We start from the raw sequence: 71,680 nt of genomic DNA, 5'->3' as shown, positions 1-71,680 counted from the left end.
CCATTCTTGACCGGCCCAGCCAGAGCCCTGACCTAAACCCAACTGAGCATCTCTGGAGAGACCTGAAAATGGCGTCCACCAACGTTCACCATCCAACCTGATGGAACTGGAGAGGATCTGCAAGGAAGAATGGCCGAGGATCCCCAAATCCAGGGGTGAAAAGCTTGTTCCATCATTCCCAAGAAGACTCATGGCTGTACTAGCTCAAAAGGGGCTTCTACTAATACTGAGCAAAGGGCTGAAGACTTATGACCATGGGATATTTCAGGGTTTTTTTTTAATACATTTTTAAAAATTACATTTCTGTTTTTTTTTCAGTGAAGATGGGGTGCAGAGTGTACATTAATGAGAAAAAAAAATGAACTTTATAGAATTTACCAAATGGCTGCAATGAAACAAAGAGTGAAAAATGTAAAGGGGTCTGAATACTTTCCGCACCCACTGTATATAGAAGAGGGGAGCGACCAACACTGAACAGCTGAGATCATATCAGCAGGAAAGCTTCAGAGACCCCAAGCTGAACAGATTAACCCCTGCACTGCTAACAGAAGCCTGCACCATTTAATATGAAGGAGAAGAGCTTCTAATCGTGTAGGAGTATGTGGAATTAGACGCTGCGGTCTTCAGGAGCCTCTCTGTAGGCCTGTGGCATGTACTGCCCGTAGCTTGCCCACTAAAGTAATTTGTCGGCTTCTGCGTCAGCTGTATAAGAGGACATCATGTCTAGTGGGAGCAGGGGCAGGTGAAAAGAATGATTTTTATATTTTTGGAGACGACCCACAGAACAGGGACATTATACTAGGAAGGGGCCAAGGATGGAGACATCATACCAACATGGGGCACATTATACCAGGATGGGGGACAATATACCAGGAAAGGGCCCAGGATGGGGGCATTATATCAGGGAGGAACCCAGGATGGGACACAATAAACCAGGGAGGAGCATTATACCAGGAAGAGGGATATTATACCAGGGAGGAGCCCAAGATAGAGAACATCATATCAGGATGGGGGGCATTATACCAGGGCAAAGCCTAGGATGGAGTAAATTATGCCAAGTGTGTATATATGAGTGTCATTATATCAGTGATATAACACTGGGGGCGGGGCTGTAGTATAAGGGGTATAGCTTTATGTTATAATATCAGTTATATAACAACAGGGGTGGGGCTGTAGTTTAAGAGGTGTGGCCTCATGTCATATCAGTGATATAACACCAGGGGCGGGGCTGTAGTACAAGGGGTATAGCTTCATGTTATGATATCAGTTATATAACACCGGGGCGGAGCTGTAGTATAAGGGGTGTGGACTCATGTCATATCAGTTATATAACACCGGGGGCGGGGCTGTAGTATAAGGGTATAGCTTCATGTTATGATATCAGTTATATAACACCGGGGGCGGGGCTGTAGTATAAGGGGTGTGGCCTCATGTCATTATATCAGTGATATAACACCGGGGGTGGGGCTGTAGTATAAGGGTATAGCTTCATGTTATTATATCAGTGATATAACACCAGGGGTGGGGCTTCAGTGTAGGGGTGTGGTCTCATGTCATTATATCAGTGATATAACAATGGGGTGGGGCTGTAGTATAAGGGGTGTGGCCTCATGTCATTATATCAGTGATATAACACCAGGGGTGGGGCTTCAGTGTAGGGGTGTGGTCTCGTCATTATATCAGTGATGTAACAATGGGGGCAGGGCTGTAGTATAAGGTGTGTGGCCTCATGTCATTACATCAGTGATATAACACCGGAGGCGGGGCTGTGTAATAATTATAGGGAATAACTCAGGAGACTCTTTGCGTGGAACAAGACAACTACAGGACACAGTTTTATAAGTGGTAAAGTCTATATTATCACACGGTGATTCAAACAGGTGCAGAGAGAAACTCAAGTCCACAACACTTGGTGTAAATATTATACGCAGCTTAGCAGTCTATAGGAAACTTCAGAGCAAAATGCAATCACGCAGAAAGTCTATGAAGCACAATTATTCTTGAGGATACTTGACACAAATAAGTCCATGGTAGTCCAAACACAGATAGATATGCTTATAAGGCAGTTCAAATCATATCTTAGCTAAACCAGGGAGGTCTGGGTAAAAGTCTCAGGTTTTAGCAGAGGAGCAACAGATTACATGTCCAGCAAATGCAGATGGAAGTAAACACGAGCAGCAGATGAAGGAGGATTACTGGAAACTGGTGTATGCAGCAGGAACTCACAGCAGTGTAGCAGGATCACCACACAGGTTCACAGGAGCAGGTATATAGCCAGGGAGTCATCAGAGTCAGGAGCTGTATGCAAGGCAGAATACTCTAGCACAGACTGAAGGCTGGGGTGGAGTTTTATAGCAGGAAGACACAGTGCACATGAGACCAAAGACGCCATCTTGGAAAAGGGCAGTAATGCACAAAAGGTAATAAAAAATGTTCCGAGTCCTGACATTACTTCCTCCTTAGAAGCGGCCTCAGGACGATCCTGGACCTGGTTTCTCAGGGAATCTCTGATGAAAACGAGAAATCTTCTGTTGGGCATTGATGTTTTCCACAGGTTCCCAAGAGTCTTCCTCAGGGGGATATCCCTGCCATCTTATCAGATATTGGAGCCGATTCATGCGAATCCTGGAATCAACAATTTCCTCCACCACAAATTGTTCTTACCCATCAATCACCACAGGCTGCGGAGGTGGCACAACACGTCCCTGGAAGGTATTAGGAGATGCAGGCTTTAGTACAGATACATGAAAAACTGGATGTACCTTCATAGTCCTAGGCAGTTTCAGCCGGCAGGCCACAGAGCTCACAATACCGTTGATCTTGAAAGGGCCAGTGAATTTCTGTCCAAGTTTTTGTGAAGGAACGTTTAACTTCAGATTCTTAGTTGCTAACCACACGGAATCTCCTACCTTGAACATGGGTGCAGGTTTACGGAATCTATCAGCCGATCTCTTATAATGTTCTTGAGCCGTGGTCAGGGATTCCTTCAGAACCTCCACATTTTGCCTCATCACAGTCAGCCTTTCCTCCACGGCCGGAACCGGAGAATTAATTGAGACCTAGGTAAAATACACGGATGATAACCCAGATTGGCAAAGAAAGGTGTAAATTTAGTGGAGGCGCTCTGAGAATTGTTATATGAAAATTCGGCTAACGGCAGCAACTCCAACCAATCATCCTGGAGATGGCTGACATAGCCTCTTAGATATTGTTCCAGCGTCTGGTTGGTACGCTCAGTCTGACCATTTGTCTGGGATGGTAAGCGGAAGAGAGACAGACATTGAGTGCAGAGCAAAACCCCTTCCAGAATCTTGAAGTGAACTGCACTCCACGGTCAGAGATGATCTCATCCGGAACCCCATGCAACCGAAAGACATTCTGTATAACCAAGTTCACTGTATCCTTAGCTGAGGGGAGGCAGGTGCACAGAACAAAATGAGCAGCTTTAATCAGGCGATCAACTACCACCATGATTGTATTCATGCCCCCCGATGTAGGCAGCTCCACAATTAAGTCCATTGATATAGACCCCCAAGGGTGGGACGGAACAGGTAATGGTTGTAGAAGACCCATAGGTGCCACATGAGGAGTCTTGTAACGCACATACCTCGCAAGAGAGAACATAGTCCTTGGTATCCTACAGGCAAGTTGGGCACCAGAAGAATCGGCTCAGGAACTCTTGTGTCTTCTGTACCCCCCTGTGACCAGCCAACTTGAAGTCATGTATCAACTTGAGGATCTGCAGACGGACGACCTCAGGGACGTAGATACGTCGATCTCTGAACCACATGCCACCCTTAAAGACAAGATTAATATCCACAGGTGGGTTGGCCAGAAATACATCACCTTCATAGGTCTCCCTGCACTCCTTCCACAAGTCCTGATCGTGGATAACTCCAATGAAATTGGCATCAGATAGAATGGTCTTGGACGGGGCTCCAGGTACGGAATCCGCAGCATGGATTCGGGATAAAGCATCAGCCTTCTCATTACGAGAACCTGGACGGTACGAGATAACAAAGTTAAATTGATTTAAAAATAAGTTCCAACGACCCTGATGAGGAGAAAGACATCTAGCGGATCTAAGGAACTCTAAATTGCGATGGTCAGTTAGCACTATGATCTGTTGTGCAGCTCCTTGCAGATGATGCCTCCATTCTTTGAAAGCCGCAATAATAGCCAGCAATTCCTTGTCTCCCACGTAATAATTCTTCTCTGCTGAGGTTAGTCTACGGGAAAAAAAAGCACAAGGATGTAGCAGACCCTTCTCTCCAGGTCTTTGGGAGAGAATAGCCCCCAAAGCATTATCAGAAGCGTCCACCTCCACAATGAAATAAAGTGTTGGATCTGGGTGTATCAACAGCGGTGCTGATGTGAAGCAGATCTTCAGCCGATCAAAAGCGTCATGAGCCTGTGATGACCACTTAAAGGGCTTTTCCTTCTTTGTCAAGGAAGTAATGGGATGGACAATATCAGAAAAATTTTGAATGAAGCGTCTGTAGAAATTTGCAAAACCAATAAAGCGTTGGACCTCCTTAACGTTCTTGGAGTCAAGGATAGCCTGAATCTTACCATATTCCATGTTCAGCCCCTGGGGAGAGATGATATAACCTAAGAACTGTATCTCAGAACGATGGAACTCGCATTTCTTCGGCTTAATATACAGATGGTTCTCTTTCAGACGTCTTAAAACAGTTTTGACATGTTCTTCATGTTTCTGTAAAGAGTCAGAAAAGATTAGTATATCGTCCAAAAAGAACACCACAAACTGGTCCAACAAATCTCTGAAAATGTCATTAGCAAGGTGTTGAAACGTTGCAGGGGCGTTACAAAGCCCAAAGGGCATCACAAGATATTTAAAGTGTCCATACCGGCATCGGAATGCTGTCTTCCACTCATCCCCTGGACGAATACGCACCAAATTATAAGCCCCACGAAGATCCAGTTTAGAGAACACCTTAGCCTGGCGGACTCTTTCCAGTAATTCAGGAATCAGAGGCAAAGGGTAACGGTTTCGTACGGTTACCTTATTGAGTTCCCGATAGTCAACACAGGGTCTCAGGGTCCCATACTTCTTTTTTACAAAAAATATAGGTGCCCCTGCTGGTGAGGAAGAAGGGCGTATGAAGCCTTTGGCCAGATTTTCATCAATATACTCCTTTAAGGCTTGAAGCTCAGGTGCCACCAAAGGGTATACGTTACCAAAAGGAATAGCTGCCCCAGGAAGCAGCTCAATGGGACAGTCATAATGCCTGTGTGGAGGAAGCTGATCTGCATTCTTCTTGTCACAGATGTCAGAGAACTCTGTATATGCTGGAGGTAAAGAAAATACCTGTACATGTGGTTCCGTAGCCGTGGACTCAGGGACAGCTTCTGTTAATGCTGAGTTGCTCCTTGTTGGAAAGATAATCTCCTTGGTCTCCCAGTTGATAATTGGGTTCTGAGAACGCAACCAAGGAATGCCTAAAATCACAGGAAAATTAGAAGAAATTAGCAAGAAAGAAAGTTGCTCCTGATGATTAGGCTCCAACAAAATTTCAAGGGGTATGGTCTCCTGATCCACAGGCCCAGAGATTAAAGGTGACCCATCCACTGTTTCCATGGTAATTGGAGAGGCTCTTTGCTGAATTTCAATACCATGTTCCTTGACAAATGCGATATCCATGAAATTGCCACCTGCACCAGAGTCAATCATAGCTGCACTGGAAATCCACTGTCCTGAACACAGGATCTTAATAGGGAGAGAACAGTGAGAGTTCTTTTCCTTAAGCTCCTTGGGGGGTGAAGTCATAGAAAGTGAATGGAATACAGCGTTTAAAGCGTTTAAAGGCAGGCTACATTCAGAGATGATAGATTCATCATCACAGTTGTCATACTCCCCTACTGCTGCTAGCACCTTGTTAGGCCGTCTAGGACACTTAGGACAATTGATCAAGAAGTGTGTCACGATATGGTATGAAATATCATATAAGTTTAGTTCTCTTGCTAGCCTGCTGTGGGCTAAGCCCCCCTTCTTGGAGTGATTCTGCGGCAGCTTGTGGCTGCAAATACCTGACTTTCAGCTCACAAGCCCTCATCCCCCGCACCAAGGTATTTACGACCGGCATTTCCTGTAGTGGAAAGTGCCCAGCTTTAACTGGATTAGAAACTTCTAGAATCTTGAAAGTCTTTTGTTCTGTTTTTGGAAGATATTAGGCAATCGTTTAAGTTAAGACCACGAAAACATATATTTGTAATCTCCATCGAAGGATCTACCCATCACTCTAAACATGAGCTTTTAACTCCATCAGGTGAAGAAGTAGGGATTTCTCTGTAAATATGTATCCCAGATAGGACATATTTGATCTCATTAGAATGCTCACGTTAATCCAAGATGAATGCTGGGTTTGATATGACTATGACATGTTCTGGAGCGAAGTTACGGGCATCAGATATATTTAATGCACAGTGAGTAACACTGACGAGGTAGGAGAGGTTGGAAAAGCCAGCCCTTTCTGTGAGGTCACAGACTGTAGGTTTTAAGTTGCTGGCAGACTTTCAGGAGGGAGATTTGAGTTTTTACCTGAAGAGCCCAGAGTGCACGCCCTGATGCACTGGGATAGATGGAAAGTTCCCCTAGCCTGTTGCCTGCAATGCTTTGAACAACTGTAAGTGTTATTTCTCATGTTATTCCCTGTTATTTTTATAATTACCTTGTACATATTTGCAATTGTCTCTTTTGTAACATCTTTGTAAAATATTTTGATAAAGCACTGCCTACATTTTGTGGGGTATATTATTTCATGCCAGTTCTTTCTCCATGCTCTAAAAACGTACCCTAAGTCTCTGAAGGGAATTACGCTACTGTTTTGGGTTAGCTTCGGACCCGTGTAATCGAGCTGGTGGCGGCACTACCGTGTGCAGGCCTTTGGGTGTTGTAGCGATTGCGGCTTGATAATTATTGTTCCTGCCTGAGCGGGAGTAGTTTATCGCGACGCTGCAGCGGACCCAATAGCCAGTACATAGCAGGCAGCCTTTCTGGCGACTAATTACCCTAGGTGCAGTACCTAACCTGACCTGATAGAAAGGGGGGCACCAGAGAGCTGCAAGGTTTAAGTGGAACTGTAAGCGGGATACACAAAAATCCCTGCAGTTCGTGGTATATTGAAGAGCAGTGGGATACCTAAAATAAGTCCCTGCTGTAAACTAAGAGGTCCCTAGCCTTGTGTGTGTTTTTTTCATCACATTGTGGCAGTGGAGGGATAACTAAGATAAGCCCCCCCTGCACATGTGATAGCCGTCTGTTGGTCTAAAGTCACCCCAATCCGTGACATATTGGTGACAGTGGTCAGGAATCCCTGTGGATTTCGTGACCAATTGGTGGCAGCGGCTAAGGGATTGTGACAACTGGTGACAGTCACGGTGTGAGTCGTGACAAAGTGGTCAGACTGGCCGCAGTAGAAACATAGACTTTCACGAAGGCGATGCTCCCGGCGCTCATTGATCTCGCGCCTCTGAATGGAATCAATTTGCATGGGCACCGCCTCCTCTCGAGATGTTTTACCTGCAGGCTCTTTGGAAGGAAGGGAAATGTTAGAAATACGGTTATATGCAGCAAACTTCTCCTGCCTACGCTCAGCAAGGCGAATGTCTATGCGCACACAATGCTGTATAAATGTCTCTAGCTCTTATGGTGACTTGTGGCGAGCTAGTTCATCTTTTACAATACTAGACAGACCCCTTTTAAAAATAGGCAATTGTGCATAACTGTCCCAATTGGTATCTACCGCTAATATCCTGAATTCAGTAGCATACTCAATAACAGAACGTTTAGCCTGGCGTAAAGACAATAAAGCAGATTCAGTGGTAGCACGGCGATTAGGGTCATCAAACATTAATGCCATAGCGGCCAAGAAATCATCCAAGTTATTTAACCGTGGGTCACGAGACTCAATCTTCGGATTCGCCCAGGCGAGCGCTCGTGTGGTCAGCAGCATTATTACACACAATACTTTGGATCTATCATTAGGAAAATGGTCAGCATGCACATCAAAATATAGCATACATTGATTCACAAAGCCACGAAATTTGTCGCGATCACCATTAAATCTGAATGGGGGCAACTTAGGTAGGCTAGCTGGTGGCGGTTGCCCAGAGGGTAAAGTCGCTTGGGCAGCTATTTGCGTGCTTATGTCCTGAAAAGCCCGTCCATACTGGGACTCCATGCCAGCAAGTTTGTTTTCCTGGGCAGCCATGCGGCTGCTTAAGTCCTGCAAAGTTTGTCCAAACACTTGTTGATTGTGTTCAAAGCTTCCAAACTTCTTTTGCAGACCTTCCACATCTTTCTGCAGTGATCTAATTATGGAAAACACCTGCTCTAATCTGCTCTCTGCAGTCATTGTTCCAGCAGTCTCCTCTTTTGTGGCTAGAGTATCCTGTAATAACTATAGGGGATAACTCAGGAGACTCTTTGCGTGGAACAAGACAACTACAGGACACAGTTTTATACAGTTAGGTCCATATATATTTGGACAGAGACGACATTTTTCTAATTTTGGTTGTAGACATTACGACAATGAATTTTAAACAAAACATTTCAGATGCAGTTGAAGTTCAGACTTTCACCTTTCATTTGAGGGTGTCCACATTAAAATTGGATGAAGGGTTTAGGAGTTTCAGCTCCTTAACATGTGCCACCCTGTTTTTAAAGGGACCAAAAGTAATTGGACAGATTCAATAATTTTAAATAAAATGTTCATTTTTAGTACTTGGTTGAAAACCCTTTGTTGGCAACGACTGCCTTAAGTCTTGAACTCATGGACATCACCAGACGCTGTGTTTCCTCCTTTTTGATGCTCTGCCAGGCCTTCACTGCGGTGGTTTTCAGTTGCTGTTTGTTTGTGGGCCTTTCTGTCTGAAGTTTAGTCTTTAACAAGTGAAATGCATGCTCAATTGGGTTGAGATCAGGTGACTGACTTGGCCATTCAAGAATATTCCACTTCTTTGCTTTAATAAACTCCTGGGTTGCTTTGGCTTTATGTTTTGGGTCATTGTCCATCTGTAGTATGAAATGACGACCAATCAGTTTGGCTGCATTTGGCTGGATCTGAGCACACAGTATGGCGGCTCTGAAGACCTCAGAATTCATTCCTGTGTCACATCATCCATAAACACTAGTGACCCAGTGCCACCGGCAGCCATGCATGCCCAAGCCATCACACTGCCTCCGCCGTGTTTTACAGATGATGTGGTATGCTTTGGATCATGAGCTGTACCACGCCTTCGCCATACTTTTCTCTTTCCATCATTCTGGTAGAGGTTGATCTTGGTTTCATCTGTGCAAAGAATGTTCTTCCAGAACTGTGCTGGCTTTTTTAGATGTTTTTTAGCAAAGTCCAGTCTAGCCTTTTTATTCTTGATGCTTATGAGTGGCTTGCACCGTGCAGTGATCCCTCTGTAGTTACTTTCATGCAGTCTTCTCTTTATGGTAGATTTGGATATTGATACGCCGACCTCCTGGAGAGTGTTGTTCACTTGGTTGGCTGTTGTGAAGGGGTTTCTCTTCACCATGGAGAGTATTCTGCGATCATCCACCACTGTTGTCTTCCGTGGGCGCCCAGGTCTTTTTGCATTGATGAGTTCACCAGTGCTTTCTTTCTTTCTCAGGATGTACCAAACTGTAGATTTTGCCACTCCTAATATTGTAGCAATTTCTCGGATGGGTTTTTTCTGTTTTCGCAGCTTAAGGATGGCTTGTTTCACCTTCATGGAGAGCTCCTTTGACCGAATGTTTACTTCACAGCAAAACCTTCCAAGTGCAAGCACCACACCTCAAATCAGCTCCAGGTCTTTTATCTGCTTAATTGAGAATGACATAACGAAGGGATTGCCCACACCTGTCCATGAAATAGCCTTGGAGTCAATTGTCCAATTACTTTTGGTCCCTTTAAAAACAGGGTGGCACATGTTAAGGAGCTGAAACTCTTAAACCCTTCATCCAATTTTAATGTGGATTCCATCAAATGAAAGCTGAGAGTCTGAACTTCAACTGCTTCTGAATTGTTTTGTTTAAAATTCATTGTGGTAATGTCTATAACCAAAATTAGAAAAATGTTGTCTCTGTCCAAATATATATGGACCTAACTGTAAGTGGTAAAGTCTATATTATCACACGGTGATTCAAACAGGTGCAGAGAGAAACTCAAGTCCACAACACTTGGTGTAAATATTAAACGCAGCTTAGCAGTCTATTGGAAACTTCAGAGAAAAATGCAATCACGCAGAAAGTCTATGAAGCACAATTATTCTTGAGGATACTTGACACGAATAAGTCCTTGTTTTAGTCCAAACACAGATAGATATGCTTATAAGGCAGTTCAAATAATATCTTAGCTCAACCAGGGAGGCCTGGGTAAAAGTCTCAGGTTTTTGCAGAGCAGCAACAGCTTACATGTCCAGCAAATGCAGATGGAAGTAAACATGAGCAGCAGATGAAGGAGGATTACTGGAAACTGGTGAATGCAGCAGGAACTCAGAGCAGAGTAGCAGGATCACCACACAGGTTCACAGGAGCAGGTATATAGCTAGGGAGTCAACAGGGTCAGGAGCTGGATGCAAGGCAGAATACTCTAGCACAGACTGAAGGCTGGGGTGGAGTTTTATAGCTGGAAGACAGTGCACGAGACCAAAGACGCCATCTTGGAAAAGGGCAGTAATGCACAAAAGGTAATAAAAAATGTTCAGAGTCTTGACAGGCTGTAGTATAAGGTGTTTTACAGTTCATGGGGAAGATACCTTTATCATCCCCACCACTCACACCAATTTGTCATGAACCGGGGTGTGTGGTTGCCCCTGGTTCTTTTGAAGGGGATTTATCTATATCTCACTTCCGGTTTGGAACCTGCAGCTCTCTGGCGCCCCCTTACCCTCAGGTCTGACAGGGTATCGCACCTAGGATAATTAGTCGCCAGAAATGCTGTCTTACTTTGTACTGACTATTGGGCACTCTGCAGCGAGGGTGATATAACTACTCCCACTCAGGCAGGAACGATAATTATCAATGCCGCCAGTCGCTACAAAGCCTCCCAAATGCACAGGACAAAGAAGCTGCCACCAGCTCCGAATTCTTAATTATTAACAGGTCCGGAGCCAACCCAAATTAGTATCGTTATTCAGCTCAGAGGACGTGGCAGTTCGTTATAGAGCAACGAGAACCGAAGCTAGTACTTTTATATATTTTACTCCAAAAAGGTAGGCAGTGTTTACAGAAGTATAAAAAGGTATTATAAAAGAAGACAAGTATTGCATGTACAGTACAATTACAAATAAAATGGGAATAAACTTGAAGAGAACACTTACATTTTGTTATGTCATTTCATCTCATGGATGACCGTGTGATGTGGGGGAGGGGCGACACATCTAGATGCATGAGTGGGCTGAGTTATGAGTGGGCTGAGTTATGAAATGCACTCCTCTTTTCTCAGAGTTATGACAAACCATTTTTATAAATAGCTTGCTGTATGAACCTCGTATATGAAAGACACAATGATCAGGATGTGCACCCCGTCGGGGGAATTCTTCAAGTCCAAACACTGCGTAGCTCCATGATCCGCTTATGGAGAAACCCGCTCCTTGCACTCGTTGGGTTTAGCTTCTAGCGGTTTCAGTGAGCTATAGCTATTACCTCGGATTTCCAGCAGTTTCGGTGCGGATTTCACCTGCGGTTTGACATCTGCAGATTCCTATAAAGGAACATTTGTAAACCGCTGCGGAATCCACACAAAGAATTGACAGGCTGCGGAAAATACAATGCAGTGTTTCCGCTCGGTATTTCCCGCACCATGGGCACAGCGGATTTTATTTTTCATGGGTTTACATGGTACTGTACACATGGAAAACTGCTGTGAATCCGCAGCAACCAATCCGCAACGTGTGCACATAGCCTTATATCTCTAGCCCTGATCGGTGCCAATATATATATAAAACTTTAAAAGAACAATAGAATCCCATGCTGTCTGTACTAGTTTTAAATCTAAATCTAATTGGCCTGCACTCTATAATAGGTCGGGGTGCTGGTAAGACAGACCGTATGGTCTAATAACAGAATATGATAAATCTACCGCACTCCCTAAGTGGAATTTCTCATACAGAAATATAGATTTTGAAATGCTAATTTATTCAAATACAAGTAGAAATTAGAATCAGTCATATACATCGGATATTTTTGGCTGGTATTCGGTGGGAGAGGGGAATGAGGAGTTTAAGGAGACCTGCTTTTGCAGCTCAAAGCTATAAAAATTCTTGAGGGAGAGGGAAATGAGCGGTTTAAGATGACACGCAGGAAACTGCAGCTGAGAGCTCTGTATGTGTAACAAAGTAGTCAGAACTTTTTCCTATGTCCTGACAAGGGGCGTGGCCTCATGTCATCATATCAGCGATATAACACCGGGGCAGGGCTATAGTATAAGGGGAGTGGCCTCATGTGATATTAGTGATATAACACCAGGGAGGTGGAGCTGTAGTGTAAGGGGTGTGGCCTCATGTCATATCAGTAATATAACCTTGGGGTGGGGGCGTGGCCTCATGCCATATCAGTGATATAACACCGGGGTGGGGGCGTGGCCTCATGTCATATCAGTGATATAACACCGTGGGCGGGGCTGTAGTGTAAGGGGTGTGGCCTTATGTCATATCAGTAATATAACACTGGAGAGGCGGGGCTGTAGTGTAAGGGGTGTGGCCTCAAGTCATATCAGTGATATAACACCGGGTGCGGGGCTGTGGTGTAAGGGGCGTGGCCTCATGTCATATCAGTGATATAACACCGGGTGTGGGGCTGTAGGGGAAGGGGCGTGGCCTCATGTCATATCAGTGATATAACACCGGAGAGGTGGGGCTGTAGTGTAAGGGGTGTGGCATCATGTCATATCAGTGATATAACACCGGAGAGGTGGGGCTGTAGTGTAAGGGGCGTGGCCTCATGTCATATCAGTGATATAACACCGGAGAGGTGGGGCTGTAGTGTAAGGGGCGTGGCATCATGTCATATCAGTGATATAACACCGGAGAGGTGGGGCTGTAGTGTAAGGGGCGTGGCCTCATGTCATTATATCAGTGATATAACACCAGGGGGCAGGCCTGTAGTATAAAGGGTGTGTGTGGCCTCATGTCATTACATCAGTGATATAACACCAGGGGCAGGCCTGTAGTATAAAGGGTGTGTGTGGCCTCATGTCATTACATCAGTGATATAACACCAGGGGCGGGGCTGTAGTGTGAGGAGTGTGGCCTCATGTCGTATCAGTGATGTCACCACTTGTAGCTCAAAGCTATAAAAATTCTTGAGGGAGGGGGAAATGAGGGGTTTAAGATGACACACGCAGGCACAGGAAGCTGCAGCTGAGAGCTCTGTATGTGTAATCAAAGTAGTCAGAACTTCTTCCTATTTCCTGATAAGAGGTGTGGCCTCATATCATATCAGCGATATAACACCGGGGCAGGGCTATAGTATAAGGGGTGTGGCCTCAAGTCATTATATCTGATATTACACCCGGGGGTGGGGCTGTAGTATAAGGGGTGTGGCCACATGTCATATCAGTTATATAACACCGGGGGTGGTGCTGTAGTGTAAGGGGCGTGGCCTCATGTCATCAGTGATATAACACCGTGGGCGGGGCTGTAGTGTAATGGGCGTGGCCTCATGTCATATCAGTGATATAACACCAGGGGCAGACCTGCAGTATAAGGGGTGTGGCCTCATGTCATATCAGTGACGTCACTACTTGTGGGTGGGGTTGCAGTATAATAGGTGTGGCCTCATGTCATGTCTGTGATATAACACTAGTGGGTGGGACTGTAGTATAAGGGGTGTGGCCTCATGTCATATCCGTGACATAACATCGGGGGCAGGGCTGTAGTGTAGGGGTGTGGCCTCATGTCATATCAGTGATGTCACCACTAGTGGGCGGGGCTGACACCCTCATACACTAACATGTTGTGAGCACTGCACAGTGGTTGCTATATTGGTATCTTCCAGCAGCCGGTCATCCCTTCCCCCAGGCACTGATGCTACCTTGGTACATTCCAGGATGACGCAGGACGCACAAGCTCCGCTGGTAGTCATGCCCTATGGGCGGTGCTATCCCAACTTGTCAACAAGCTTCTGTGGCACCCCAGGAGTCCAGATGCCACAGTGGTACAGCTTTCCTCACGGCGAGGGGGATGCCATGCCTTGAAGCGACAAGAATCCCTTTAACAGGTAACACATTATTATTATTATTATTATTATTATTTATTGTTATAGCGCCATTTATTCCATGGCGCTTTACAAGTGAGGAGGGGTATACATAATAAAAACAAGTACAATAATCTTGAACAATACAAGTCATAACTGGTACAGGAGGAGTGAGGACCCTGCCCGCGAGGGCTCACAATCTACAAGGGATGGGTGAGAATACAGTAGGTGAGGATAGAGCTGATCGTGCAGCGGTTGGTTGATCGGTGGTTACTGCAGGTTGTAGGCTTGTCGGAAGAGGTGGGTCTTCAGATTCTTTTTGAAGGTTTCGATGGTGGGCGAGAGTCTGATGTGTTGTGGTAGAGGGTTCCAGAGTAGGGGTGATACGCGAGAGAAATCTTGTATACGATTGTGGGAAGAGGAGATAAGAGGGGAGTAGAGAAGGAGATCTTGTGAGGATCGGAGGTTGCGTGTAGGAAAGTACCGGGAGATGAGGTCACAGATGTAAGGAGGAGACAGGTTGTGGATGGCTTTGTACGTCATGGTTAGGGTTTTGTACTGGAGTCTCTGGGCAATGGGGAGCCAGTGAAGGGATTGACAGAGGGGAGAGGCCGGAGAATAGCGGGGGGACAGGTGGATTAGTCGGGCAGCAGAGTTTAGAATAGATTGGAGGGGTGCGAGAGTGTTTGAGGGGAGGCCACAGAGCAGGAGGTTGCAGTAGTCAAGACGAGAGATGATGAGGGCATGGACTAGGGTTTTTGCAGATTCTTGGTTGAGGAATGAACGGATTCGTGAAATATTTTTGAGTTGAAGTCGGCAGGAAGTGGAAAGGGCTTGGATGTGTGGTTTGAAGGAGAGATCAGCGTCAAGGATAACCCCGAGGCAGCGAGCTTGTGGGACTGGGGAGAGTGGGCAGCCATTTACTGTAATGGATAGGTTCGTTGGGGGGGTCACGTGAGATGGGGGAAAGATGATGAATTCTGTTTTGTCCATGTTAAGTTTCAGAAATTTAGCGGAGAAGAAGGATGAAATAGTGGACAGACATTGAGGGATTCTGGTTAGTAGGGAGGTGATATCTGGTCCAGAGATGTAGATCTGTGTGTCATCAGCATAGAGGTGATACTGAAAGCCATGAGATTCTATGAGCTGTCCCAGGCCAAAGGTGTAAATGGAGAAGAGCAGGGGCCCAAGGACTGAACCTTGTGGGACTCCGACAGATAGGGGGCGAGGTGAGGAGGTGGTGTGTGAGTGGGAGACGCTGAATGTCCGGTCTGTTAGGTATGATGAGATCCAGGATAGGGCCAAGTCTGTGATGCCAAGGGATGAGAGGGTCTGTAATAATAGGGAATGGTCCACTGTGTCAAAGGCAGCCGACAGGTCGAGGAGGAGGAGAACAGAGTAGTGTCGCTTGCTCTTGGCGGTTAAAAGGTCAGTGGTGACCTTAGTTAGGGCAGTTTCAGTGGAATGGTGTGGCCGGAAGCCAGATTGTAAGCGGTCAAAGAGGGAGCAAGAAGAGAGATGGGAGGACAGTTCAAGGTAGACGTGTTGTTCCAGTAGTTTTGAGGCATAGGGGAGAAGTGATATAGGGCGATAGCTAGATACAGAGGATGGGTCAAGAGAGGGCTTTTTGAGGATAGGTGTGATGGAGGCATGTTTAAAGCTTGAGGGGAAAACACCATTTGTTAGTGATAGGTTGAAGAGATGGGTTAGGGTTGGGATGAAGATTGTGGTGAGGTTTGGGATGAGGTGGGTTGGGAGCGGGTCAAGTGCACAGGTGGTGAGATGCGATCTTGAGAGTAGAGTGGCGAGTTGATCTTCTGTAATGGTGGAGTAGTTGGTTTTGGAGGTGGAGGGTAGGGAAGTTGGGAGGAAGGGCTCTGGGGCTTGTTGACCAAAACTGTCTCTGATGTTATCAATCTTCTGCTTGAAGAATGAGGCAAAGTCTTCAGCAGAGATAAGTGAGGAGGGAGGAGGTGCTGGGGGACGGAGGAGAGAATTGAAGGTGTTGAATAACTGTTTAGGGTTGTGAGATAGGGAGGATATGAGAGATGAGAAGTAGGTTTGTTTAGCTGTGGCGAGTGCGGTCTTGAAAGTAGTGAGGGACTGTTTGAATGCGATTAAGTGGTCGTTGGAGTGGGATCTTTTCCATCTGCGCTCAGCAGCCCTGGAAGCTCGCCTCAGTTCTTTGGTCAGGCTGGTGTGCCAGGGCTGTCTGTTGATTTTGCGAGCTTTGGTATGTGTAAGTGGGGCAGCAGATTCCAAAGCTACAGCTATTGTGGTGTTGTATAGAGCGGCAGCGTCATCCGCATTGTGTATGGAAATTATGTCTGTGAGAGGGAGGAGGGATTCAGAGAATGAATGTAGGTCAAGATGTTTAAGATTTCTGCGAGGGTGTGAAAGTTTGTGGGGTGGGGACTCTAGACATGGAGTGGAGAGAGATGAGAATGTGAGAAGGTTGTGGTCAGAGAGAGGAAGAGGCGAGTTAGAGAGGTTAGATAGGGAGCAGAGGCGGGTGAAGATGAGGTCCAGTGTGTGACCATCTTTGTGAGTGGCTGCAGAAGACCATTGAGTGAGGCCGAAGGAGGAAGAGAGAGATAGAAGTTTAGTGGCAGCTGAGAGGGAAGTGTCAATGGGTATGTTGAAATCGCCCATGATGATAGTGGGGATGTCCGCAGAAAGGAAATGAAGTAGCCAGGTGGTGAAGTGGTCAAAGAAGGTGGTGGCTGGCCCTGGGGGGCGGTAAATGACAGCCAGTTGGAGGTTGGAGGGGGAGTAGATGCGCACAGAGTGCACCTCAAAGGAAGGGAGGGTAACAGAGGGTGGCAGTGGGATTGTGGTGAAGGAGCAGTTATCTGACAGGAGAAAACCAACTCCTCCACCATGCTTGCTGCTGGGGCGGGGTGTGTGAGAAAGGTGGAAGCCACCGTAAGAGAGTGCAGCAGGGGAGGCCGTGTCAGAAGGGGTGAGCCAGGTTTCGGTGATGGCGAGGAAGGAAAGTTTGGTAGTAACAAAAAGATCATGGATATAGGAAAGCTTGTTACAGACAGAGCGAGCGTTCCACAGAGCTCCTGTTAGTGGGACTGGGGAAGCGGGGGCTGGGCGAATGGGTATAAGGTTAGAGAGGTTACGGAAGTTTGTGATGGAGCGTGGATGGGAGGTAGAAATGACTGTGGGAATATGGTGAGGAGGACCAGGATTTGGAGAGATATCACCAGCAGTGAGAAGGAGCAGAGATAGTGTTAGCAGGTGGGAGCAGGAGAGAGCGTGAGGGGGCTGCCTGTGCTTTGAGACAGAGGATTGTATGTTAAGGAACAGTTCTGAGGAGGAGGTGAGATGGATGGGGAGGATTGAAGAGGAGATGAACAGTTCCTTACTTGGTGTGGGGATTGGGGGAGGTTGCAGAAAGTGAAAGATTATAGGGGTAAAAGTGACAACAAACAGAAACATTGTTTGCAGTGTCAGGCCAGTTACCTTCAGTTCCCTTCAGGTTCAATTCAGGTTTTAATTCTAATGTAATCCACACTTTTAGAAATCACACTGCAGACTAAAGTCCTGCGGACTTGTGCTATGCAATATATGGAAAACTAAGTGCGGTCAGGTGTGGAGCAGAGAGGAGTGGTCTCTGCTCATCTTGGTCAGAGAATTAAGGGTCGACCAGATGCATACAATCAAGACTAAGTAAACAAGGTCATAAATATCACAGAGTAAGTTGGGGGTTAGCTGAAAGGCATACCATCACAATGCTAGGAGCAGGGGAAAGTCTATGCGCAAAGCTGGGTGATGTATTATGTGCGCTTCATGTAGGAGAGCTGGATGAACATACCATCACAATGCTAGGAGCAGGGGAAAGTCTATGCGCAAAGCTGGGTGATGTATTATGTGCGCTTCATGTAGGAGAGCTGGATGAACATACCTGTTGGAAGAATAGAGATGCTTGTTAGAGTGCGATGGTGGCAGGTAGCAGGGCACAGTCTGTATACATCTTTCAGGTTTTAATTCTAATGTAATCCACACTTTTAGAACACACTTCTAGAAATCACACGGCAGACTAAAGTCCTGCGGACTTGTGCTATGCAATATATGGAAAACTAAGTGCGGTCAGGTGTGGAGCAGAGAGGAGTGGTCTCTGCTCATCTTGGTCAGAGAATTAAGGGTCGACCAGATGCATACAATCAAGACTAAGTAAACAAGGTCATAAATATCACACAGTAAGTTGGGGGTTAGCTGAAAGGCATACCATCACAATGCTGGGAGCAGGGGAAAGTCTATGCGCAAAGCTGGGTGATGTATTATGTGCGCTTCATGTAGGAGAGCTGGATGAACATACCATCACAATGCTAGGAGCAGGGGAAAGTCTATGCGCAAAGCTGGGTGATGTATTATGTGCGCTTCATGTAGGAGAGCTGGATGAACATACCATCACAATGCTAGGAGCAGGGGAAAGTCTATGCGCAAAGCTGGGTGATGTATTATGTGCGCTTCATGTAGGAGAGCTGGATGAACATACCATCACAATGCTAGGAGCAGGGGAAAGTCTATGCGCAAAGCTGGGTGATGTATTATGTGCGCTTCATGTAGGAGAGCTGGATGAACATACCTGTTGGAAGAATAGAGATGCTTGTTAGAGTGCGATGGTGGCAGGTAGCAGGGCACAGTCTGTATACATCTTTCAGGTTTTAATTCTAATGTAATCCACACTTCTAGAAATCACACGGCAGACTAAAGTCCTGCGGACTTGTGCTATGCAATATATGGAAAACTAAGTGCGGTCAGGTGTGGAGCAGAGAGGAGTGGTCTCTGCTCATCTTGGTCAGAGAATTAAGGGTCGACCAGATGCATACAATCAAGACTAAGTAAACAAGGTCATAAATATCACACAGTAAGTTGGGGGTTAGCTGAAAGGCATACCATCACAATGCTGGGAGCAGGGGAAAGTCTATGCGCAAAGCTGGGTGATGTATTATGTGCGCTTCATGTAGGAGAGCTGGATGAACATACCATCACAATGCTAGGAGCAGGGGAAAGTCTATGCGCAAAGCTGGGTGATGTATTATGTGCGCTTCATGTAGGAGAGCTGGATGAACATACCTGTTGGAAGAATAGAGATGCTTGTTAGAGTGCGATGGTGGCAGGTAGCAGGGCACAGTCTGTATACATCTTTCAGGTTTTAATTCTAATGTAATCCACACTTTTAGAACACACTTCTAGAAATCACACTGCAGACTAAAGTCCTGCAGACTTGTGCTATGCAATATATGGAAAACTAAGTGCGGTCAGGTGTGGAGCAGAGAGGAGTGGTCTCTGCTCATCTTGGTCAGAGAATTAAGGGTCGACCAGATGCATACAATCAAGACTAAGTAAACAAGGTCATAAATATCACACAGTAAGTTGGGGGTTAGCTGAAAGGCATACCATCACAATGCTAGGAGCAGGGGAAAGTCTATGCGCAAAGCTGGGTGATGTATTATGTGCGCTTCATGTAGGAGAGCTGGATGAACATACCATCACAATGCTAGGAGCAGGGGAAAGTCTATGCGCAAAGCTGGGTGATGTATTATGTGCGCTTCATGTAGGAGAGCTGGATGAACATATCATCACAATGCTAGGAGCAGGGGAAAGTCTATGCGCAAAGCTGGGTGATGTATTATGTGCGCTTCATGTAGGAGAGCTGGATGAACATACCATCACAATGCTAGGAGCAGGGGAAAGTCTATGCGCAAAGCTGGGTGATGTATTATGTGCGCTTCATGTAGGAGAGCTGGATGAACATACCATCACAATGCTAGGAGCAGGGGAAAGTCTATGCGCAAAGCTGGGTGATGTATTATGTGCGCTTCATGTAGGAGAGCTGGATGAACATACCATCACAATGCTAGGAGCAGGGGAAAGTCTATGCGCAAAGCTGGGTGATGTATTATGTGCGCTTCATGTAGGAGAGCTGGATGAACATACCATCACAATGCTAGGAGCAGGGGAAAGTCTATGCGCAAAGCTGGGTGATGTATTATGTGCGCTTCATGTAGGAGAGCTGGATGAACATACCATCACAATGCTAGGAGCAGGGGAAAGTCTATGCGCAAAGCTGGGTGATGTATTATGTGCGCTTCATGTAGGAGAGCTGGATGAACATACCATCACAATGCTAGGAGCAGGGGAAAGTCTATGCGCAAAGCTGGGTGATGTATTATGTGCGCTTCATGTAGGAGAGCTGGATGAACATACCTGTTGGAAGAATAGAGATGCTTGTTAGAGTGCGATGGTGGCAGGTAGCAGGGCACAGTCTGTATACATCTTTCAGGTTTTAATTCTAATGTAATCCACACTTTTAGAACACACTTCTAGAAATCACACGGCAGACTAAAGTCCTGCGGACTTGTGCTATGCAATATATGGAAAACTAAGTGCGGTCAGGTGTGGAGCAGAGAGGAGTGGTCTCTGCTCATCTTGGTCAGAGAATTAAGGGTCGACCAGATGCATACAATCAAGACTAAGTAAACAAGGTCATAAATATCACACAGTAAGTTGGGGGTTAGCTGAAAGGCATACCATCACAATGCTAGGAGCAGGGGAAAGTCTATGCGCAAAGCTGGGTGATGTATTATGTGCGCTTCATGTAGGAGAGCTGGATGAACATACCATCACAATGCTAGGAGCAGGGGAAAGTCTATGCGCAAAGCTGGGTGATGTATTATGTGCGCTTCATGTAGGAGAGCTGGATGAACATACCTGTTGGAAGAATAGAGATGCTTGTTAGAGTGCGATGGTGGCAGGTAGCAGGGCACAGTCTGTATACATCTTTCAGGTTTTAATTCTAATGTAATCCACACTTTTAGAACACACTTCTAGAAATCACACGGCAGACTAGCACATACATGCAACATGTTCTGACTCCAGGCCAGAAGGGGGAGCTCTAGACCCAGTTTCAGGGGAGCTTCCCTATATCTGTTCTGGCTTGGAAGAGGAGTTAGGGGAAGTGAGGAGCTGGAGGGAAGCTGCGACTGAGCTCCCTCCACGCTGAAGTGCAGGAACCGGACACCGGGAGTCCGAGGCTGTGTGGCACTGAATGCCCCAGAGCAGAAACCAGAGGGCAGGAGATTTCAAGTCTCCTGGCCACCATTACACCCGAAGGCACAGCAGCACATGGGGCCCGGAGTCACCATAAGAAGGGACATTTGTAAGAAGGCTCGTGCAGCCTGCCATGCGGGTACGGTCCGACATATAGGACAGAGAAAGGACCTTGTGTGAAGCCTCAGGCAGCAGGGGACTACAACCCAGCGCAGTAAGGAAGGATTCCAACCCCACCTGGCTAGGGGGATTCCGAATCGCTTCCAGGCAGGACAGCACCATCACCTGTGATCCGTAGCCTGGACTGTGGCTGAATACCACCAGTAAAAGGTAAAGAGACTGCAACCCTGTGTCCTCTCATTCTTTCTGGCATCACACTATCATCTGTACCAGGTGCGGACCCTTAAAGCTTGGGGCCCCTGTGCAAGAAATGTGTCTGGGCCCCCTCCTGTTATGGCGACAAAGCACATATAAATATATAGCCACACACACATACATGTATATACAATACATAGTCTCCTTTATTATGTATATTGCCTTCCCTTATTACACAGTGCCCTCTCTTGTTATGTACAGCACCGTCTCTTATATATCGGATTATATAGAGCCATGTTTTTTGTTACATACTGTCCTGTCTTGTGAGATGTATAATGCACTGACGGCTGATGGAGCATGGGACAGCTTTTTTTCTAGAGGAGGAGATGATGGACTGGTCATTGGCTCCTCCATCAGTAGTCATTTTATATCTAACAAGAGAGTGGGCTATGTAATAAAAGGGGGTGCTGTGGATAACAAGAATACACTATGTAAGAGACAGCACTGTACATGACAGCACAGGAAGCTATATAATCAGTGTCGGACTGGGGTGCCAAGGGTCCACCAGTAACATTGGCTTTAGGGGCCCTCTCTTCACCTGCATACACATAGTACATGACCCCCATTCACAAATTTACCTCTATCTCTACATAATAAGAAACTGGGCAGTTTGGTTAATAAATGATGAGATGCTGCATTTTTCTGTACAGTGTAAATCATGTGAATTATGCCAAGTACTGCCCATATATTGAGGTTGGGGGCCTGATTCTGCACGGGGGCCCACTGGGGGATTCCGCTGTTCCCCTATGGGCCAGTCCGAGCCTGTATATAATAAGGGACGGCACCATATATAACTAGAGAGGATGGTATGTAATAAGTAACGGTGTAATCTACTATATAATTGTCTAAGGGTCACTTCCGTCTGTCCTTCTGTCTGTCACGGATATTCATTGGTCGCGGCCTCTGTCATGGAATCCAAGTCGCTGATTGGTCGTGGGCGTTTTGCCACGACCAATCAGCGACGCGCACCGTCCGGAAGAAAATGGCCGCTCCTTACTCCCCGCACTCACTGCCCGGCGCCCGCATACTCCCCTCCGGTCGCCGCTCACACAGGGTTAATGCCGGCAGTAACGGACCGCGTTATGCCGCGGGTAACGCACAACGTAATCGCTGCTATTAACCCTGTGTGTCCCCAATTTTTTACTATTGACGCTGCCTATGTGGCATCAATAGTAAAAAAATGTAATGTTAAAAATAATAAAAAAAATTTAAACAAACTGCTATACTCACCCTCCGTAGTCCGCCGAGCCGCTCGCACCTGCCGCCAGCTTCCGTTCCCGGTGATGTACTGCGAAATTACCCAGAAGAATTAGCGGTCTCGCAAGACCGCTAAGTCTTCTGGGTAATTTCGCAATGCTGCATCCTGGGAAAGGAAGATAGCAGCCGGCGCCAGCGGCTCGGCGGAGCTTCGGTGGATCCCAAGCGTCGGTAACCGCTTCCTGGATCCAGGCGCCAACGGAAGGGGAGTATATAACTATTTTTTATTTTAATTCTTTTTTTTTATTTAACAGGGATATCATGCCCACATTGCTATATACGTGGGCTGGGCAATATACTATGTGGGCTGCGCAATATACTACGGGCTGCGCAATATACTAAGTGAGCTGCGCAATATACTACGTGGGCTGCGCAATATACAACGTGGGCTGCGCAATGTACTATGTGGGCTGCGCAATGTACTGCGTGGGCTGCGCAATTGCCACCTTCCCCACCACTCCCATGATTCTCTTTTCCATAACCACCATCTTTGCCCTTTCCACCACCTCCATCATTTCCTCCTCCCCAATCATCCCCATTATTTCCCTCTCCTCCTCCTACACACAGACACACATAGCACTATTCACCTCGGGCAGGACAAATTGCTGCTGCTCCACTATTTTCTCTTGTAGGCAGCGGAACGGCAGGGGCCCTCTGGAGCCTGATAAACAAGCCAGATTGCCCTCATTATTAGCCGCCTTGCAGGGACCCCAGTGCAGCCGCACATGCAGCATGTCCGCCCATGATCTGTCCCCACTACACCGGGAGCCCTGGGGTGGAAGCTTCACCTGTGGGAAGCCATACCATCCCTGCTGCAGTACCATTATCCCCAGAGGACCCCTTTCTGCCATTAGATGTACTATTCCGTCCATGTGACCCGGGCCCTACTTCCCATGGATGGGATAGTACGTCATACGCGATCAGCCGCGCTCAAGGGGGGAGCGCGGCTGATTGCCGCCGGGTGTCAGCTGATTATTACGGCTGACATCTGGCACTATGTGCCAGGAGCGGTCATGGACCGCTCCCGGCACATTAACCCCCGGCACACTGCGATCAAAGATGATCGCAGCGTTCCAGCGGCATAGGGAAGCATCACGAAGGGAGGTGGCTCCCTGCGTGCTTCCCTGAGACCCTCGGAACAACGCTATGTGATCACGTTGCTCCAAGGGTCTCCTACCTCCTCCTCCCTGCAGACCCCTGATCCAAGATGGCCACGGGGCTCCTTCCGGGTCCTGCAGAGAGGTGGCTTACCAAGCGCCTGCTCAGAGCAAGCGCCGGGAAGCCTCCCTGCAGTGCTCTGCAAAGTGTCAGATCAGCGATCTCATAATATATAGTGATGTGATAAAGTAAAAAAAAAATAATATTTACGTGTAAAAAAAAAAAAAAATCCTAAATGAAAAAAAATATATATACTGTTCCAATAAATACATTTCTTTATCTAAATAAAAAAAACAATAAAAGTACACATATTTAGTATCGCCGAGTCCATAACAACCTGACCTATAAAACTGTCCCGCTAGTTAACCCCTTCAGTGAACACCGTAAAAAAAAAAAAAAAAAACACGAGGCAAAAAACAAAGCTTTATCATCATACGGCCGAACAAAAAGTAGAATAACACGCGATCAAAAATACGGATATAAGTAAACATGGTACCACTGAAAACGACATCTTGTCCCGCAAAAAACGAGCAGCCATACAGCGTCATCAGCGAAAAAGTAAAAAAGTTATAGCCCTCAGAATAAAGCGATGCCAAAATAATAATTTTTTTTTTTTAAAGGGAACCTGTCACCCCCAAAATCGATGGTGAGGTAAGCCCACCGGCATCAGGGGCTTTTCTCCAGCATTCTGTAATGCTGTAGATAAGCCCCCGATGTATCCTGAAAGAGGAGAAAAAGAGGTTATAATATACTCACCCAGGGGTGGTCCCACTGCAGTCTGGTCCGGTGGGCGTCTCAGGTCCCGTCCGGCGCCTCCCATCTTCATTCCATGACGTCCTCTTCTGGTCTTCACGCTGCAGCTCCGGTGTACGTTATCTCCCTGTTGAGGGCAGAGCAAAGTACTGCAGTGCGCAGGCGCAGGAAAGGTCAGAGGCCCGGCGCCTGCGCACTGCAGTACTTTGCCCTCAACAGGGAGATAACGTACACCGGAGCTGCAGCGTGAAGACCAGAAGAGGACGTCATGGAATGAAGATGGGAGGCGCCGGACCAGACCTGAGACGCCCACCGGACCAGAACAGAACCAGGACCGCCCCTGGGTGAGTATAATCTAACCTCTTTTTCTCATTTTTCAGGATACATCGGAGGCTTCTCTACAGCATTACAGGATGCATTACAGGATGCTGGAGATAAGCCCCTGATGACGGTGAGCTTACCTCACCATCAATATTGCGGGTGACAGGTTCCCTTTAAATAGTTTTTATTGTATAAAAGCGCCAAAACATAAAAATGATATAAATGAGGTATCGCTGTAATCGCACTGACCCAAAGAATAAAAGTATTTTATCAATTTTACCACACGTGGAACGGTATAAATACCCGCAAAAAAGAAATTCATGAATAGCTGGTTTTTGTTCATTCTGCTTCACAAAAATCGTAATAAAAAGCGATCAAAAAATGTCACATGCCCGAAAATGATAATAATAAAAACGTCAACTAGTCCCGCAAAAAACAAGACCTCACATGACTCTGTGGACCAAAATATGGAAAAATTATAGGTCTCAGAATGTGGAGACGCAAAAACTATTTTTTTGCAATAAAAAGCGTCTTTTAGTGTGTGACGGCTGCCAATCATAAAAATCCAACATAAAAAGCGCTATAAAAGTAAATCAAACCCCCCTTCATCACCGCATTAGTCAGGGAAAAATAATAAAATAAAAAAAGGTATTTATTTCCATTTTCTCATTAGGGTTTGGATTACATATATGGTTGGGATTAGGGTTTCAGTTAGAATTGGGGGTTTCCACTGTCCAGGCACATCAGGGGCTCTCCAAACGCGACATGGCGTCCGATCTCAATTCCAGCCAATTCTGCAGTGGAAAGTAAAACGTCGCTCCTTCCCTTCCGAGCTCTGCCATGCACCCAAACAGGGGTTTACCCCCACATATGGGGTATCAGCGTACTCAGGACACATTGTACAACTTTTGGGGTCCATTTTCTCCTGTTACCCTTGGGAAAATAAAACAAAATGGAGCTGAAGTAAATTTTTTGTGAAAAAAAGTTAAATGTTCATTGTTTTTAAACATTCCAAAAATTCCTCTGAAACGCCTGAAGGGTTAATAAACTTCTTGAGAGTATGTGCACACGTAGAATGATCCTCTGCGGCTTTATCACAGTTTTACACCTGCGGTTTTCTATTATGGAGCAGGTGTAAACCGCTGTGGATTCCGCACAAAGAAGTGACGTGCTGCGGAATGTAAAGTGCTGCGTTTCCGCGTGTTTTTCTGCAGCACGTGCACAGCAGATTGCGTTTCCCATAGGTTTACATTGTACTGTAAACGCATGGAAAGCTGCTGCGGAAACACTGCGGATCCACAGCAAAATCTGCAGCGTGTGAGCACAGCCTGGATGTGGTTCTGAGCACTTTGAGGGGTGCAGTTTTTAGAATGGTGTCACACTTGGTTATTTTCTATCATATAGACCCCTCAAAATCACTTCAAATGTCAGGTGGTCCCTAAAAAAAATGTAAAAATGAGAAATTGCTGGTCAACTTTTAACCCTTATAACTCCCTAACAAAAAAAAATTTGGTTCCACAATTGTGCTGATGTAAAGTAGACATGTGGGAAATGTTATTTATTAAGGATTTTGTGTGACATCTGTCTGTGATTTAAGGGCATGAAAAGTCAAAGTTGGAAAAATGCGAAATTTTCGCCAAATTTCCGTTTTTGTTCACAAATAAACGCAGGTAATATCAAAGAAATGTTACCACTACCATGAAGTACAATATGTCACGAGAAAACAATGTCAGAATCACCGGGATCCATGGAAGCTCCAGAGATATAACCTCATAAAGGGACAGTGGTCAGAAGTGTAATAATTGTCGCCGTCATTAACGCGCAGACGTGGGGGTAACGGGGCTACGCCGCGGGGGGTAACGGGGCTACGCCGCGGGGGGTAACGGGGCTACGCCGCGGGGGGTAACGGGGCTACGCCGCGGGGGGTAACGGGGCTACGCCGCGGGGGGTAACGGGGTTACGCCGCGGGGGGTAACGGGGTTACGCCGCGGGGGGTAACGGGGTTACGCCGCGGGGGGTAACGGGGTTACGCCGCGGGGGGTAACGGGGTTACGCCGCGGGGGGTAACGGGGTTACGCCGCGGGGGGTAACGGGGCTACGCCGCGGGGGGTAACGGGGCTACGCCGCGGGGGGTAACGGGGCTACGCCGCGGGGGGTAACGGGGCTACGCCGCGGGGGGTAACGGGGCTACGCCGCGGGGGGTAACGGGGCTACGCCGCGGGGGGTAACGGGGTTACGACGCGGGGGGTAACGGGGTTACGACGCGGGGGGTAACGGGGTTACGACGCGGGGGGTAACGGGGCTACGCCGCGGGGGGTAACGGGGCTACGCCGCGGGGGGTAACGGGGCTACGCCGCGGGGGGTAACGGGGCTACGCCGCGGGGGGTAACGGGGCTACGCCGCGGGGGGTAACGGGGCTACGCCGCGGGGGGTAACGGGGCTACGCCGCGGGGGGTAACGGGGCTACGCCGCGGGGGGTAACGGGGTTACGACGCGGGGGGTAACGGGGTTACGACGCGGGGGGTAACGGGGTTACGACGCGGGGGGTAACGGGGTTACGACGCGGGGGGTAACGGGGTTACGACGCGGGGGGTAACGGGGTTACGACGCGGGGGGTAACGGGGTTACGACGCGGGGGGTAACGGGGTTACGACGCGGGGGGTAACGGGGTTACGACGCGGGGGGTAACGGGGTTACGACGCGGGGGGTAACGGGGTTACGACGCGGGGGGTAACGGGGTTACGACGCGGGGGGTAACGGGGTTACGACGCGGGGGGTAACGGGGTTACGACGCGGGGGTAACGAGGTTACGACGCGGGGGTAACGAGGTTACGACGCGGGGGTAACGGGGTTACGACGCGGGGGTAACGGGGTTACGACGCGGGGGTAACGGGGTTACGACGCGGGGGTAACGAGGTTACGACGCGGGGGTAACGAGGTTACGACGCGGGGGTAACGAGGTTACGACGCGGGGGTAACGGGGATACGACGCGGGGGTAACGGGGTTACGACGCGGGGGTAACGGGGTTACGACGCGGGGGTAACGGGGTTACGACGCGGGGGGTAACGGGGTTACGACGCGGGGGTAACGGGGTTACGACGCGGGGGGTAACGGGGTTACGACGCGGGGGGTAACGGGGTTACGACGCGGGGGGTAACGGGGTTACGACGCGGGGGGTAACGGGGATACGACGCGGGGGGTAACGGGGTTACGACGCGGGGGGTAACGGGGTTACGACGCGGGGGGTAACGGGGATACGACGCGGGGGGTAACGGGGATACGACGCGGGGGGTAACGGGGATACGACGCGGGGGGTAACGGGGATACGACGCGGGGGGTAACGGGGATACGACGCGGGGGTAACGGGGTTACGACGCGGGGGTAACGGGGTTACGACGCGGGGGTAACGGGGTTACGACGCGGGGGTAACGAGGTTACGACGAGGGGGGTAACGGGGTTACGACGCGGGGGGTAACGGGGTTACGACGCGGGGGGTAACGGGGTTACGACGCGGGGGGTAACGAGGTTACGACGCGGGGGGTAACGGGGATACGACGCGGGGGGTAACGGGGATACGACGCGGGGGTAACGGGGTTACGACGCGGGGGGTAACGGGGTTACGACGCGGGGGGTAACGAGGTTACGACGCGGGGGGTAACGGGGCTACGACGCGGGGGGTAACGGGGTTACGACGCGGGGGGTAACGGGGTTACGACGCGGGGGTAACGAGGTTACGACGTGGGGGGTAACGGGGTTACGCTGCGTCGGTCGCCTCGGACTGAATACCACAGGCCGCGACACCTCTCTATAGACCTTCCCTTTAACTTGGACGTCCAGGGCCACACACGGGTCACCACGACTTCCCCTGTAACCACCCGCGGTCCCAGCGGCGCCCACACCAGCTCCTGCCCACAGCCTGGGGACAGTGACCGTGCTGCTGCAGACACGAGCGGCGTTTCCCGCCCCGCACACACGGACTCTGCGCCGACAACACAAAGTAACAATAAAGTTGTTGAAGATTTAAAGTAAACAAGAGGAGCAGCCGCCTGGGAGTTGTGCGCAGTTTGATCACGTGATCAGAGGAGGGCGTGACCTGATTGTGGGAGACGACTCTCCATCTTAGTGGGCGGAGTCACCTCCAAGGTCACGTGATCCCTCTCCTCACGGCGCGGCCGCCATCTTGTTTTGGGATCCTCCGCACACGGAGGAGGGTGCGTGACGTGTCGTGACGTAACTGAGGCTATCGCGACTGAGGCGACACTGAAAATTACCTCCACACAGAGAGAAATACAGAGAGGGAGAGAAGAGAGCGACAGCGCGGCCTCTCCGGGAGTCACCGGCCCGAGAGCGTGAGCGGTCCGCGGCCTACTACCGAGCTCTGCCCGTGCACAGCGGCGACCGCTGAGGAGAGGAGCGGGCCCGGGGCACTGCGCGAGCCCGACACACAGCGCGGGCCCGGGGCCTGGCCGGGGACACACCGGACTACCGGAGAGGAGGCGCCCGGGACACACCGGACTACCGGAGAGGAGGCGCCCGGGACACACCGGACTACCGGAGAGGAGGCGCCCGGGACACACCGGACTACCGGAGCGGAGGCGCCCGGGACACACCGGACTACCGGAGCGGAGGCGCCCGGGGCCTGCACTACACCTAGGGGGCGGAATACACCTGCCCGGGGGCCTCCACTGCATATTGGGGGCCTGCACTGCATATAGGGGGCGTAATACACCTGCCCGGGGCCTGCACTGCATATAGGGGGCGTAATACACCTGTACGGGTCCTCCACTGCATATAGGGGGCGTAATACACCTGCCCGGGGGCCTGCACTGCATATAGGGGGCGTAATACACCTGTACGGGGCCTCCACTGCATATAGGGGGCGTAATACACCTACCCGGGGCCTGCACTGCATATAGGGGGCGTAATACACCTGCCCGGGGGCCTGCACTGCATATAGGGGGCGTAATACACCTACCCGGGGCCTGCACTGCATATAGGGGGCGTAATACACCTGTACGGGGCCTCCACTGCATATAGGGGGCGTAATACACCTACCCGGGGCCTCCACTGCATATAGGGGGCGTAATACACCTGCCCGGGGGCCTGCACTGCATATAGGGGGCGTAATACACCTGCCCGGGGGCCTGCACTGCATATAGGGGGCGTAATACACCTACCCGGGGCCTCCACTGCATATAGGGGGCGTAATACACCTACCCGGGGCCTCCACTGCATATAGGGGGCGTAATACACCTACCCGGGGGCCTGCACTGCATATAGGGGGCGTAATACACCTACCCGGGGCCTGCACTGCATATAGGGGGCGTAATACACCTGCCCGGGGCCTGCACTGCATATAGGGGGCGTAATACACCTGCCCGGGGGCCTGCATTGCATATAGGGGGTGTAATACACCTGCCCGGGGGCCTGCACTGCATATAGGGGGCGGAATACACCTGCCCGGGGGCCTGCACTGCATATAGGGGGCGGAATACACCTGTGTGGGACCTCCACTGCATATAGGGGGCATAATACACCTGTGTGGGACCTCCACTGCATATAGGGGGTGTAATACACCTACCCGGGTCCTCCACTCCCTATAGGGGGCGGAATACACCTGACGGGCACTGCACATAGGGGTGATATATTGCAGCAGCACAGTGGACCCTATGCAGCTGCCGTCCTGTGCTATGCGCCAGCAGTATATGCTATCTCCATAGTCCGGGCACATGTTTACACTGATCGGGGGGCTGTCACACACACGGGCTTGTGGGACCCCCGCAGCAATTACTACGTCTCTCAACACCCACTAATGCTAATGCTGCAGAAAGTTAATACATTGGACGGCGGCGCCCGCTCAGGGTGTTAACACGGACACACACCACAGAGACCAGCGCACCAAGGGCTGCCGGACCACACCACGTCCAGGAGAAAGGCAAGTGACCTGGGGGCGCTACAGGGTGGAAGAGAAGGCAAAGCGTCGTGTCTATATCACCTGTAGGGTCAGACCACTGTCACATTGTGGAAACGTCACGTTGTGTTAGTAGCTTTGTGAAAGGTCTAATGTTCTGTATTTACAGCTGTCTTTTACATATCCTGAGTTCCCTCCTGTATTATACTCCAGAGCTGCACTCACTGTTCTGCTGGTGCAGTCACTGTGTACATACATTACATTACTGATCCCGAGCTACATCCTGTATTATACCCTGGCAGAGCTGCACTCACTATTCTGCTGGTGCAGTCACTGTGTACATACATTACATTACTGATCCTGAGTTACATCCTGTATTATACCCCAGAGCTGCACTCACTATTCTGCTGGTGCAGTCACTGTGTACATACATTACATTACTGATCCTGAGTTACATGCTGTATTATACCCCAGAGCTGCACTCACTATTCTGCTGGTGCAGTCACTGTGTACATACATTACATTACTGATCCTGAGTTACCTCCTGTATTATACTCCAGAGCTGCACTCACTATTCTGCTGGTGCAGTCACTGTATACATACATTACATTACTCATCCTGAGTTCCCGCCTGTATTATACTCCAGAGCTGCACTCACTGTTCTGCTAGTGCAGTCACTGTGTACATACATTACATTACTGATCCCGAGCTACATCCTGTATTATACCCCAGAGCTGCACTCACTATTCTGCTGGTGCAGTCACTGTGTACATACATTACATTACTGATCCTGAGTTACATCCTGTATTATACTCCAGAGCTGCACTCACTATTCTGCTGGTGCAGTCACTGTGTACATACATTACATTACTGATCCCGAGCTACATCCTGTATTATACCCCAGAGCTGCACTCACTATTCTGCTGGTGCAGTCACTGTGTACATACCTTACATTACTGATCCTGAGTTACATCCTGTATTATACCCCAGAGCTGCACTCACTATTCTGCTGGTGCAGTCACTGTGTACATACATTACATTACTGATCCGGAGTTACCTCCTGTATTATACTCCAGAGCTGCACTCACTATTCTGCTGGTGCAGTCACTGTGTACATACATTACATTACTGATCCTGAGTTACATCCTGTATTATACTCCAGAGCGGCACTCACTATTCTGCTGGTGCAGTCACTGTGTATATACATTACATTACTGATCCTGAGTTACATCCTGTATTATACTCCAGAGCTGCACTCACTATTCTGCTGGTGCAGTCACAGTGTACATACATTACATTACTGATCCCGAGTTACATCCTGTATTATACTCCAGAGCTGCACTCACTATTCTGCTGGGGCAGTCACTGTGTACATACATTCCATTACTGATCCTGAGTTACATCCTGTATTATACCCCAGAGCTGCACTCACTATTCTGCTGGTGCAGTTACTGTGTACATACATAACTGATCCTGAGTTACATCCTGTATTATACCCCAGAGCTGCACTCACTATTCTGCTGGTTGCAGTCACTGTGTATATACATTACTGATCCTGAGTAACATCCTGTATTACACTCCAGAGCTGCACTCACTATTCTTCTGGTGCAGTCACTATGTACATACCTTACATTACTGATCCTGAGTTACATCCTGTATTATACTCCAGAGCTGCACTCACTATTCTTCTGGTGCATTCACTGTGTACATACATTACTGATCCTGAGTTACATCCTGCATTATACTCCAGAGCAGACACTCACTGTTCTGCTAGTGCAGTCACTGTGTACATACATTACATTACTGATCCTGAGTTACATCCTGTATTATACGCCAGAGCTGCACTCACTATTCTGCTGGTGCAGTCACTATGTACATACCTTACATTTCTGATCCTGAGTTACATCCTGTATTATACTCCAGAGCTGCGCTCACTATTCTGCTGGTGCAGTCACTGTGTATATACATTACTGATCCTGAGTTACCTCCTGTATTATACTCCAGAGCTGCACTCACTATTCTTCTGGTGCAGTCACTGTGCACATACATTACATTACTGATCCTGAGTTACCTCCTGTATTATACTCCAGAGCTGCACTCACTATTCTTCTGGTGCAGTCACTGTGCACATACATTACTGATCCTGAGTTACATCCTGTATTATACTCCAGAGCTGCACTCACTATTCTGCTGGTGCAGTCACTGTGTACATACATTACATTACTGATCCTGAGTTACCTCCTGTATTATAGTCCAGAGCTGCACTCACTATTCTTCTGGTGCAGTCACTGTGCACATACATTACATTACTGATCCTGAGTTACATCCTGTATTATACCCCAGAGCTGCACTCACTATTCTGCTGGTGCAGTCACTGTGTACATACATTACATTACTGATCCTAAGTTACCTCCTGTATTATACCCCAGAGCTGCACTCACTATTCTGCTGGTGCAGTCACTGTGTACATACATTACTGATCCTGAGTTGCCTCCTGTATTATACTCCAGAGCTGCACTCACTATTCTGCTGGTGCAGTCACTGTGTACATACATTACTGATCATGAGTTACATCTTGTATTATACCCCATAGCTGCACTCACTATTCTGCTGGTGTAGTCACTGTGTGCATAAATTACTGATCCTGAGTTACATCCTGTATTTTACTCCAGAGCTGCGCTCACTATTCTGCTGATGCAGTCACTGTGTACATACATTACATTACTGATCCTGAGTTACATCCTGTATTATGCTCCAGAGCTGCACTCACTATTCTGCTGGTGCAGTCACTGTGTACATACATTACATTACTCATCCTGAGTTACATCCTGTATTATACTCCAGAGCTGCACTCACTATTCTGCTGGTGCAGTCACTGTGTACATACATTACTGATCCTGAGTTACATCCTGTATTATACCCCAGAGCTGCACTCACTATTCTGCTGGTGCAGTCACTGTGTACATACATTACATTACTGTTCCTGAGTTACATCCTTTATTATACCTCAGAGCTGCACTCACTATTCTGCTGGTGCAGTCACTGTGTACATACATTACTGACCCTGAGTTACATCCTGTATTATACCCCAGAGCTGCACTCACTATTCTGCTGGTGCAGTCACTGTGTACATACATTACTGATCCGAAGTTACATCCTGTATTATACTCCAGAGCTGCACTCACTATTCTGCTGGTGCAGTCACTGTGTACATACATTACATTACTGATCCGAAGTTGCATCCTGTATTATACCCCAGAGCTGCACTCACTATTCTGCTGGTGCAGTCACTGTGTACATACATAACATTACTGATCCTGAGTTATCTCCTGTATTATACCCCAGAGCTGCACTCACTATTCTGCTGGTGCAGTCATTGTGTACATACATTACTGATCCTGAGTTACCTCCTGTATTATACTCCAGAGCTGCACTCACTATTCTGCTGGTGCAGTCACTGTGTACATACATTACTGATCCTGAGTTACATCCTGTATTATACTCCAGAGCTGCACTCACTATTCTACTGGTGCAGTCACTTCGTACATACATTACATTACTGATCCTGAGTTTCATCCTGTATTATACCCCAGAGCTGCACTCACTATTTAGCTGGTGCAGTCACTGTGTACATACATTACATTACTGATCCTGAGTTATATCCTGTATTATGCTCCAGAGCTGCACTCACTATTCTACTGGTGTAGTCACTGTGTACATACTTACATTACTGATCCTGAGTTACATCCTGTATTATACCACAGAGCTGCACTCACTATTCTGCTGGTGCAGTCACTGTGTACATACATTACTGATCCTCAGTTACATCCTGTATTATACCCCAGAGCTGCACTCACTATTCTGCTGGTGCAGTCACAGTGTACATACATTACATTACTGATCCTCAGTTATATCCTGTAGTATACTCCAGAGCTGCACTCACTATTCTGCTGGTGCAGTCACTGTGTACATACTTACATTACTGATCCTGAGTTACATCCTGTATTATACCACAGAGCTGCACTCACTATTCTGCTGGTGCAGTCACTGTGTACATACATTACTGATCCTCAGTTACATCCTGTATTATACCCCAGAGCTGCACTCACTATTCTGCTGGTGCAGTCACTGTGTACATACATTACATTACTGATCCTGAGTTACATCCTGTATTATACCCCAGAGCTGCACTCACTATTCTGCTGGTGCAGTCACTGTGTACATACATTACTGATCCTGAGTTACATCCTGTATTATACCCCAGAGCTGCACTCACTATTCTGCTGGTGCAGTCACTGTGTACATACATTACTGATCCTGAGTCACATCCTGTATTACACTCCAGAGCTGCACTCACTATTCTGCTGGTGCAGTCACTGTGTACATACATTACATTACTGATCCTGAGTTACATCCTGTATTATACCCCAGAGCTGCACTCACTATTCTGCTGGTGCAGTCACTGTGTACATACATTACATTACTGATCCTGAGTTACCTCCTGTATTATACCCCAGAGCTGCACTCACTATTCTGCTGGTGCAGTCACTGTGTACATACATTACTGATCCTGAGTTACATCCTGTATTATACTCCAGAGCTGCACTCACTATTCTGCTGGTGCAGTCACAGTGTACATACATTACATTACTGATCCTGAGTTACATCCTGTATTATACTCCAGAGCTGCACTCACTATTCTGCTGGTGCAGTCACTGTGTACATACTTACATTACTGATCCTGAGTAAATCCGCATCAATTCCGCAGTAAATCCGTCAGCATTGTTTCCTGTGTTTTGTGCAGAGATGCAGATTGTGTGCGGATAATTCCGCAGGCCAGTCCGCGACATGTTCACGCAGCCTTCGTGCGGTTTTTGTGCTGTGTCATCTTTTCCTCCCAGTGCAGCATCACTTGGAGGGTTCTGGATTCGGTCTCTTCCCCAGCTTGCTGACGGTTTCCTCTGTCTGTGCTCTGAGCCAATCACATCTCCCAACCTCTGCCCCTCCCCCAACCTCTGCCCCTCCCCCCCCATGTATCCAGAATTGCTGTGCTAATGGTAAACGTTTCCTCATCAGGTCCGATCGGCAGATTCATCCCATGAACAGAGATCGTTAACGGAGCATTCCACACACAGGTGTGTACGCTTGGGCGGAGCCTACTACTAGCCCACCTTATGTAAATGTACATCTTATGGTGTCTGGGGGCGGAGCCTACTACTAGCCCACCTTATGTAAATGTGCATCTCATGGTGTCTGGGGGCGGAGCCTACTACTAGCCCACCTTATGTAAATGTACATCTTATGGTGTCTGGGGGGCGGAGCCTACTACTAGCCCACCTTATGTAAATGTGCATCTTATGGTGTCTGGGGGCGGAGCCTACTACTAGCCCACCTTATGTAAATGTACATCTTATGGTGTCTGGGGGCGGAGCCTACTACTAGCCCACCTTATGTAAATGTGCATCTCATGGTGTCTGGGGGGCGGAGCCTACTACTAGCCCACCTTATGTAAATGTACATCTTATGGTGTCTGGGGGGGCGGAGCCTACTACTAGCCCACCTTATGTAAATGTACATCTTATGGTGTCTGGGGGCGGAGCCTACTACTAGCCCACCTTATGTAAATGTGCATCTCATGGTGTCTGGGGGCGGAGCCTACTACTAGCCCACCTTATGTAAATGTACATCTTATGGTGTCTGGGGGGCGGAGCCTACTACTAGCCCACCTTATGTAAATGTGCATCTTATGGTGTCTGGGGGCGGAGCCTACTACTAGCCCACCTTATGTAAATGTACATCTTATGGTGTCTGGGGGCGGAGCCTACTACTAGCCCACCTTATGTAAATGTGCATCTCATGGTGTCTGGGGGGCGGAGCCTACTACTAGCCCACCTTATGTAAATGTACATCTTATGGTGTCTGGGGGGGCGGAGCCTACTACTAGCCCACCTTATGTAGATGTGCATCTCATGGTGTCTGGGGGGCGGAGCCTACTTCTAGCCCACCTTATGTAAATGTGCATCTCATGGTGTCTGGGGGGCGGAGCCTACTACTAGCCCACCTTATGTAAATGTGCATCTCATGGTGTCCAGGGGGCGGAGCCTACTACTAGCCCACCTTATGTAAATGTACATCTTATGGTGTCTGGGGGGCGGAGCCTACTATTAGCCCACCTTATGTAAATGTGCATCTCATGGTGTCTGGGGGCGGAGCCTACTACTAGCCCACCTTATGTAAATGTGCATCTTATGGTGTCTGGGGGGCGGAGCCTACTACTAGCCCACCTTATGTAAATGTGCATCTCATGGTGTCTGGGGGGCAGAGCCTACTACTAGCCCACCTTATGTAAATGTGCATCTTATGGGGTCTGGGGCCGGAGCCTACTACTAGCCCACCTTATGTAAATGTGCATCTTATGGTGTCTGGGGGGCGGAGCCTACTACTAGCCCACCTTATGTAAATGTGCATCTCATGGTGTCTGGGGGGGCGGAGCCTACTACTAGCCCACAATATGTAAATGTACATCTTATGGTGTCTGGGGGGCGGAGCCTACTACTAGCCCACCTTATGTAAATGTACATCTTATGGGGCGGGGGCGGAGCCTACTACTAGCCCATCTTATGTAAATGTGCATCTCATGGTGTCTGGGGGCGGAGCCTACTACTAGCCCACCTTATGTAAATGTACATCTTATGGTGTCTAGGGGCGGAGCTTACTACTAGCCCACCTTATGTAAATGTGCATCTTACGGGGCAGGGGCGGAGCCTACTACTAGCCCACCTTATGTAAATGTGCATCTTATGGGGCAGGGGCGGAGCCTACTACTAGCCCACCTTATGTAAATGTACATCTTATGGTGTCTGGGGGGCGGAGCCTACTACTAGCCCACCTTATGTAAATGTGCATCTCATGGTGTCTGGGGGGCGGAGCCTACTACTAGCCCACCTTATGTAAATGTGCATCTTACGGGGCGGAGCCTACTACTAGCCCACCTTATGTAAATGTGCATCTTATGGGGCGGGGGCGGAGCCTACTACTAGCCCACCTTATGTAAATGTGCATCTTATGGGGCGGGGGCGGAGCCTACTACTAGCCCACCTTATGTAAATGTGCATCTTATGGGGCAGGGGCGGAGCCTACTACTAGCCCACCTTATGTAAATGTGTTCTCATGGTGTCTGGGGGGGCGGAGCCTACTACTAGCTTACCTTATGTAAATGTCCATCTTATGCAGTCTGGAGGTGGAGCCTAATATCCCACCTGGTGCTCACACTCATCCCTGGTGGGCGGCGCTTTATATTAACCCTCTGATGCGTGGGCTCATACCTTGTGTTTTGTGGGCGGAGCCTAATATTAGCCCACGTGTCCTCTCCTGAGTCAGGTGGGCGGAGCTGTGTGGCAGGCACATACGGGCCCACGTGGTGGAGGGCGTCCTTCTCCCAGTACATTACCAGCTTCCTCCCTGCTCTGAGCATGTGCAGTGTATACCGCTGTCCCGTCAGATCGTACAGAAGCTGCCAATAATCAGTGCCATGCTGGATTAACAGACTTGGGTCCCGATTGTCTGCAGCGTCTCACTGGTGGTCAGCGCTGTATCGCTGGTGGCCGCTTCCACCGCCCCTTACAGCAGCTTTGTGTTCAGTCGTCCAGTAATCTGACAGCGGGTTCCAGATCAGCAGTGAGATGTAACGAGACCCCCTGTTACAGCACTGGCGGGGTCTGCGGCTTCTGTCCAGGTTATTGTCAGTGAATGAGAACTTCCTGTGTACATCGGTTCACTCTGCGCCTTCTTGTCCCTCCAGGTACCTTTTCTTCACATCATGGCTGCTGAAACACTAAACTTCGGGCCGGAATGGTGAGTGCTGATGTCCTGCAGTAAGGGGCGGTCAGTGAGGATGCCCCCTGTGTGTAATGGTCAGTGAGGATGCCCCCTGTGTGTAATGGTCGGTCAGTGAGGATGTCCCCTGTGTACAATGGTCAGTCAGTGAGGATGTCCCCTGTGTGTAATGGTCAGTGAGGATGCCCCCTGTGTGTAATGGTCGGTCAGTGAGGATGTCCCCTGTGTACAATGGTCGGTCAGTGAGGATGTCCCCTGTGTATAATGGGCGGTCAGTGAGGAGGCCCCCTGTGTATAATGGTCAGTGAGGAGGCCCCCTGTGTATAATGGTCGGTCAGTGAGGATGTCCCCTGTGTACAATGGTCGGTCAGTGAGGATGTCCCCTGTGTATAATGGTGGGTCAGTGAGGATGTCCCCTGTGTATAATGGTCGGTCAGTGAGGATGTCCCCTGTGTACAATGGTCGGTCAGTGAGGATGCCCCCTGTGTATAATGGTCAGTGAGGATGCCCCCTGTGTGTAGTGGTCGGTCAGTGAGGATGCCCCCTGTGTATAATGGTCAGTGAGGATGTCCCTTGTGTACAATGGTCGGTCAGTGAGGATGCCCCCTGTGTATAATGGTCAGTGAGGATGTCCCTTGTGTACAATGGTCGGTCAGTGAGGATGCCCCCTGTGTATAATGGTCAGTGAGGATGCCCCCTGTGTATAATGGTCGGTCAGTGAGGATGCCCCCTATGTATAATGGTCTGTGAGGATGCCCATAAGAGGAAAAAAAAAAAAATCAAGACAAAAAACCATTACACAGGCAGAGATGCTTACCTGTCTGAGGCCTCCAACCAATTACACTAACCAAAGTGCAGCGGACCCAAGTTAAGATGGTGGATGACAAATGCACAGGTGCAATAATACCAATACTGCAAGCCAGCCTGTGAGGATGCCCCCTGTGTATGATGGTCGGTCTGTGAGGATGCCCCCTGTGTGTAATGGTCAGTGAGGATGCCCCCTGTGTATAATGGTCGGTCAGTGAGTATGTCCCCTGTGTAGAATGGTCGGTCAGTGAGTATGTCCCCTGTGTATAATGGTCAGTGAGGATGTCCCCTGTGTATAATGGTCAGTGAGGATGCCCCCTGTGTATAATGGACGGTCAGTGAGGATGCCCCCTGTGTATAATGGACGGTCAGTGAGGATGTCCCCTGTGTATAATGGTCGGTCAGTGAGGATGCCCCCTGTGTATAATGGTCGGTCAGTGAGGATGCCCCCTGTGTATAATGGTCGGTCAGTGAGGATGCCCCCTGTGTATAATGGTCGGTCAGTGAGGATGCCCCCTGTGTATAATGGTCGGTCAGTGAGGATGCCCCCTGTGTATAATGGTCGGTCAGTGAGGAGGCCCCCTATGTATAATGGTCGGTCAGTGAGGATGCCCCCTGTATATAATGGTCGGTCAGTGAGGAGGCCCCCTGTATATAATGGTCAGTGAGGATGCCCCCTGTGTATAAAGGTCAGTGAGGATGCCCCCTGTGTATAATGGTCGGTCAGTGAGGAGGCCCCCTGTGTATAATGGTCGGTCAGTGAGGAGGCCCCCTGTGTATAATGGTCGGTCAGTGAGGATGCCCCCTGTGTATAATGGTCGGTCAGTGAGGATGCCCCCTGTGTATAATGCAGGGCTGTGGAGTCGGTAAGACAAACCTCCTAATCCGACTCCACGGCTCCAACTCTTACATGGCTCATGTTTAAGTGATAAATTTCCTGTAGTAAAATGGTAACATCAGGCTTTTAATCATTATTATGATACAATAATCAAGCCATTTAGATAGAACATGAAATATATTTATTGGAATACCGCTTTAGAACAAAAAACTTTTGCATATTTACAATTTATTATACACTCTGCAGTTAGTAGAAGGAAGCTTCAGGGTGGCAGCGATATAAATGTCTTTTTAAATTGGAAGCTCTTGAAGGAGCATTTTTATCACTGCCTGAATATGCACTGATTTTGGGATCACAGCATTTGTTTTCATCTGGGTCACTTACAATACAGTTCCAAAGTTTAGGGTCACCCAGACAATTTTGTGTTTTCCATGAAAACTCATACGTTTATTAATCAATGAGTTGCCAAATGAAAGTAAATCTAGTCCAGACATTGGCAAGGTTCGAGAAAAAGATTGATAATAATCTGCTTCAAACTTTGCTTTAGTCACAGAATGCTCCTTTGCAGGAATTCCAGCATTGCAGACCTTTGGCATTCTAGCAGTTAGTTTGCTGAGGTAATCTGGAGACATTTCCCCCCATGCTTCCAGAAGCCCCGCCACAAGTTGGTTTGGCATGATGGGCACTTTTTGGCACCATACGGTCAAGCTGCTCCCACAACAGCTCAATGGGGCTGAGATCTGGTGACTGTGCTGGCCACTCCATTACAAATAGATACCAGCTGCTGCTTCTTCCCTAAATAGTTCTTGCATAATTTGGAGGTGGCTTTGGGTTATTGTCCTGTTGTAGGATGAAATTGGCTCCAACCAAGCGCTGTCCACAGGGTATGACATGGCGTTGCACAATGGAATGATAGCCTTACTTATTCAATATCCCTTTTACCTTGTACAAATCTCCCACTTTACCAGCACCAAAGCAACCCCAGACCAACACATTACCTCCACCATGCTTGACAGATGACGTCAGACACTCTTCCAGCATCTTTTCAGTTGTTCTGCATCTCACAAATGTTCTTCTGTGTGATCCAAACACCTCACACTTGTATTCGTCTGTCCATAACACTTTTTTCCAATCTTCCTCTGTCCAATGTCTGTGTTCTTTTGCCCATATTAATCTTCTCCTGTTATTACCCAGTCTCAGATACGGCTTTTTTCTTTGCCACTCTGCCCTGAAGGCCAGCATCCCAGAGTCGACTCTTCACTGTAGATGTTGACACTGGCGTTTTGCGTGTACTATTTAATGAAGCTGCCAGTTGAGGACCTGTGAGGCGTCAATTTCTCAAACTACAGACTAATGTACTTGTTGCTCAGTTGTGCAGCGCGGCCTCCCACTTCTCTGTCTACTCTGGTTAGAGCCTGTTTGTGCTCTCCTCTGAAGGGAGTAGGACACACCGTTGTAGGAAATCTTCAGTTTCTTGGCAATTTCTTGCATGGAATAGTATTCATTTCTAAGAACAAGAATAGGCTGTCGAGTTTCACATGAAAGTTATCTTTTTTCTGGCCATTTTGAGAGTTTAATGGAACCAACAAATATAATGCTCCAGATTCTCAACTAGCTCAAAGGAAGGTCAGGTTTATAGGTTCTCTAATCAACCAAACTGTGCTAATTTACTTGCACAAGGGTTTTCAAGGGTATTCTAACCATCCATTATCCTTCTTACACAGTTAGCTAACACAAAGTACCATAAGAACACTGGAGTGATGGTTGTTGGAAATGGGCCTCTATACAACTATGAAGATATTGCATTACAAACCAGACGTCTGCAGCTAGAATAGTCATTTACCACATTAAACAATGTAGAGAGTGTATTTCTGAATCATTTAATGTTAGTGTCACGGATTCCTACTCCGTGGTGTCACTAATTCGTCACGTGTCCGCTCTCACATTTGACTTGGGGTTGCGCCTGCAAGGGTTAATCTATTTCCCCTCTCTGTCCAGCATTCAACCTCTGTCCTATGCTGTAATGGGAGCATAAATCACACGCCGACCCAGGCCACACACCCGCTCATACACGCTGCCACCACTCACCGAATACATGGGCGATGAGTCCAGGACTATTAATACTAATAATGTCTACCACTCATAAGGCTCGCACACCTTAGGCTATGGATTCTTTTAGAACATTCAAGGTTCAACTTGTTAAAGTTTTATACTTTTAATAGCAAAAGTTTCAGTGCTTACAGTAAGAAAAAGGTATAAAAATCTGATAATCAAAAGACATACAACTTATGCAAAACAGTATAAAAATAAAGAGGCGAAACTTACAGAAATCATCTAACTGGTAGTCTGCTTTCTGCTCCCTGAGGGTAGGACGAATGTAGATTGGATCACGCCAGCTTCTCAAGCCACCCCCATTATGTGAACACAATTCTCTGTATACATCCATAATTTATAGCTTGGTCTGGAGGTCAGGTTTCTAGACCGCCCCCTCAGGTTAATATCATTGCTGGCTTTTTGATTGGGCCACGGCCGCGCCCCCCAATGAATATATTAATTTTCTCTTGAGACACCCTGTATAAAGGTTCTCACGGATAGATACCCTCAGGCCGCAATTAACATCTCCCCTCCAAGACCCAGGAGGTGCCAAATGTTACCTTTCTGCTTAAGGTACCTTCACACTAAGCGACTTTGCAGCGAGAACGACGACGATCCGTGACGTTGCAGCGTCCTGGATAGCGATCTCCTTGTGTTTGACACGCAGCAGCGATCTGGATCCCGCTGTGATATCGCTGGTCGGAGCTAGAAGTCCAGAACTTTATTTCGTCGCTGATCACCCGCTGTCATCGCTGGATCGGTGTGTGTGACACCGATCCAGCGATGTGTTCACTTGTAACCAGGGTAAATATCGGGTTACTAAGCGCAGGGCCGCGCTTAGTAACCCGATATTTACCCTGGTTACCATTGTAAAAGTGAAAAAAAACCACTACATACTCACCTTCTGATGTCTGTCACGTCACCGCTGCTGCCGGCGCTGACACATTCAGTCAGTGCAGGAAGCTCTCGGCAGCAGCGCATAACCCTGTGGACGCCGGGGGACATGACAGACATCAGAAGGTGAGTATGTAGTGTTTTTTTTTTTTTTTTTACTTTTACAATGGTAACCAGGGTAAATATCGGGTTACTAAGCGCGGCCCTGCGCTTAGTAACCCGATGTTTACCCTGGTTACCCGGGTGCTGCAGGGGGACTTCGGCATCGTTGAAGACAGTTTCAACGATGCCGAAGTCGTTCCCCTGATCGTTGGTCGCTGGAGAGAGCTGTCTGTGTGACAGCTCCCCAGCGACCACACAACGACTTACCAACGATCGCATCGCTGGTCGTGATCGTTGGTAAGTCGTTTAGTGTAACGGTACCCTTAGTCCTAGCTAGACCTCCTGGTGAGATTTGGAGACCGAGTCTACTTGTCCCAGGGAAGTACATATTAACACCTGGGTGCGACTTACAGCTTTCAAGACAGATGTTACATTTGCCAGTAACACATAGTCCACTGCACATGTATACACATTTCACCACAGTGAGCTTCACTGGAATAAACTGTGCTTTTCTTTCAAAAATAAGGACATTTCTAAGTGACCCTAAACTTTGGAACGGTAGTGTATACACTGACACAAAATGTTATTTTTATCTTGTCACTGTGGAATGCTCAAATACAGAAGACTTCATAAGCGGCTTCTTAGACATTTTGTAATTATGTAAATCCGCTCTCAAAATAATTTGGTCCTGTAAAAAATTAAGGTATATTGTAATACTTGTAAGAATATGGAATCATGCAGTGTATAATTTAGGAGAGAAATAAAGCAATCTTCGCATAAATCAATAGGACAGATAAATATAAAGTTTGTAAAATCTGTTGTTGGCTTTACTCTGAAATTTCAGTGTCAGGCTTGTCTCGGGGTACAGCTCACTGAATGTTTCACATCTTTATTCACAGTCTATGAAGAGGGGAGGAGGGAGGGAGCATGTCTGTGCTGAATCATATTCCAGAACACACACGTCCTCATCGATTGTTACTGTATTTCTGAATTTGAGATCTTAGAAAAGTTTTCCCCTTATATTCTATGTATAGGGTATATAAGTCATCAGAGCAGCTAATTTCTCCAAACATGCGCTAAGAGGAAAAACAAACTAAAACATCAAGAATACAGAGACAACATACACTGGACTTTTGCACAGTTTATTGAAAGTTTAGAGATGCTTTAAGAATTACTTGCCTTAATCCTGCTTTCCTGTTCACTCCAGAACTTCTGAGATTAATGCAGGCATTCCTTCCTGTGTGTTTGTTTTCCCTTATCTGTAGAGGAGCTTCACTACTTATCATGAATATAAACTGCAGCACAGATTCATCTCGGCTAAAAGTCTAGACCTTAGATCAGGAATAGGAGAGAAATTTATGGGACATTTCGTAACTTTCCCAAATTCTTATGAAAAAAATATTCCCCACAAACTGCATTGAACTACTGTACCCAATTTACTATATATTTTAGGAGTTTGAGTCGGTCCATTTTATACCGACTCCAGCTCCAACTCCACCAAAATGGGCTCTGATTCCACGACTTCCTATAATGGTCGGTCAGTGAGGATGCCCCCTGTGTATAATGGTCAGTCAGTGAGGATGTCCCCTGTGTATAATGGTCAGTGAGGAGGCCCCCTGTGTATAATGGTCGGTCAGTGAGGATGTCCCCTGTGTGTAATGGTCAGTGAGGAGGCCCCCTGTGTATAAAGATCGATCTGTGAGTATGCCCCCTGTGTGTAATGGTCACAGAGGATGTTTCCCTGTGTATAATGGTCGGTCAGTGAGGATGCCCCCTGTGTATAATGGTCGGTCAGTGAGGATGTCCCCTGTGTATAATGGTGGGTCAGTGAGGATGTCCCCTGTGTGTAATGGTCGGTCAGTGAGGAGGCCCCCTGTGTATAATGGTCGGTCAGTGAGGAGGCCCCCTGTGTATAACGGTCAGTCAGTGAGGATGTCCCCTGTGTATAATGGTGGGTCAGTGAGGATGTCCCCTGTGTATAATGGTGGGTCAGTGAGGATGTCCCTTGTGTGTAATGGTCGGTCAGTGAGGAGGCCCCCTGTGTATAATGGTGGGTCAGTGAGGAGGCCCTGTGTATAATGGTGGGTCAGTGAGGATGTCCCCTGTGTGTAATGGTCGGTCAGTGAGGATGTCCCCTGTGTATAATGGTGGGTCAGTGAGGATGTCCCTTGTGTGTAATGGTCGGTCAGTGAGGAGGCCCCCTGTGTATAATGGTGGGTCAGTGAGGATGTCCCCTGTGTGTAATGGTCGGTCAGTGAGGATGCCTCTTTTACAGGGTCCTTCCCTAGATCTATGTATTTGTAGTGTAAGTGTGTTGATATACTACAGCCGTCTTTTCGGGGTCCAGCTCTGCCCCTCTTCTCAATGACAACACTGACTCTCGGGGGGGGGGGGGGGCTTTCTGCGGAGCCCCGGGGGGGTGGTAGTTCTCTGCGGATTCTCTTCTCGGGGGCGTTCTGCGGAGTCTCGGGGGGGGGGGGGGGGTGTTTTCTCTGCGGAGGGTTGGGGGGGGGGCGCTCTGTGGAGCTGGTTGTTTTCTCTGCGGATTCTCGTGGGGCGCTCTGCACCGCCGTCACTGCTGAACGGAGCTAGATCCTCGAGAAGACTCGGGCAGGTCAGTATATGAACACATACTCTGATCTGGGGAGTTGGTGGGAGGCTCCTCTAACATTGGGTTCAAGCCCTTGAAGGTGACATATAGTAATCCTCAGTTTTTTTCTTTTTTTCCCCCCAGGCTTCGTGCACTATCCAGTGGGGGGTCCATTGCTTCCCCTCCTCCTTCCCCCGCTATGCCAAAGTATAAACTGGCGGAGTATCGCTATGGACGAGAGGAGATGTTGGCACTTTATATAAAAGAGAACAAGGTGGGCACTCCGTCATGGCAGCGGTGTATTGTGTGTCATGTGACAATAGCCCTAGTTGATCGAGGGTCTCTCCTTCCTCTCTGCAGGTTCCGGAAGAAATGCAGGATAAGGAGTTTGCTGTGATCCTGAACGAGGAGCCATTGCAGCCCCTCGCCCTACTGCCGCTGACCGAGGAGGAGCAGGTACAGATGATGGGCCAGTATCCTGATCAGCTGTTCCTGCACCAACCTCACCACTTCTCTCTGCCCCCTTCTTCTCCCTCCCTATAGTCTTTCTCGCGCTGCCACCGCCCTTCACCACCAGTCTCTCGTGCTGCCCCCTCTCTATAGCTCCACCACCGCCCTTCACCACCAGTCTCTCTATAGCCCTGCAGCCGCCCTTCACCACTAGTCTCTCTCTCGCCGCCCCCTCTCTATAGCCCCGCCTCCGCCCTTCACCACTGGTCTCTAGCCACCCCTTCTCTCTCGCCGCCCCCTCTCTATAGCCCCGCCGCCGCCCTTCACCACTAGTCTCTCTCTCTCGCCGTCCCCTCTCTATAGCCCCGCCTCCGCCCTTCACCACTGGTCTCTAGCCACCCCTTCTCTCTCGCCGCCCTCTCTATAGTTCCACCGCCGCCCTTCACCACTGGTCTCTCTCGCCTCCCCTTCTCTCTTGCCACCCCTTCTATATGGCCCTTCACCACTAGTCTCTCGCCGCCCTCTCTCTATAGCCCCTTCGCCACTGGTCTCTCTCGCCACCCCCTCTGTATGGCCCTGCTGCCGCCCTTCACCACTGGTCTCTCTCGCCACCCCTTCTCTCTCGCTGCCCCCTCTCTATAGCCCCACTGCCGCCCTTCACCACTGGTCTCTCTCGCCGCCCCTTCTCTCTCTCTCGATGCCCACTCTCTATACGCCCACTGCCGCCCTTCACCACTGGTCTATCTGTCGCCGCCCCTTCTCTAGCCCTGCTGCCACCCTTCACCACTAGTCTCTCGCCGCCCCTTCTCTCTCGCCGCCCTCTCTATAGCCCCTTCACCACTGGTCTCTCTCGCCGCCCCCTCTGTATGGCCCTGCTGCCGCCCTTCACCACTGGTCTCTCTCGCCGCCCCTTCTCTCTCTCGCCACCCCATCTGTATAGCCCCGCTGCCGCCCTTCACCACTGGTCTCTCTCGCCGCCCCTTCTTTCTCGCCACCCCCTCTATAGCCACGCCACAACCCTTCACCACTAGTCTCTCTAGCCGCCCCTTCTCTCTTGCCGCCCCCTCTCTATAGCCCCGCCGCCGCCCTTCACCACTAGTCTCTAGCCGCCCCTTCTCTCTCGCCACCCTCTCTCTCTAGCCCCGCCGCCGCCCTTCACCACTGGTCTCTCTCGCCGCCCCTTCTCTCTCTCGCCACCCCATCTGTATAGCCCCGCTGCCGCCCTTCACCACTGGTCTCTCTCGCCGCCCCTTCTCTCTCACCGCCCCCTCTCTATAGGCCCGCTGCCTCCCTTCACCACTAGTCTATCTCTCGCCGCCCCCTCTCTATAGCCCAGCTGCCGCCCTTCACCACTGGTCTCTCTCGCCGCCCCTTCTCTCTCTCGCCGCCCCCTCTCTATAGGCCCGCTGCCGCCCTTCACCACTGGTCTCTCTCGCCGCCCCTCTCTATAGGCCCGCTGCCGCCCTTCACCACTAGTCTCTCTCTCGCCGCCCCTTCTCTCTCTCACCACCCCATCTCTATAGCCCCGCCGCCGCCCTTCACCACTGGTCTCCCTCGCCGCCCCTTCTCTCTCTCACCGCCCCCTCTCTATAGGCCCGCTGCCGCCCTTCACCACTGGTCTCTCTCGCCGCCCCTTCTCTCTCTCGCCGCCCCTCTCTATAGACCCGCTGCCGCCCTTCACCACTGGTCTCTCTCGCCCCCCCCCCCGTCTCTATAGCCCCGCCGCCGCCCTTCACCACTGGTCTCTCTCGCCACCCCTTCTCTCTCACCGCCCGCTGCCGCCCTTCACCACTGGTCTCTCTCGCCGCCTCTTCTCTCTCACCGCCCCTCTCTATAGGCCCGCCGCCGCCCTTCACCACTGGTCTCTCTCGCCACCCCTTCTCTCTCTCGCCGCCCCTCTCTATAGCCCCGCCGCCGCCCTTCACCACTGGTCTCTCTCGCCACCCCTTCTCTCTCACCGCCCGCTGCCGCCCTTCACCACTGGTCTCTCTCGCCGCCTCTTCTCTCTCTCACCGCCCCTCTCTATAGGCCCGCCGCCGCCCTTCACCACTGGTCTCTCTCGCCGCCCCTTCTCTCTCTCGCCGCCCCTCTCTATAGACCCGCTGCCGCCCTTCACCACTGGTCTCTCTCGCCGCCCCTTCTCTCTCACCGCCCCCTCTCTATAGGCCCGCTGCCTCCCTTCACCACTAGTCTATCTCTCGCCGCCCCCTCTCTATAGCCCAGCTGCCGCCCTTCACCACTGGTCTCTCTCGCCGCCCCTTCTCTCTCTCGCCGCCCCCTCTCTATAGGCCCGCTGCCGCCCTTCACCACTGGTCTCTCTCGCCGCCCCTTCTCTCTCTCGCCGCCCCTCTCTATAGGCCCGCTGCCGCCCTTCACCACTAGTCTCTCTCTCACCACCCCATCTGTATAGCCCCGCCGCCGCCCTTCACCACTAGTCTCTCTCTCGCCGCCCCTTCTCTCTCTCACCACCCCATCTGTATAGCCCCGCCGCCGCCCTTCACCACTGGTCTCTCTCGCCACCCCTTCTCTCTCACCGCCCGCTGCCGCCCTTCACCACTGGTCTCTCTCGCCGCCTCTTCTCTCTCTCACCGCCCCTCTCTATAGGCCCGCCGCCGCCCTTCACCACTGGTCTCTCTCGCCACCCCTTCTCTCTCTCGCCACCCCATCTCTATAGCCCCGCCGCCGCCCTTCACCACTGGTCTCTCTCGCCGCCCCTTCTCTCTCTCGCCACCCCATCTCTATAGCCCCGCCGCCGCCCTTCACCACTGGTCTCTCTCGCCACCCCTTCTCTCTCTCACCGCCCGCTGCCGCCCTTCACCACTGGTCTCTCTCGCCGCCCCTTCTCTCTCTCGCCGCCCCTCTCTATAGCCCCACCGCCGCCCTTCACCACTGGTCTCTCTCGCCGCCCCTTCTCTCTCACCGCCCCCTCTCTATAGGCCCGCTGCCGCCCTTCACCACTGGTCTCTCTCGCCGCCCCTTCTCTCTCTCACCGCCCCCTCTCTATAGGCCCGCTGCCGCCCTTCACCACTGGTCTCTCTCGCCGCCCCTTCTCTCTCTCGCCGCCCCTCTCTATAGCCCCGCCGCCGCCCTTCACCACTGGTCTCTCTCGCCGCCCCTTCTCTCTCACCGCCCCCTCTCTATAGGCCCGCTGCCGCCCTTCACCACTGGTCTCTCTCGCCGCCCCTTCTCTATCTCACCGCCCCCTCTCTATAGGCCCGCTGCCACCCTTCACCACTAGTCTCTCTCTCGCCGCCCCTTCTCTCTCTCACCGCCCCCTCTCTATAGCCCAGCTGCCGCCCTTCACCACTGGTCTCTCTCGCCGCCCCTTCTCTCTCTCACCGCCCCCTCTCTATAGCCCAGCTGCCACCCTTCACCACTGGTCTCTCTCGCCGCCCCTTCTCTCTCACCGCCCCCTCTCTATAGGCCCGCTGCCTCCCTTCACCACTAGTCTATCTCTCGCCGCCCCCTCTCTATAGCCCAGCTGCCGCCCTTCACCACTGGTCTCTCTCGCCGCCCCTTCTCTCTCTCGCCGCCCCCTCTCTATAGCCCAGCTGCCGCCCTTCACCACTGGTCTCTCTCGCCGCCCCTTCTCTCTCACCGCCCCCTCTCTATAGGCCCGCTGCCGCCCTTCACCACTAGTCTCTCTCTCGCCGCCCCTTCTCTCTCACCGCCCCCTCTCTATAGGCCCGCTGCCTCCCTTCACCACTAGTCTCTCTCTCGCCGCCCCTTCTCTCTCTCACCGCCCCCTCTCTATAGCCCAGCTGCCGCCCTTCACCACTGGTCTCTCTCGCCGCCCCTTCTCTCTCTCACCGCCCCCTCTCTATAGCCCAGCTGCCGCCCTTCACCACTGGTCTCTCTCGCCGCCCCTTCTCTCTCACCGCCCCCTCTCTATAGGCCCGCTGCCGCCCTTCACCACTGGTCTCTCTCGCCGCCCCTTCTCTCTCTCACCGCCCCCTCTCTATAGGCCCGCTGCCACCCTTCACCACTAGTCTCTCTCTCGCCGCCCCTTCTCTCTCTCACCGCCCCCTCTCTATAGCCCAGCTGCCGCCCTTCACCACTGGTCTCTCTCGCCGCCCCTTCTCTCTCTCACCGCCCCCTCTCTATAGCCCAGCTGCCACCCTTCACCACTGGTCTCTCTCGCCGCCCCTTCTCTCTCACCGCCCCCTCTCTATAGGCCCGCTGCCTCCCTTCACCACTAGTCTATCTCTCGCCGCCCCCTCTCTATAGCCCAGCTGCCGCCCTTCACCACTGGTCTCTCTCGCCGCCCCTTCTCTCTCTCGCCGCCCCCTCTCTATAGCCCAGCTGCCGCCCTTCACCACTGGTCTCTCTCGCCGCCCCTTCTCTCTCACCGCCCCCTCTCTATAGGCCCGCTGCCGCCCTTCACCACTAGTCTCTCTCTCGCCGCCCCTTCTCTCTCACCGCCCCCTCTCTATAGGCCCGCTGCCTCCCTTCACCACTAGTCTCTCTCTCGCCGCCCCTTCTCTCTCTCACCTCCCCCTCTCTATAGCCCAGCTGCCGCCCTTCACCACTGGTCTCTCTCGCCGCCCCTTCTCTCTCTCACCGCCCCCTCTCTATAGCCCAGCTGCCGCCCTTCACCACTGGTCTCTCTCGCCGCCCCTTCTCTCTCACCGCCCCCTCTCTATAGGCCCGCTGCCGCCCTTCACCACTAGTCTCTCTCTCGCCGCCCCTTCTCTCTCACCGCCCCCTCTCTATAGGCCCGCTGCCTCCCTTCACCACTAGTCTCTCTCTCGCCGCCCCTTCTCTCTCTCACCGCCCCCTCTCTATAGCCCAGCTGCCGCCCTTCACCACTGGTCTCTCTCGCCGCCCCTTCTCTCTCTCACCGCCCCCTCTCTATAGCCCAGCTGCCGCCCTTCACCACTGGTCTCTCTCGCCGCCCCTTCTCTCTCACCGCCCCCTCTCTATAGGCCCGCTGCCGCCCTTCACCACTAGTCTCTCTCTCGCCGCCCCTTCTCTCTCACCGCCCCCTCTCTATAGGCCCGCTGCCTCCCTTCACCACTAGTCTCTCTCTCGCCGCCCCTTCTCTCTCTCACCGCCCCCTCTCTATAGCCCAGCTGCCGCCCTTCACCACTGGTCTCTCTCGCCGCCCCTTCTCTCTCTCACCGCCCCCTCTCTATAGCCCAGCTGCCGCCCTTCACCACTGGTCTCTCTCGCCGCCCCTTCTCTCTCTCACCGCCCCCTCTCTATAGCCCAGCTGCCGCCCTTCACCACTGGTCTCTCTCGCCGCCCCTTCTCTCTCACCGCCCCCTCTCTATAGGCCCGCTGCCTCCCTTCACCACTAGTCTATCTCTCGCCGCCCCCTCTCTATAGCCCAGCTGCCGCCCTTCACCACTGGTCTCTCTCGCCGCCCCTTCTCTCTCTCGCCGCCCCCTCTCTATAGCCCAGCTGCCGCCCTTCACCACTGGTCTCTCTCGCCGCCCCTTCTCTCTCACCGCCCCCTCTCTATAGGCCCGCTGCCGCCCTTCACCACTAGTCTCTCTCTCACCGCCCCCTCTCTATAGGCCCGCTGCCTCCCTTCACCACTAGTCTCTCTCTCGCCGCCCCTTCTCTCTCTCACCGCCCCCTCTCTATAGCCCAGCTGCCGCCCTTCACCACTGGTCTCTCTCGCCGCCCCTTCTCTCTCTCACCGCCCCCTCTCTATAGCCCAGCTGCCGCCCTTCACCACTGGTCTCTCTCGCCGCCCCTTCTCTCTCACCGCCCCCTCTCTATAGGCCCGCTGCCTCCCTTCACCACTTGTCTCCACATTTCTTTGCAGAGGAACTTTTCCCTGTCTGTGAACAGCGTTCCTGTGCTGAGGCTGATGGGTAAAGGAGCAGCTGCGGCCCCCGCAGGGGTGAGCCGAGGCCGGGGCACCACACGTGGCCGGGGTAAGGCTCTGTAAATGTCTGGTGAGCGGAGGTCTGTGCCTGCCTCCTTCTGTGGCACTGGGACTACGGAGGTCTGACCCCGTTGATCAGACATCACTAGATGAGGGTCCGCTGCTGCGTGCACTTGTGCTGATCACTGTCCGCTCCTTCAGGCCGCGGTCGTGGGGATCCTGCTGTCTACCAGCGAGCTTTGGATGATGGAGACTCTGGATTTGGCCGTGGAGCTCGGGAGATTCACCGGAGCCAGAGCTGGGATGACAGGTGGGGCCACCGTTCCTGTGGGGGCACATCGGAGGGCTCTGGGGTCACATTGTAATTGCTACTCTCTTTTTAGGGGGGAGAGGAGATTTGAGAAGCCCATCAGGAGGGAAGCTGGTACGTCATATGATCCAAGCCGCCCAATCCCTGAGCCCTTATCCTGTAGGCATTCATCACTCTGATTGGTCCTCTTCTCCTGCAGTGCGCGTGGGCTTTGAGGAGAACGCGGTGCCGTCGAGAAAAGAGTTTGCTCGTTCAGACAGTGACAACTGGCGCACCCTGCGTGACGGGCAAGAGGAGGATGAGGAGGGCAACTGGAGGCTGTCAGTCTCCCGGAGAGACGACCGCTGGCGCTCTACGAGCCCTGGAGGCAGCACAGGTCGGTCCTGTTGACGTCCCGGTGCCCGCACCTCTGCTGGGGCTCATGCATCTCACCTGTCGTGTGTCTTACTTTTCAGAGGGGCCGCGGTCTGCAGGATGGAGGGAGCACGGGGACCGACGGCGGAAGTTTGATTTCGAGATGGTGCGTGAAGAAGGCAGCGCTGCCCCGAGAGGAAGTGGACGAGGCGGCGAAAACGCACAGGAGGAAGACCGTGACGGGCTCCCTGAGTGGTGCATGGAAGATGAGGACGACGAGATGGGGACATTCGACTCCTCCGGAGCTTTCCTATCCTTCAAGGTGAGTGGACGGTGGGTCATCATCACCGAGGTGGAGCTGTAACGAAGCCGTCGTTACAGGGGGGTCAGTAATGCCTATCCTCTTCCACAGAAAAGCCCCAAAGACACCATCATGGAAGAGCAGGAGCTGGAGTTCCAGGGTGTGGAGGAAGAGGAGGATGACGACAGAGGGGAGGAAGCTGCAGACCGGCCCGGAACGATCAGTAAGGGCGGGAGGGCACGGGATCCTCCAGCAGCACAGAGGATTTCAGGTGTAGACTGTGCTGACCACCTTGGAGGGCGCGGGATCCTCCAGCAGCACAGAGGATTTCAGGTGTAGACTGTGCTGGCCACCTGGGAGGGCACGGGATCCTCCAGCAGCACAGGATTTCAGGTGTAGATTGCGCTGACCACCTGGGAGGGCACGGGATCCTCCAGCAGCACAGAGGATTTCAGGTGTAGATTGTGCTGACCACCTGGGAGGGCACGGGATCCTCCAGCAGCACAGAGGATTTCAGGTGTAGATTCTGCTGGCCACCTGGGAGGGCATGGGATCCTCCAGCAGCTCAGAGGATTTCAGGTATAGATTGTGCCGATCGCCTGGGAAGGCACGGGATCCCCCAGCAGCACAGAGGATTTCAGGTGTACACTCTGCTGACCACCTGGGAGGGCACAGGATCCTCCAGCAGCACAGAGGATTTCAGGTGTAGATTGTGCTGACCACCTGGGAGGGCACGGGATCCCCCAGCAGCACAGAGGATTTCAGGTGTACACTCTGCTGACCACCTGGGAGGGCACAGGATCCTCCAGCAGCACAGAGGATTTCAGGTGTAGATTGTGCTGACCACCTGGGAGGGCACGGGATCCTCCAGCAGCACAGAGGATTTCAGGTGTAGACTGTGCTGGCCACCTGGGAGGGCACGGGATCCTCCAGCAGCACAGAGGATTTCAGGTGTAGACTGCTGACCACCTGGGAGGGCACGGGATCCTCCAGCAGCACAGAGGATTTCAGGTGTAGATTGTGCTGACCACCTGGGAGGGCACGGGATCCTCCAGCAGCACAGAGGATTTCAGGTGTAGATTGTGCTGACCACCTGGGAGGGCACGGGATCCTCCAGCAGCACAGAGGATTTCAGGTGTACACTCTGCTGACCACCTGGGAGGGCACGGGATCCTCCAGCAGCACAGAGGATTTCAGGTGTACACTCTGCTGACCACCTGGGAGGGCACGGGATCCTCCAGCAGCACAGAGGATTTCAGGTGTAGGTTCTGCTGGCCACCTGGGAGGGCACGGGATCCTGCAGCAGCACAGAGGATTTCAGGTGTAGATTGTGCTGGCCACCTGGGAGGGCACGGGATCCTCCAGCAGCACAGAGGATTTCAGGTGTAGATTGTGCTGACCACCTGGGAGGGCACGGGATCCTCCAGCAGCACAGAGGATTTCAGGTGTAGGTTCTGCTGGCCACCTGGGAGGGCACGGGATCCTGCAGCAGCACAGAGGATTTCAGGTGTAGATTGTGCTGGCCACCTGGGAGGGCACGGGATCCTCCAGCAGCACAGAGGATTTCAGGTGTAGACTGTGCTGACCACCTGGGAGGGCACGGGATCCTCCAGCAGCACAGAGGATTTCAGGTGTAGATTGTGCTGACCACCTGGGAGGGCACGGGATCCTGCAGCAGCACAGAGGATTTCAGGTGTAGATTGTGCTGGCCACCTGGGAGGGCACGGGATCCTCCAGCAGCACAGAGGATTTCAGGTGTACACTCTGCTGACCACCTGGGAGGGCACGGGATCCTGCAGCAGCACAGAGGAGTTCAGGTATAGATTGTGCTGACCACCTGGGAGGGCACGGGATCCTGCAGCAGCACAGAGGATTTCAGGTGTAGACTCTGCTGACCACCTGGGAGGGCACGGGATCCTCCAGCAGCACAGAGGATTTCAGGTGTACACTCTGCTGGCCACCTGGGAGGGCACGGGATCCTGCAGCAGCACAGAGGAGTTCAGGTGTAGATTGCGCTGACCACCTGGGAGGGCACGGGATCCTGCAGCAGCACAGAGGATTTCAGGTGTAGATTGTGCTGGCCACCTGGGAGGGCACGGGATCCTCCAGCAGCACAGAGGATTTCAGGTGTAGATTGTGCTGACCACCTGGGAGGGCACGGGATCCTCCAGCAGCACAGAGGATTTCAGGTGTAGGTTCTGCTGGCCACCTGGGAGGGCACGGGATCCTGCAGCAGCACAGAGGATTTCAGGTGTAGACTCTGCTGACCACCTGGGAGGGCACGGGATCCTCCAGCAGCACAGAGGATTTCAGGTGTACACTCTGCTGGCCACCTGGGAGGGCACGGGATCCTGCAGCAGCACAGAGGAGTTCAGGTGTAGATTGCGCTGACCACCTGGGAGGGCACGGGATCCTGCAGCAGCACAGAGGATTTCAGGTGTAGATTGTGCTGGCCACCTGGGAGGGCACGGGATCCTCCAGCAGCACAGAGGATTTCAGGTGTAGATTGTGCTGACCACCTGGGAGGGCACGGGATCCTCCAGCAGCACAGAGGATTTCAGGTGTAGGTTCTGCTGGCCACCTGGGAGGGCACGGGATCCTGCAGCAGCACAGAGGATTTCAGGTGTAGATTGTGCTGGCCACCTGGGAGGGCACGGGATCCTCCAGCAGCACAGAGGATTTCAGGTGTACACTCTGCTGACCACCTGGGAGGGCACGGGATCCTGCAGCAGCACAGAGGATTTCAGGTGTAGATTGTGCTGGCCACCTGGGAGGGCACGGGATCCTCCAGCAGCACAGAGGATTTCAGGTGTACACTCTGCTGACCACCTGGGAGGGCACGGGATCCTGCAGCAGCACAGAGGAGTTCAGGTGTAGATTGCGCTGACCACCTGGGAGGGCACGGGATCCTGCAGCAGCACAGAGGATTTCAGGTGTAGATTGTGCTGGCCACCTGGGAGGGCACGGGATCCTCCAGCAGCACAGAGGATTTCAGGTGTAGACTGTGCTGACCACTTGGGATGGGATGGGATCCTCCAGCAGCACAGAGGATTTCAGGTGTAGACTCTGCTGGCCACCTGGGAGGGCACGGGATCCTGCAGCAGCACAGAGGATTTCAGGTGTAGATTGTGCTGACCACCTGGGAGGGCACGGGATCCTCCAGCAGCACAGAGGATTTCAGGTGTAGATTGTGCTGGCCACCTGGGAGGGCACGGGATCCTCCAGCAGCACAGAGGATTTCAGGTGACACTCTGCTGACCACCTGGGAGGGCACGGGATCCTCCAGCAGCACAGAGGATTTCAGGTGTAGACTGTGCTGGCCACTTGGGATGGGATCCTCCAGCAGCACAGAGGATTTCAGTGGAGGAATGTTTTGGCATCTTTGGGGAGATTACAGAGTGAGGCCTCTGCGGCGCAGAGTATTTCAGGAGCGGTCTCCTGACTCTTGCTTCTTTCTCCAGGCGATGAGCAGATGGCCGCCTCGGAGGACGCTCAGCAGGAGCTGCCATGCCAGTCTCCAGAGCAGAGCGGGTCTGCGTGGGCTGCAGCGGGGTACTCGGAGGAGGGCGAGCGCGCCCACGACATCTCTACGAACGGAGAGGATGGGTCCCTGGTGGAGCCTCCACCGTGCTCCATAGAAGATGGTAAGCGGTGGGACGCCTTTGCTGGGCCGGGGGTGCGGATGGCTGATGACCACCCACAATATGTTCCTCTTTTGCCTTGTAGGAAACCTTGGAGCCTTTGTTCCTTCCTCCGTCTCCCCACTTTCCTCTCTGCCGACCCCTCCATCTCCCCCCACAGTTGCTGCTACTGAATTTTCTGTGGGGGATCCGGAAGAGGACGAGGGCATGAAACATCTCCAGCAGGTAGGTGTCTCCCCGCCGCCATCGCTGTGCCTGGCCGACTCGACCTCACCATGTCCCCTCTGTGTCCCTCACAGGAGGCCGAGAAATTGGTGGCTTCCCTGCAAGATTCCTCCCTAGAAGAAGACGGCTTCTCCTCCAGCCGCTCCCATAGTGCTGCTGCGCTGCCCCTGTCCCACGAGGCCGCCATGAAGTGGTTCTACAAGGACCCTCAGGGGGAGATCCAAGGTGCCCGCTGCGTCTGACGGTGGAGGATGGGGCAGCATACTTGACAGGCTCATACTTCTGCTGCATCCACTGCTGACCATGGCCCGCACACCAGCGTCACACACCGCTGCTCCGATCTGACCACCTTCCCTTTGTGCCTCCTGCAGGTCCGTTCAGTACGCAAGAGATGGCGGAGTGGTGCCAGGCGGGATACTTCACCATGTCGCTCCTGGTGAAGAGAGGCTGTGACGAGGGCTTTCAGCCCCTGGGTGAGGTCATCAAGATGTGGGGTCGGGTACCATTTGCCCCAGGACCTTCGCCGCCGCCCCTGCTGGTGAGTTCTGTTCATTTATCAGACTTCCTCTGCTCCCTGCTTGTGCCCAGTGTTGGACAGTCGGATTATCTGCCCTTGCAGCGAGCCGTCCGGCTGCTCTCTGCTGGATGCTGATGTGGCAGAGCCTAGCCCGTTACCCTGTGACGCGCGATATGCAGAAACGCATGCAGCCTCCTTCCCTGCGGATAGAGCGCCCCCTGCAGGGGCTGTAACGCATCTTTTCTAATTTCTAGGGTAACATTGATCAGCAGTGCCTGAAAAAACAGCAGGAATTAGCTTTGTATCAGCAGATGCAACATCAGTACTTGCTGCAGCTCATCAGCAGGTAATGCCGCTAGAACGTGTGCTTGCTCTTGTCGTACGCCCGGATTTTCCTTCTATTGTGCAAGGCTTCCTGCCTAATGGTCACCTCTATAATTCCTTTTACCTTTCACATTTTACCTTTTCTACCCTCGCTGTCGCCGTTTTCCACATCCCGCTTTACTTCCTGCAGCATAGGCTCTTCCCGTACATCATCTATGCTCCATTACTTCCTGCAGCATAGGCTCTTCCCGCACATCATCTGTGCTCCATTACTTCCTGCAGCATAGGCTCTTCCCGCACATCATCTGTGCTCCATTACTTCCTGCAGCATAGGCTCTTCCCGCACATCATCTGTGCTCCATTACTTCCTGCAGCATAGGCTCTTCCCGTACATCATCTATGCTCCATTACTTCCTGCAGCATAGGCTCTTCCCGCACATCATCTGTGCTCCATTACTTCCTGCAGCATAGGCTCTTCCCGCACATCCTCTGTGCTCCATTACTTCCTGCAGCATAGGCTCTTCCCGCACATCATCTGTGCTCCATTACTTCCTGCAGCATAGGCTCTTCCCGTACATCATCTATGCTCCATTACTTCCTGCAGCATAGGCTCTTCCCTAACATCATCTATGCTCCATTACTTCCTGCAGCATAGGCTCTTCCCGCACATCATCTGTGCTCCATTACTTCCTGCAGCATAGGCTCTTCCCGCACATCCTCTGTGCTCCATTACTTCCTGCAGCATAGGCTCTTCCCACACATCATCTGTGCTCCATTACTTCCTGCAGCATAGGCTCTTCCCGCACATCATCTGTGCTCCATTACTTCCTGCAGCATAGGCTCTTCCCTCACATCCTCTGTGCTCCATTACTTCCTGCAGCATAGGCTCTTCCCACACATCATCTGTGCTCCATTACTTCCTGCAGCATAGGCTCTTCCCTCACATCATCTGTGCTCCATTACTTCCTGCAGCATAGGCTCTTCCCTCACATCATCTGTGCTCCATTACTTCCTGCAGCATAGGCTCTTCCCGCACATCATCTGTGCTCCATTACTTCCTGCAGCATAGGCTCTTCCCGCACATCATCTGTGCTCCATTACTTCCTGCAGCATAGGCTCTTCCCGCACATCATCTGTGCTCCATTACTTCCTGCAGCATAGGCTCTTCCCGCACATCCTCTGTGCTCCATTACTTCCTGCAGCATAGGCTCTTCCCTCACATCATCTATGCTCCATTACTTCCTGCAGCATAGGCTCTTCCCTAACATCATCTGTGCTCCATTACTTCCTGCAGCATAGGCTCTTCCCGCACATCATCTGTGCTCCATTACTTCCTGCAGCATAGGCTCTTCCCGCACATCATCTGTGCTCCATTACTTCCTGCAGCATAGGCTCTTCCCGCACATCATCTGTGCTCCATTACTTCCTGCAGCATAGGCTCTTCCCTCACATCATCTGTGCTCCATTACTTCCTGCAGCATAGGCTCTTCCCGCACATCATCTGTGCTCCATTACTTCCTGCAGCATAGGCTCTTCCCGCACATCATCTGTGCTCCATTACTTCCTGCAGCATAGGCTCTTCCCACACATCATCTATGCTCCATTACTTCCTGCAGCATAGGCTCTTCCCGCACATCATCTGTGCTCCATTACTTCCTGCAGCATAGGCTCTTCCCTAACATCATCTATGCTCCATTACTTCCTGCAGCATAGGCTCTTCCCTCACATCATCTGTGCTCCATTACTTCCTGCAGCATAGGCTCTTCCCTCACATCATCTGTGCTCCATTACTTCCTGCAGCATAGGCTCTTCCCGCACATCATCTGTGCTCCATTACTTCCTGCAGCATAGGCTCTTCCCGCATATCATCTGTGCTCCATTACTTCCTGCAGCATAGGCTCTTCCCGCACATCCTCTGTGCTCCATTACTTCCTGCAGCATAGGCTCTTCCCGCACATCATCTGTGCTCCATTACTTCCTGCAGCATAGGCTCTTCCCTCACATCATCTGTGCTCCATTACTTCCTGCAGCATAGGCTCTTCCCGCACATCATCTGTGCTCCATTACTTCCTGCAGCATAGGCTCTTCCCTCACATCATCTGTGCTCCATTACTTCCTGCAGCATAGGCTCTTCCCTCACATCATCTATGCTCCATTACTTCCTGCAGCATAGGCTCTTCCCTCACATCATCTGTGCTCCATTACTTCCTGCAGCATAGGCTCTTCCCTAACATCATCTGTGCTCCATTACTTCCTGCAGCATAGGCTCTTCCCTCACATCATCTGTGCTCCATTACTTCCTGCAGCATAGGCTCTTCCCTCACATCATCTGTGCTCCATTACTTCCTGCAGCATAGGCTCTTCCCTCACATCATCTGTGCTCCATTACTTCCTGCAGCATAGGCTCTTCCCTCATATCATCTGTGCTCCATTACTTCCTGCAGCATAGGCTCTTCCCGCACATCATCTGTGCTCCATTACTTCCTGCAGCATAGGCTCTTCCCGCACATCATCTGTGCTCCATTACTTCCTGCAGCATAGGCTCTTCCCGCACATCATCTGTGCTCCATTACTTCCTGCAGCATAGGCTCTTCCCTCACATCATCTGTGCTCCATTACTTCCTGCAGCATAGGCTCTTCCCGCACATCATCTGTGCTCCATTACTTCCTGCAGCATAGGCTCTTCCCGCACATCATCTGTGCTCCATTACTTCCTACAGCATAGGCTCTTCCCGCACATCATCTATGCTCCATTACTTCCTGCAGCATAGGCTCTTCCCACACATCATCTGTGCTCCATTACTTCCTGCAGCATAGGCTCTTCCCGTACATCATCTGTGCTCCATTACTTCCTGCAGCATAGGCTCTTCCCGCACATCATCTGTGCTCCATTACTTCCTACAGCATAGGCTCTTCCCGCACATCCCGCTTTACTTCCTGCAGCATAGGCTCTTCCCGCACATCATCTATGCTCCATTACTTCCTGCAGCATAGGCTCTTCCCTCACATCATCTGTGCTCCATTACTTCCTGCAGCATAGGCTCTTCCCTCACATCATCTATGCTCCATTACTTCCTGCAGCATAGGCTCTTCCCTCACATCATCTGTGCTCCATTACTTCCTGCAGCATAGGCTCTTCCCTAACATCATCTGTGCTCCATTACTTCCTGCAGCATAGGCTCTTCCCTCACATCATCTGTGCTCCATTACTTCCTGCAGCATAGGCTCTTCCCTCACATCATCTGTGCTCCATTACTTCCTGCAGCATAGGCTCTTCCCTCACATCATCTGTGCTCCATTACTTCCTGCAGCATAGGCTCTTCCCTCATATCATCTGTGCTCCATTACTTCCTGCAGCATAGGCTCTTCCCGCACATCATCTGTGCTCCATTACTTCCTGCAGCATAGGCTCTTCCCGCACATCATCTGTGCTCCATTACTTCCTGCAGCATAGGCTCTTCCCGCACATCATCTGTGCTCCATTACTTCCTGCAGCATAGGCTCTTCCCTCACATCATCTGTGCTCCATTACTTCCTGCAGCATAGGCTCTTCCCGCACATCATCTGTGCTCCATTACTTCCTGCAGCATAGGCTCTTCCCGCACATCATCTGTGCTCCATTACTTCCTACAGCATAGGCTCTTCCCGCACATCATCTATGCTCCATTACTTCCTGCAGCATAGGCTCTTCCCACACATCATCTGTGCTCCATTACTTCCTGCAGCATAGGCTCTTCCCGTACATCATCTGTGCTCCATTACTTCCTGCAGCATAGGCTCTTCCCGCACATCATCTGTGCTCCATTACTTCCTACAGCATAGGCTCTTCCCGCACATCCCGCTTTACTTCCTGCAGCATAGGCTCTTCCCGCACATCATCTATGCTCCATTACTTCCTGCAGCATAGGCTCTTCCCTCACATCATCTGTGCTCCATTACTTCCTGCAGCATAAGCTCTTCCCGCACATCATCTATGCTCCATTACTTCCTGCAGCATAGGCTCTTCCCGCACATCATCTGTGCTCCATTACTTCCTACAGCATAGGCTCTTCCCGCACATCATCTATGCTCCATTACTTCCTGCAGCATAGGCTCTTCCCTCACATCATCTGTGCTCCATTACTTCCTGCAGCATAGGCTCTTCCCGCACATCATCTGTGCTCCATTACTTCCTACAGCATAGGCTCTTCCCGCACATCATCTATGCTCCATTACTTCCTGCAGCATAGGCTCTTCCCACATATCATCTATGCTCCATTACTTCCTGCAGCATAGGCTCTTCCCGCACATCCTCTGTGCTCCATTACTTCCTGCAGCATAGGCTCTTCCCGCACATCATCTATGCTCCATTACTTCCTGCAGCATAGGCTCTTCCCGCACATCATCTGTGCTCCATTACTTCCTGCAGCATAGGCTCTTCCCTCACATCATCTGTGCTCCATTACTTCCTGCAGCATAGGCTCTTCCCGCACATCATCTATGCTCCATTACTTCCTGCAGCATAGGCTCTTCCCGCACATCATCTGTGCTCCATTACTTCCTGCAGCATAGGCTCTTCCCTCACATCATCTGTGCTCCATTACTTCCTGCAGCATAGGCTCTTCCCGCACATCATCTGTGCTCCATTACTTCCTGCAGCACAGGCTCTTCCCGCACATCATCTGTGCTCCATTACTTCCTGCAGCATAGGCTCTTCCCGCACATCATCTGTGCTCCATTACTTCCTGCAGCATAGGCTCTTCCCGCACATCATCTGTGCTCCATTACTTCCTGCAGCATAGGCTCTTCCCGCACATCATCTGTGCTCCATTACTTCCTGCAGCATAGGCTCTTCCCTAACATCATCTATGCTCCATTACTTCCTGCAGCATAGGCTCTTCCCGCACATCATCTGTGCTCCATTACTTCCTGCAGCATAGGCTCTTCCCGCACATCATCTGTGCTCCATTACTTCCTGCAGCATAGGCTCTTCCCTCACATCATCTGTGCTCCATTACTTCCTGCAGCATAGGCTCTTCCCGCACATCATCTGTGCTCCATTACTTCCTGCAGCATAGGCTCTTCCCTCACATCATCTGTGCTCCATTACTTCCTGCAGCATAGGCTCTTCCCGCACATCATCTGTGCTCCATTACTTCCTGCAGCATAGGCTCTTCCCTCACATCATCTGTGCTCCATTACTTCCTGCAGCATAGGCTCTTCCCGCACATCATCTGTGCTCCATTACTTCCTGCAGCATAGGCTCTTCCCTCACATCATCTATGCTCCATTACTTCCTGCAGCATAGGCTCTTCCCGCACATCATCTATGCTCCATTACTTCCTGCAGCATAGGCTCTTCCCGCACATCATCTGTGCTCCATTACTTCCTGCAGCATAGGCTCTTCCCGCACATCCTCTGTGCTCCATTACTTCCTGCAGCATAGGCTCTTCCCGCACATCATCTGTGCTCCATTACTTCCTGCAGCATAGGCTCTTCCCTCACATCATCTATGCTCCATTACTTCCTGCAGCATAGGCTCTTCCCGCACATCATCTGTGCTCCATTACTTCCTGCAGCATAGGCTCTTCCCGCACATCCTCTGTGCTCCATTACTTCCTGCAGCATAGGCTCTTCCCGCACATCATCTATGCTCCATTACTTCCTGCAGCATAGGCTCTTCCCTCACATCATCTATGCTCCATTACTTCCTGCAGCATAGGCTCTTCCCGCACATCCTCTGTGCTCCATTACTTCCTGCAGCACAGGCTCTTCCCGCACATCATCTGTGCTCCATTACTTCCTGCAGCATAGGCTCTTCCCGCACATCATCTGTGCTCCATTACTTCCTGCAGCATAGGCTCTTCCCGCACATCATCTGTGCTCCATTACTTCCTGCAGCATAGGCTCTTCCCTCACATCCTCTGTGCTCCATTACTTCCTGCAGCATAGGCTCTTCCCTCACATCATCTGTGCTCCATTACTTCCTGCAGCATAGGCTCTTCCCGCACATCATCTGTGCTCCATTACTTCCTGCAGCATAGGCTCTTCCCGCACATCATCTGTGCTCCATTACTTCCTGCAGCATAGGCTCTTCCCGTACATCATCTATGCTCCATTACTTCCTGCAGCATAGGCTCTTCCCGCACATCATCTGTGCTCCATTACTTCCTGCAGCATAGGCTCTTCCCTCACATCATCTGTGCTCCATTACTTCCTGCAGCATAGGCTCTTCCCGCACATCATCTGTGCTCCATTACTTCCTGCAGCATAGGCTCTTCCCTCACATCATCTGTGCTCCATTACTTCCTGCAGCATAGGCTCTTCCCTCACATCATCTGTGCTCCATTACTTCCTGCAGCATAGGCTCTTCCCGCACATCATCTGTGCTCCATTACTTCCTGCAGCATAGGCTCTTCCCGCACATCATCTGTGCTCCATTACTTCCTGCAGCATAGGCTCTTCCCTAACATCATCTATGCTCCATTACTTCCTGCAGCATAGGCTCTTCCCGCACATCATCTGTGCTCCATTACTTCCTGCAGCATAGGCTCTTCCCGCACATCATCTGTGCTCCATTACTTCCTGCAGCATAGGCTCTTCCCTCACATCATCTGTGCTCCATTACTTCCTGCAGCATAGGCTCTTCCCGCACATCCTCTGTGCTCCATTACTTCCTGCAGCATAGGCTCTTCCCTCACATCATCTGTGCTCCATTACTTCCTGCAGCATAGGCTCTTCCGCATATCATCTGTGCTCCATTACTTCCTGCAGCATAGGCTCTTCCCGCACATCATCTGTGCTCCATTACTTCCTGCAGCATAGGCTCTTCCCTCACATCATCTGTGCTCCATTACTTCCTGCAGCACAGGCTCTTCCTGCACATCATCTATGCTCCATTACTTCCTGCAGCATAGGCTCTTCCCGCACATCATCTGTGCTCCATTACTTCCTGCAGCATAGGCTCTTCCCGCATATCATCTGTGCTCCATTACTTCCTGCAGCATAGGCTCTTCCCGCACATCATCTGTGCTCCATTACTTCCTGCAGCATAGGCTCTTCCCTCACATCATCTGTGCTCCATTACTTCCTGCAGCATAGGCTCTTCCCGCACATCATCTGTGCTCCATTACTTCCTGCAGCATAGGCTCTTCCCGCATATCATCTGTGCTCCATTACTTCCTGCAGCATAGGCTCTTCCCTAACATCATCTGTGCTCCATTACTTCCTGCAGCATAGGCTCTTCCCTAACATCATCTGTGCTCCATTACTTCCTGCAGCATAGGCTCTTCCCGCACATCATCTGTGCTCCATTACTTCCTGCAGCATAGGCTCTTCCCGCACATCATCTGTGCTCCATTACTTCCTGCAGCATAGGCTCTTCCCGTACATCATCTATGCTCCATTACTTCCTGCAGCATAGGCTCTTCCCTAACATCATCTGTGCTCCATTACTTCCTGCAGCATAGGCTCTTCCCTAACATCATCTGTGCTCCATTACTTCCTGCAGCATAGGCTCTTCCCGCACATCCTCTGTGCTCCATTACTTCCTGCAGCATAGGCTCTTCCCGCACATCCTCTGTGCTCCATTACTTCCTGCAGCATAGGCTCTTCCCGCACATCCTCTGTGCTCCATTACTTCCTGCAGCATAGCCTCTTCCCGCAGATCACTCTAATGCTCGTGTCGCCTGCAGGCAGCAGTACTCTCAGCAGAAAGCCAGTGATCTAACCGCTCAGCAACAGCAGCAGTTGACACTGTTTCTCCAGCAACTGAACCCCTCAAAATCCAGGTAGTGTCCTCCTTCCACCCGTCAGGCCCATTACTACTCCCCCCCCCCCCCCCCCCCCCAACACACATTAGTCAGTGACTGACACCTTCTGTTATGGAAACGGACTGACCTGGGCCCTGACGGGTTGGATAAATGTCCTGCATGTGGGGCTAGTTATCTGCATGCACCCCATAGAGCATGATGGGGGCAGTGTCAGTCAGCAGCTCTAAGCCTAAGTAGAAGCCTAAGACTGAGCGCGGAACTGATCCAGGTACACGCAGGGCAGACAGGAGTATCTCCATAGCTTGATCCCTACTTCCTCCCTACACTGTCCTCTTCTCGTGGTTGATGTTTCCGGACTTCTGTCTCTTAGCGCCACTTTTCTGTGCTATCCTGCAGGGGGTCCGATGCTGCCCTCCTCCCCGCTATGAACCGATCTCTCTCTGTGCCAGACACTGGATCCTTGTGGGATCTGAATACCTCAAATACATCGGCAGCAGGTAAGTGGCGCCGCTCTGGTGTGACGTCTTCCGGGGGGTACGGGTTCTGCCCTCCATTCATTAATCCTCTTGTCCTCTGCCAGGTGGGGACTCCGCTCTGTGGGACCTGCCAGTGACTGCCGTATCTCAGGGGCCAATATTGGAGCAGCTGCAACTGCAACAGAAGGTATCGATGTCTGCACGTGGACAAGTCGGGCGTGGGGGGCAGCGCAGGTGCTGATAACGTGCCTCTCAGTTGCAGGAGCGCAGAGAAGCAGAACTCAGGGCCAAGAGAGAGGAGGAGGAGAGGAAGAGGAGGGAGGAGAAGCGGCGCCAGGAGGAGCAGAAGCGCCGGGATGAGGAGGAGATGTACAGGAGGAAGCAGGTGAGTGGTCCGCGTTCTCTCCCCGGACCCTGGAGCTTTCTTACACCGAGGTCCTGATCACTCTGCTTTCTCCAGTGTCGTCAACAGCAAGAGCTGCTTCTGAAACTGATCCAGCAGAGCGGGCAGTCGTCCTCCTCATCGCCGATGTGGGCTGCTCACGGCAAAGGGGTCTCTATCAAAGCCATGCTGGAAATGCAGGAGCGCGAGGGGCAGATGCTAAAGCAGAGAGCGCAGTCGTCAAGGACGGTGGGTTGTGGGTGGATGTAGTGGATGAATGCGGCTTATGGATTTGGCGGCTCTATTGACTTCATTGCCCTTCTTCACAGCATGGAGGTCTTGGGATGTCTGGTGCCCCCATCATTCCCTCACAGTGGGGGTCTGACTCGGGATCTCTGTGGGGTGGGCTGGAGAAGAGCCCCTGGGAGGAAAGTGTCAAAACTGGGGCGAGTAGCAGAGGCCTAAGGAACAGCAGAAGTAGCCCATCACTGACGTGAGTACTGCCCACCTCCCGTGCCGCCATATTGTGTCAGACTGTGTGCCGCCATGCCCCGCTGGACGCACATAACACTTATGGGAATTGGCCTTATAACCTGCCTAGCTCAGTAATCCCCCCGCCGACCCTGGGTCGCTCTCCCCCCCCCCCCCCCCCCCCCCCAAATCAAAGGGACCTTGGGTTGTTCTAATCCCGTCCCTTCGCCCCACGGGACTCTGGGTCGCTCTAATCCCCCACCCCTCACACGGGACCCTGGGTCGCTCTAATCCCCCCCCCCCCGGGGCCCTGGGTCGCTCTAATTCCCCCTGCGGGACCCTGGGTTGCTCCCCCTACACCCAACTCCCTGGAACATACCCTGTGTGTCGCTACACCACAGCCAACCCCCAGAGCTCTGCATGTCGTTCAACGTCCCCCCACCCCTCCAAGTGTGTCTCTCTACTTGGCCCCCGGAGTGCGTCGTACCACCCCATCCCTTTTCCCGGAGTCCTTTGTGTTCTCTCACCCCCCCACCCCCCCCCCCCCCCCCCAACCTGTCTGTCGCTCCTCTCCTAACCACCTCCCCTGTAATCCCGTTTGCCACAATACCGCCCGCCCCCCCCCCCCCCCCCCCCGTGTATTGTTCCCCTTCTCCATCCCCCCACCCCCCTTCCCATAACCCTGTATGTTGCTTTATCCACCGAACCCTCCTGCAACCCTGAATCGCTTCTTTCACCCCCAGCGACTCTTATTCTGCTTCTGCCCGGCGCAAGAAAACAGATGACGAGGAGAAGCTCCTGAAACTACTGCAGGGAATTAAGCCTTCAGACGGGTTCACTCAGTGGTGCGAGCAAATGTTACACATCCTGAACACATCCAACAACCTGGACGGTGAGATCCTGCTGCTCTGTGCTCTCCCCGCGCCCTCTGTGGCCGCACCGTGCCAACGCCTTCTGTGGCCGGGCTGACTCCCCCGTGGCCGCACCGATGACGCCCCCTCGCCGTCTCCCCTCTGCGGCCGCCCCCTCGCCGTCTCCCCTCTGCGGCCGCCCCGTCGCCGTCTCCCCTCTGCGGCCGCCCCGTCGCCGTCTCCCCTCTGCGGCCGCCCCGTCGCCGTCTCCCCTCTGCGGCCGCCCCGTCGCCGTCTCCCCTCTGCGGCCGCCCCGTCGCCGTCTCCCCTCTGCGGCCGCCCCGTCGCCGTCTCCCCTCTGCGGCCGCCCCGTCGCCGTCTCCCCTCTGCGGCCGCCCGTCGCCGTCTCCCCTCTGCGGCCGCCCCGTCGCCGTCTCCCCTCTGCGGCCGCCCCGTCGCCGTCTTCCCCTCTGCGGCCGCCCCGTCGCCGTCTCCCCTCTGCGGCCGCCCCGTCGCCGTCTCCCCTCTGCGGCCGCCCCGTCGCCGTCTCCCCTCTGCGGCCGCCCCGTCGCCGTCTCCCCTCTGCGGCCGCCCCGTCGCCGTCTCCCCTCTGCGGCCGCCCCGTCGCCGTCTCCCCTCTGCGGCCGCCCCGTCGCCGTCTCCCCTCTGCGGCCGCCCCGTCGCCGTCTCCCCTCTGCGGCCGCCCCGTCGCCGTCTCCCCTCTGCGGCCGCCCCGTCGCCGTCTCCCCTCTGCGGCCGCCCCGTCGCCGTCTCCCCTCTGCGGCCGCCCGTCGCCGTCTCCCCTCTGCGGCCGCCCCGTCGCCGTCTCCCCTCTGCGGCCGCCCCGTCGCCGTCTTCCCCTCTGCGGCCGCCCCGTCGCCGTCTCCCCTCTGCGGCCGCCCCGTCGCCGTCTCCCCTCTGCGGCCGCCCCGTCGCCGTCTCCCCTCTGCGGCCGCCCCGTCGCCGTCTCCCCTCTGCGGCCGCCCCGTCGCCGTCTCCCCTCTGCGGCCGCCCCGTCGCCGTCTCCCCTCTGCGGCCGCCCCGTCGCCGTCTCCCCTCTGCGGCCGCCCCGTCGCCGTCTCCCCTCTGCGGCCGCCCGTCGCCGTCTCCCCTCTGCGGCCGCCCCGTCGCCGTCTCCCCTCTGCGGCCGCCCCGTCGCCGTCTTCCCCTCTGCGGCCGCCCCGTCGCCGTCTCCCCTCTGCGGCCGCCCCGTCGCCGTCTCCCCTCTGCGGCCGCCCCGTCGCCGTCTCCCCTCTGCGGCCGCCCCGACTCCCCTCTGCGGCCGCCCCGACTCCCCTCTGCGGCCGCCTCGACTCCCCTCTGCGGCCGCCCCGTCGCCGTCTCCCCTCTGCGGCCGCCCCGTCGCCGTCTCTCCTCTGCGGCCGCCCCGTCGCCGTCTCCCCTCTGCGGCCGCCCCGTCGCCGTCTCCCCTCTGCGGCCGCCCCGTCGCCGTCTCCCCTCTGCGGCCGCCCCGTCGCCGTCTCCCCTCTGCGGCCGCCCCGTCGCCGTCTCCCCTCTGCGGCCGCCCCGTCGCCGTCTCCCCTCTGCGGCCGCCCCCTCGCCGTCTCCCCTCTGCGGCCGCCCCCTCGCCGTCTCCCCTCTGCGGCCGCCCCCTCGCCGTCTCCCCTCTGCGGCCGCCCCCTCGCCGTCTCCCCTCTGCGGCCGCCCCCTCGCCGTCTCCCCTCTGCGGCCGCCCCCTCGCCGTCTCCCCTCTGCGGCCGCCCCGTCGCCGTCTCCCCTCTGCGGCCGCCCCGTCGCCGTCTCCCCTCTGCGGCCGCCCCGTCGCCGTCTCCCCTCTGCGGCCGCCCCGTCGCCGTCTCCCCTCTGCGGCCGCCCCGTCGCCGTCTCCCCTCTGCGGCCGCCCCGTCGCCGTCTCCCCTCTGCGGCCGCCCCGTCGCCGTCTCCCCTCTGCGGCCGCCCCGACTCCCCTCTGCGGCCGCCCCGTCGCCGTCTCCCCTCTGCGGCCGCCCCGACTCCCCTCTGCGGCCGCCCCGTCGCCGACTCCCCCCTGGGGCCGCCCCGACTCCCCCCTGGGGCCGCCTCGACTCCCCTCTGCGGCCGCCCTGTCGCCGTCTCCCCTCTGCGGCCGCCCCGTCGCCGTCTCCCCTCTGGGGCCGCCCCGTCGCCGTCTCCCCTCTGGGGCCGCCCCGTCTCCCCTCTGGGGCCGCCCCGTCGCCGTCTCCCCTCTGGGGCCGCCCCCTCGCCGTCTCCCCTCTGGGGCCGCCCCCTCGCCGTCTCCCCTCTGGGGCCGCCCCCTCGCCGTCTCCCCTCTGGGGCCGCCCCCTCGCCGTCTCCCCTCTGGGGCCGCCCCCTCGCCGTCTCCCCTCTGGGGCCGCCCCCTCGCCGTCTCCCCTCTGGGGCCGCCCCCTCGCCGTCTCCCCTCTGCGGCCGCCCCCCTCGACAACTCCCCTTTATGGCCGCCCCGCACCGACTCCCCGTGTCCTCTTCACAGTCCCCACGTTAGTGGCCTTCCTGAAAGAACTGGAGTCTCCGTACGACGTCCATGATTACATCCGCTCCTGTCTTGGGGAAACACTTGAAGCCAAAGAATTCGCTAAACAGTTCTTGGAACGACGAGCAAAGTACAAAGCCAGCCAACGTCAGCAGGTAGGGTCCTTCAGTCACTCCCAGAGCTGCGTTCACAGCACTATGTAAGGTGAGGAGCAGCCATGTGACGCCATGATGCCTCACCCTCTGCCCCTGCAGGAAGCCGCCTGGTTAGCGCCCTCCATGTTTCCACCACCACAGAACTCCAAGCCAAGCAGCGGATACGACGTCCAGAGCAGCAAGATGAAGAGGCGGATTCACATGTTACACTCAGACCCCAGCATACTGGGTAGGTATGGTGGTCCTGTGGCCCCTGCCCCATATTGCTGGAGGAGCTGCCATGACGCCGCCTCCGGCCCCTGCTATAGTGATGATTTCTGTGTTTGCCCCCAGGTTACTCCCTGCATGGCTCTCCTAACGAGATGGAAGCTATCGACGACTACTGAGGCGCTCGTCTTCCTCTGACGCCATCTTTACCTAAGCCGCCGACTTCTCTTGTTTTCGGCAGGTGTACTGCACTGCAAACTTTACCCTTCCCTCCACAGGAGGGGGGGCAGAGACTTAGAAAAGGAGGGGGTGGGTGTAATCCCACCCAGAGCCAGGGAGAAGGGGGAAGAGCGCCTGCGCTCCCTCCCCCACTCCCCTAAACATAATGCACTCATTTTAAAGCACCTTAAAAAATGCACTTTACAGAAACTGATCAAAAATCTAGTTTTCTTTTTTTTTTTTTCTTTTTTCTTTTTTTTTTAACTAAGAAAATAAAAAAACCCGAAAGAAGGGTAAACTGGATTTATTGACCTTTGACTGTTTGTTAGAAATGTACCTTTTGGATTTTTGACTTTCTTTAATTTCTTAAGTTTTTTTTTTTTTTTTTTTTTTTTTTTTAACGTGACAGTTTCTGATTTAGGAGTTTTTGTTTTTTTACATTTTCTTTTCTCTTTTTTTTTGTATGAAAAAGTTAAGTATTCCGGCAACGGATATGGTAAATATAAAAAAATATATATATATTATTTTGGGAAAAGAAGAAAAT

The 71,680-nt window shown here is 52.1% G+C and overlaps 1 protein-coding gene across 3 annotated transcripts; it reads left to right on the top strand.

The window, feature by feature from the left end:
• The first annotated feature begins 30,735 nt into the window (after window positions 1-30,735).
• GIGYF1 (GRB10 interacting GYF protein 1) lies at window positions 30,736-71,387 on the top strand. 3 transcript variants are annotated; one of them, XM_077261523.1, is made up of 26 exons: window positions 30,736-31,077; window positions 36,130-36,188; window positions 38,855-38,907; window positions 46,359-46,488; window positions 46,575-46,670; window positions 52,438-52,549; window positions 52,702-52,810; window positions 52,884-52,924; window positions 53,010-53,186; window positions 53,266-53,486; window positions 53,577-53,688; window positions 56,927-57,109; window positions 57,192-57,331; window positions 57,406-57,556; window positions 57,703-57,869; window positions 58,103-58,194; window positions 65,846-65,941; window positions 66,320-66,420; window positions 66,504-66,586; window positions 66,656-66,784; window positions 66,860-67,030; window positions 67,111-67,274; window positions 67,996-68,144; window positions 70,556-70,710; window positions 70,810-70,939; window positions 71,044-71,387. In XM_077261523.1, the coding sequence occupies exons 3-26, from the start codon at window positions 38,873-38,875 to the stop codon at window positions 71,094-71,096; spliced, it is 2,997 nt and encodes a 998-aa protein (XP_077117638.1). In that variant the 5' UTR covers window positions 30,736-31,077; window positions 36,130-36,188; window positions 38,855-38,872; the 3' UTR covers window positions 71,097-71,387. The 3 variants fall into 3 exon arrangements, with proteins under 3 accessions (XP_077117638.1, XP_077117639.1, XP_077117640.1); XM_077261524.1 differs by lacking the exon at window positions 38,855-38,907; XM_077261525.1 differs by lacking the exon at window positions 65,846-65,941 and having other exon boundaries at window positions 30,737-31,077.
• The last annotated feature ends 293 nt before the right edge of the window (window positions 71,388-71,680 follow it).

This window comes from Ranitomeya variabilis, chromosome 5, assembly GCF_051348905.1.
Source record: "Ranitomeya variabilis isolate aRanVar5 chromosome 5, aRanVar5.hap1, whole genome shotgun sequence".
Taxonomy (NCBI): Eukaryota; Metazoa; Chordata; class Amphibia; order Anura; family Dendrobatidae; genus Ranitomeya; species Ranitomeya variabilis.
The sequence above is the reverse complement of the archived record's forward strand: the minus strand, read 5'-3'. Positions and strand labels throughout refer to the sequence as shown.

Excerpts from the sequence above, each read along its gene's own strand:
- GIGYF1 (XM_077261523.1), top strand. The coding sequence starts at position 38,873 with ATGGCTGCTGAAACACTAAACTTCGGGCCGGAATG. Across the intron at positions 46,671-52,437 it reads CGCTGACCGAGGAGGAGCAG|AGGAACTTTTCCCTGTCTGT; the intron begins GTACAGATGATG and ends ATTTCTTTGCAG. Across the intron at positions 67,275-67,995 it reads AGAAGTAGCCCATCACTGAC|CGACTCTTATTCTGCTTCTG; the intron begins GTGAGTACTGCC and ends TTTCACCCCCAG.